The sequence below is a fragment of the Lithobates pipiens genome, unplaced genomic scaffold, assembly GCF_037356315.1.
Source record: "Lithobates pipiens isolate NorthernLeopardFrog02 unplaced genomic scaffold, aLitPip1_a1.2 Scaffold_119, whole genome shotgun sequence".
NCBI lineage: Eukaryota > Metazoa > Chordata > Amphibia > Anura > Ranidae > Lithobates > Lithobates pipiens.
The window spans coordinates 919,764-991,852 of NW_027507706.1; positions in this window are offsets into that span (position 1 = coordinate 919,764).

Genomic DNA, 72,089 nt, shown 5'->3' on the forward strand with positions numbered 1-72,089 from the left:
TTTTCCAGCACCACAAACGAAGCAGGAAAAAGTACCAGGTACGGTTGGAAAAAGGTTCCTGTTCATCTCCAGTTGATTGTTCAAGTTTTGAGTCAACGTGCTGACTGCCATGATCTTTGGCTAGAGGTCTATTCAGCCTTGAAGTACCCAGCTGCGAGTGGCTACTCTCTGGGTGGAAGTAGAGACTTGTTAAACCAGCAGTTCAAAGTACCTGAGTTCTTCACCCATGACGCAGAGGAGCAGGCCAGGAGAAGGTAACCGGTAAGCCCATTCAGTCAAGGCCGCCCTGCAAAGGGTTATGGCCACTACACGTGGGTGCTCGTCGTTCGGGATTTACCGTTACCTCGCAAGGCCTTGGAACAGAGGGTGAAGAATGTGTTTTTCGAACTACGCCACAGAGATCAGCGCCATTTTGGAAAGACTTTCACTGAGGTGCGTAAGCATGGGAGGAGCCCAGTGGGAGGAGTCTGAGCTTTTCCCTGCACGAGGCACCGGGTGAGTGTGTGTTGCGGAAGGAAGGACTGAGTTTACTTTTTAGGAGTTGGAGAATAGAAAAATTCATGGGAATGAACCATGTACCGGGAGTGTAACCTGTTCCAGGACCCAGGATGCCCTTGGGGAGGGGTCTCGGAGGAACATCGCCACTCGGGTCGGTGTTTACGGACACAAGCATTTGCTTGCTACAGTAAGGGCGGTTCCTGCTCTACACTACTGGAGACGTCGATGGCCTGGGTATGCTGTGCGGAAAATGCAACGGCCTGGTCGCCAACCCTCGGCCATTCTCTAGATGTGGCAAGTGTGGAGTATACGTCTTCAAGGTGGACCAGCTGATTGGGCCGCCAAGGGCCTACCGCATGGACTGGGCCACGGGTAGGGAAGAGCTTGGTGTTTGAGTCGAACGCGTGTTTGATTTAAACACCGGCTGTTCGCTCGTTCGGCGAAGCCAGAACTCTGTGGGCCGTTCACGCCAAATTCGTGTGGTGCTGACGGCCCACAATGCACTGTGCCATCGCAGTGCATTGCTGGCACATGATTGGCCAAGCATGCACTGTGACCCCGCATGCTTGGCCAATCACAGCGCCAGCAGCGAGGAGAGCCATAATTGGCCATAGGCAGGATGCCTGTGGCCAATTATAGCTCAGGGTGTTTAGTACACGCCCCACACTATATAAGGCCACCAGCGTGGCGGCCTTGTGTAGTGTTCTGGCGTCTGAGGGAGTTAGTAGGTGTTGTGTGCCTCCAGCGCAGTATACATCTGTATTTACCCTTTATTGCTGTTCTCTAATAGAGCCATCTGCAGGAGTTAGTGGGTGTTGTGTGCCTCCAGCACAGCACAATATACACCTGTATCTACCCTTTATTGCTGGAGTTCTCTTATACAGCCATTTGCAGGAGTTAGTGGGTGTTGTGTGCTTCCAGCGCAGTATACACCTGTATCTACCCTTTATTGCTGGAGTTCTCTAATACAGCCATCTGCAGGAATTAGTGGGTGTTGTGTGCCTCCAGCACAGCACAATATACACCTGTATCTACCCTTTATTTCTGGAGTTGTCTAATACAGCCATCTTCAGGAGTTAGTGGGTGTTGTGTGCCTCCAGCACAATATACACCTGTATCTACCCTTTATTGCTGTTGTTCTCTAATACAGCCATCTGCAGGAGTTAGTGGGTGTTGTGTGCCTCCAGCACAGCACAATATACACCCGTATCTACCCATTATTGCTGGGGTTCTCTAATACAGCCATCTGCAGGAGTTAGTGGGTGTTGTGTGCCTCCAGCACAGTATACACCTGTATCAACCCATGCCCAGCGGTTGAATGCTAGCTTGGCTAAATTTCTAGCACTTCAACTGCTGCCTTTTCAGTTGGTAGATTCGGCCCCCTTCCGTGAGTTTGTGCAATGTGCGATTCCTCAGAGGCAGGTCCCCAAACGCCACTTTTTCTCACGGAAGGCAATTCCGACTCTCTACCGGCATGTGGAAGGCAATGTCCTTGCCTCGCTGGACAGGGCAGTCAGCGGTAAGATGCATATTACCGCTGACTCATGGTCCAGCAGACATGGACATGGACGTTACCTATCTTTCACGGCCCATTGGGTCACTCTTCTGGCAGCTGGGAAGGATGCAGGACAAGGTGCAGTAGTGTTGGAGGTTGTTCCGCCACCACGCCTCCAAAATGCTACTACTGGTTGTGACACACCTCTCTCCTGCACCCCCTCCCCTTCTTCTTCCTCCATGGCCTCTTCCAGTGCTCTGTTCTCGGAACTAGGGGTGGTCCGTAGGCGCTCAAGGGGCTACGTAAGTACGCAGGCAAAAAGATGCCATGCCGTGCTGTTTTTTTGGGGGGACAAGAGCCACACTGGGGCAGAGATTTTGTTAGCTCTGCAGGGGCAGGCTGAGAGGTGGTTGACACCACGCCAGCTTAAGCCAGGAATGGTGGTTTGCGACAATGGCACCAACCTCCTCACCGCCCTCCGACAGGGACAACTGACCCATGTGCCCTGTGTGGCTCACGTCCTTAACCTGGTGGTGCAGAAGTTCTTGGGCAGGAACCCGGGCTTACAGGATGTCCTGAAGCAGGCCAGGAAAGTCTGTGTGCATTTCCGCCGATCATTTAATGCTAGTGCTCGGCTGGCTGAGCTCCAAAAGGAGTTGAACCTGCCCAAGAACCGCCTTATATGTGACATGCCCACCACGTGGTACTCAATGTTGGCCATGCTGCAGCTGCTGCACACACAGCAGGGGGTCATCAATGAGTACCTGTGTGACTACTGCACCAGGACAGGGTCAGGGGAGCTCGGTTTTTTCTCACCACGCCAGTCGGGCATGATCGGGGATGCATGCACTGTCCTTTCCCCTTTTGAGGAGGTCACAAGGATGGTGAGCAGTGACAGTGCATGCATCAGTGATCACTGGCCAGAGCTTGCACAGTATGCAATTGAGCTACTGGCCTGTCCAGCATCCAGCGTTCTTTCGGAACGCACCTTCAGTGCTGCTGGTGGCTTTGTAACCGATCACAGGGTGCACCTGTCCATCGACTCGGTTGATCGACTGACCTTCATAAAGATGAATCAATCTTGGATTACCACCAGCTACCAAGCACCTGAAGCTGATGTAACCGAATATTTTTTTTTGAAATATCACATCCCTTCAAGACTGCCTATGCTGATGCTGAGTGACTGTCCTGTTATGTTGACTGTCTATCCTCTTCCTCCTCTGCTGATATCTTGGAAGAACATTTTTGGTTCTGGGTGATGCCACCAGCCCAATTTTTCAGCCCCTGTTTAACAGGGGTGTGTACTTACAATTTTCGATGCAATTCTTTGCAGCAGGGCTCATTCCTGCACTCCAAATAGAGTATATGGGAGAGGTTGCAGTGTCGTGGCACCAGTACCAGTGCCTAAGGCCCAATTTTTCAGCCCCTGTTTAACAGGGGCTTGTAATTACAATTTTTGATGCAATGCTTTGCAGCAGGGCTCATTCCTGCACGACAACTAGAGTATATGGTAGAGGTTGCAGTGTATGGGCCCAATTTTTCAGCCCCTGTTTAACAGGGGCATGTAATACACTTTTTGATGCAATGCTTTGCAGCAGGGCTCATTCCTGCACTACAACTAGAGTATATGGGAGATGTTGCAGTGTCGTGGCACCAGCACCAGTGCCTAAGGCCCAATTTTTCAGCCCCATTTTATCAGGGGCTTGTAATTACAATTTTTGATGCAATGCTTTGCAGCAGGGCTCATTCCTACACTCCAACTAGAGTATCTGGGAGAGGTTGCAGTGTTGTGGCACCATCAAGCAGTGCCTAAAGGGGTTGTAAAGGTTCATTTTTTATTTTCTAAATAGGTTCCTATAAGCTAGTGCATTGTTGGTTCACTTACCTTTTCCTTCGATTTCCCTTATAAATGTTTTTTTTCTTTGTTTTCTTTGTCTGAATTTCTCACTTCCTGTTCCTCCTCAGTAAGCTGTTCAGTAAGCTGTTCTGGCTGACTAACCACCAGCTCGGATGATGGTGAGAAGTTTACTGAGGAGAAACAGGAAGTGAGATATTCAGACAAAGAAAAAAAACATTTAGAAGGGAAATCAAAGGAAAAGGTAAGTGAACCAACAATGCACTAGCTTAGAGGAACCTATGTAGAAAATAAAAAACAAACCTTTACAACCCCTTAAGGCCCAATTGTTCAGCCCCTGTTTAACAGGGGCATGTAATTACAATTCTTGATATAATATTTCACAGCAGAGCCCGTTCCTGTACCCACTGAGAGTAACTGTGAGGACTTATAGTGTTGTGGTACCAGCACCACCACTACAATCACCAAAGGCCCAATTTTTCTACCACTGTTCAACAATGGCATGTAATTACAATTCTTGATATAATCATTCACAGCAGGGCGCTGCAGTGCCCACCAAGAGTCACTTTGAGGGCTTACAGTGTTGTGGCAACACCAACACCTTAGGCCCCCATTTCTGCGGAGCATATAGGGCAGGCCCCTATTTTCAAACATCCAACTTACAAACGTCTCCTACATGCAAACGGAAGAAGACAACAGGAAGTGAGATGAAAAAAGAGGGACGACAAAAAAAATGATACAGGGGTGATAACCCTTCCCTATGTGTTCCTAAAAGCTTAAAAATAGATTTTTTGACTGGAGCTACACTTTAAAAATCTACCAGTTCAAAATTACAAACAGATTCTACTTAACACAACAAACCTACACAGTCCCTGTCTTGTTTGCACCGCCTATATACTGCTGTTCTGAGTATATAGTGCCTGGGGGCCCCACGCCTTTCCTTTTTTTAATATGGGTACGGTGTTTCCTTTAATATCCGTACGAGACCGAAAGGGGCTGCTAAGGGGCAGGGGGGGGGCTACCTATGCAATTTTTCTCAATGATTTTCATCCATATTACCGGGACCAGATATTACATTAAAACCGCAAGCAGTTTTAAATTACTTTTTTTCCGTTAAATGTAATTTTGTGCAGGGACTGTTCTAAACACGGGAAACACGTGGCACTTCACAGGCATACTATAGACACCCCCCAGGCACGATATTTAAAGGAATATTTCACTTTTATCATCATTAAAATCAGTGCTCCCGAAAAAACGGCTGTTTTAAAAAACATTTTAGGCATTGACCCATGTCCCCTGTGCCCAAACCCTTTTTAGGACAATATCTTGCATATTTGCCATTAAAATTAGCACTTTTTATTTCAAACATTCGAGTCCCATAGACTTCAATGGGGTTCTAAAGCTCACACAAATTTTCGGTCCGTTCGAAAGGTCTGGTGCGAACTGAACCGGGGGGTGTTCGGCTCATCCCTAGCCACGGGTATGATAACAGACAAACTGGTTGTTCCCGCCCTGATGGTGAGGCCTTCCACAAAGGTCACACCGGTTGTTGTTGATGTTCCAGAGAGAGACACTGCTACTTCCACCGCGGGGACTGCGGAGGAAACTACCCTGGAACAAATGGACACTGCTTATACCATCTTTTCAGAAATTGCCATGCCTCCACTGGAAAGAGTAATGCCGCATACACACGATCAAACTATCCGGCGGAAAAGTTTTTTTACCCAACAGTCCGCGTACACACGGGCGGACTGTATGGCGTACTTAGTCCGTCGAAACACATTTCAGCGGACAGTTCGCTCGTGTGTGGGCTTCAGCGGACTTTTTCAGCGTGCAGTCTGGCGTACTAAGTATTTCGGATTTTTCGAAATTCTGTCCGTCGTACTTTGGTTTCAGCGGACAATCCACTCGTCAGTAGGCTAGTTCGACGGACTAAGAATGGCGCATGCCCAGAAAGGATTTACACGGCGGAAGGGTGCTTTGCTGTGTATTGGACTTCCTATTTCTAGTCCCGTCGTACGTGCTGTACACGTCATCGCGCAAGCTTTCGACGGACTGTTTGGGTATCCATGTGTGGTCAAGTCCGTTCAGTCGAAAGTATGACGGATTGTCCGTCGGATTGTATGACGGACTAAGTACGCCATACAGTCCGCTCGTGTGTACGTGGCATTAGAAAGTAGTTTTGACTCAAAAACTGTCCTCCGAACTCGCAGTCCGGCAGACAATACGGCCGTGTGTGTGCTAGTCTTCCATACTTTTGAAATGAACGGACTTTCCCACATCTGGAAATACAAGATTCCTCTTATCTTCACATTGGTGGATTTTTGATTTGGATATATTGGACTGTTATTCATATTTTTCTTTTCACATTTACTGTATTATGACACAATATTTGTTTGCATGTCTTTTGGTTATTATACTAAGCGCGGCAATGTGAATTTATATATTATGTATATTTATTTACTTGATTTTAAATATTGTATACAGTGTCTTGAAAATGTATTCACACCCCTTGAAAATTTCCACATTTTGTCATGTTACAACCAAAAACGTGAATGTATTTTATTGGGATTTTATGTGATAAACCAACACAAAGTGGCAAATAATCGTGAAGTGGAATGTTTTTTAAAATCTTTTACAAATAAATATGTGAAAAGCGTGGAGTGTATTTGTATTCAGCCCCCTTTACTCTGATACCCCTAAAATCTAGTGGAACCAATTGCCTTCAGAAGTCACCTAATTAGTAAATAGAGTCCACCTGTATGTAATTTAATCTCAGTATAAATACAGCTGTTATGTGAAGCCCTCAGAGGTTTGTTGAGAACAGCATCATGAAGGCCAAGGAACACACCAGACAGGTCAGGGATAAAGTTGTGGGGAAGTTTAAAGCAGTGTGAGGTTATAAAAAAAAATATCCCAAGCTTTGAACATCCTACGGAGCTCTGTTCAATCCATCATCCTAAAATGGAAAGAGTGTGGCACAACTGCAAACCTACCAAGACATGGCCGTCCACCTAAACTGACAGGCCGAGCAAGGAGAGCATTCATCAGAGAAGCAGCCAAGAGGTCCATGGTAACTCTGAAGGAGCTGCAGAGATCCACAGCTCAGGGGGGAGAATCTGTCCACAGGACAACTATTAGTGGTGCTCTCCACAAATCTGCCCTTTATGGAAGAGTGAGAAGAAGAAAGACATTGGTGAAAGAAAGACATAAGAAGTCCAATTTGCAGTTTGTGAGAAGCCATGTGGGGGACACAGCAAACCTGTGGAAGAAGGTGCTCTGGTCAGATGAGACCAATATTGAACTTTTTGGCCTGAAAGCAAAACGTTATGTGTGGGGGAAACTAACACTGCACATCACCCTGAACACAACATCCCCACCGTGAAACATGATGGTGGCAGCATCATGTGGTGGGGATGCTTTTCTTCAGCAGGGACAGGGAAGCTGGTCAGAGTTGATGGGAAGATGGATGGAGCCAAATACAGGGCAATCTTAGAAAATAACCTGTTAGCTCTTGTACGCACGGTCAGACATTCCGATGGAAAATGTCTGATCGGGCCATGTTGTCGGATAATCCGACAGTGTGTGGGCTCCATCGGACTGTGTCCGATCATGTGTAGAGAATTCCGATCGGACAAAGTGCCATGCATGCTCAGATCAAATTCCTAGACCAAAGCTATTGGCTACTAGCCTGAACGTAGTCCCATTGTAACAAAATAACGTCATCACGTTCTGAACAATCGGATTTTCAGAGAACTTTGTGCGACCGTGTGTATGCAACAGTTTCGGACAAAATCCAACGGATTTGGTTGTCAGAATGTCCGCCCGTGTGTACAAGGGCTTAGAATGTCCCAGTCACAGTCCAGACCTAAATCCAATTAAGAATCTGTGACAAGAAAACAACATTCAAAATTGCTGTTCACAGACGCTCTCCATCAAATCAGACAGAGCTTGTGATATTTTGCAAAGAAGAATGGGCAGAAATGTCCCTCTCTAGATGTGCAAAGCTGGTAGAGACATCCCCAAAAAGACTTGCAGCTGTAATTGCAGTGAAAGGAGGTTCTACAAAGTATTGTCTCCGGGGGGCGCTATACAAATGTACCCCCCACACTTTTCACAAATTTATTTGTAAAAAAAATTGAAAAACATTTACCGTATATACTCAAGTATAAGCCGAGATTTTCAGCCCCTTTTTTTAGGCTGAAAGTGCCCCCCTCGGCTTATACTCGAGTCACGAAGATCAGGTAGACAGACGGCGGCCATTCCACTATTCAAAAGCCGCGCCTCCCTGTCTGTGATAGGCGGAACACTCAATTTCCCAGCAGTCAGTGGTCCGCCTATCACGGACATCCGCTCATCCTCGTACTACGGACGAGGATGAGAGGATGTCTGTGATAGGCGGAACACTGACTGCTGGGAAATTGAGTGTTCCGCCTATCACAGACAGAGAGGCGCGGCTTTTGAACAGTGGAATGGCCGCCGTCTGTCAGACGAGGAGGAGAGGTGCGGCATGGCACACAGAGGCTGCAGATTGGCACAGGTAGGCAGGGATGGACACAGGGATGGACGGGACACAGGGATGGACGGGACACAGGGATGGACACAGGTATGGACGGGACACAGGGATGGACACAGGGATGGACACAGGTATGGACGGGACACAGGGATGGACACAGGGATGGACACAGGGATGGACGGGACACAGGGATGGACACAGGGATGGACGGGACACAGGGATGGACACAGGGATGGATGGGACACAGGGATGGACACAGGGAGGGACGGGACACAGGGATGGACACAGGGATGGACGGGACACAGGGATGGACACAGGGAGGGACGGGACACAGGGATGGACACAGGGATGGACGGGACACAGGGATGGACACAGGGATGGACGGGACACAGGGATGGACACAGGGATGGACACAGGGATGGACGGGACACAGGGATGGACACAGGGATAGACGGGACACAGGGATGGACACAGGGATGGACGGGACACAGGGATAGACGGGACACAGGGATGGACACAGGGATGGACGGGACACAGGGATGGACACAGGGATGGACGGGATACAGGGATGGACACAGGGATGGACGGGACACAGGGATGGACACAGGGATGGACGGGACACAGGGATGGACACAGGGATGGACACAGGGATGGACGGGACACAGGGATGGACACAGGGATGGACGGGACACAGGGATGGACACAGGGATGGACGGGACACAGGGATGGACGGGACACAGGGATGGACACAGGGATGGACGGGACACAGGGATGGACACAGGGATGGACGGGACACAGGGATGGACACAGGGATGGACGGGACACAGGGATGGACACAGGGATAGACGGGACACAGGGATGGACACAGGGATAGACGGGACACAGGGATGGACACAGGGATGTCTCACCCTCAGCTTATACACGAGTCAATAAGTTTTCCCAGTTTTTTTGTGGTAAATTAGGGGCCTCGGCTTATATTCGGATCGACCTATACTCGAGTATATACGGTATAATTTTCCTTCCACTTCACCGTTATGTGTCACTTTGTGTTGGTCTATCACATAAAATCCCAATAAAATACATTTACGTTTTTGGTTGTAACATGACAAAATTTGGAAAATTTCAAGGGGTGTGAATACTTTTTCAAGGCACTTTATATACATTTAATAAACACATAAAACAATTATATATATATATATATATATATTTATACACCACACACACAGAGCCCATTCACACAGGGGCAACACGACTTGTAGGCGACTTGAGTCAGGCAACTTGGACACGACTTGAGTTAAGATCACAGCGCGACTTGGGACGACTTCAAAACGACTTGTGATGACTTCAAGCCCGACTTGGGACGACTTACATGTCGCCCCAGGCCAGGCGACTTTTGCCGAGGCCAAGCAGAGAATGAGCTCAAGGGGGAACTCCACGGCAAATTTCTGAAAAAAATTTGGCGTGGGTTCCCCCTCCGAGAGCATACCAGGCCCTTAGGTCTGGTATGGATTCCAAGGGGAACCCCCTACGCCGAAAAAACGGCGTGGGGGTCCCCCCCAGATCCACACCAGACCCTTATCCGAGCACGCTACCCGGCCGGCCAGGAAAGGGGGTGGGGACGAGCGGGCGGCCCCCCCCCTCCTGAGCCGTACCAGGCCGCGTGCCCTCAACATGGGGGGGGTGCCTTGGGGGAGGGGGGGCGTGCGGCCCCCCCACCCCAAAGCACCTTGTCCCCATGTCGATGAGGACAAGGGCCTCTTCCCGACAACCCTGGCCGTTGGTTGTCGGGGTCTGCGGGCGGGGGGCTTATCGGAATCCGGGAGCCCCCTTTAATAAGGGGGCCCCCGGATACCGGCCCCCCACCCTATGTGAATGAGTATGGGGTACAATGTACCCCTACCCATTCACCTGTGGAAAAAAAGTACAAAAAAAAAACACAACACAGGGAAAAAATATTTTATTGCACAGCTCCGGGGGTCTTCCGTCTTCGGGGGTCTTCTCGCCGGACTCCTCCGCTATCTTCTTGTAGCTCTTTTACTAGCGGAGGAGTCCGGCTTTCTTCCTCCCCGCCGCCGGCCTCTTCTCCCGACTTCGGGGGTCTTGTCCCCCTCTTCGGTTCTTCTGCCGGGCCACCGCGCCTTCTTATAGCTCTTTTACAGGCGGTGGCCCGGTCTTCTGTCGTCGCCGCCGCCGCCTTCCGTTCTTCTTCTTCTTCTTCTCCAGGAGATGTTGACACGACGCTCTCTCCGGCCGGAATGCCAGAGCCGCCCTGCGCTGCCACTTATATAGGGACAATGGGGCGGTGTCACATGGGTTGATGTCACATGGGTTGGTCACATGGGTTGATGTCACATGGTAAGGGGGCGGGGTCACCATGTGACATCAACCCATGTAACCAACCCATGTGACATCAACCCATGTGACACCGCCCCATTGTCCCTATATAAGTGGCAGCGCAGGGCGGCTCTGGCATTCCGGCCGGAGAGAGCGTCGTGTCAACATCTCCTGGAGAAGAAGAAGAAGAAGAAGAACGGAAGGAGGCGGCGGCGGCGGCGGCGGCGGCGGCGGCGGCGGCGGCGGCGACGACGACAGAAGACCGGGCCACCGCCTGTAAAAGAGCTATAAGAAGGCGCGGTGGCCCGGCAGAAGAACCGAAGAGGGGGACAAGACCCCCGAAGTCGGGAGAAGAGGCCGGCGGCGGGGAGGAAGAAAGCCGGACTCCTCCGCTAGTAAAAGAGCTACAAGAAGATAGCGGAGGAGTCCGGCGAGAAGACCCCCGAAGACGGAAGACCCCCGGAGCTGTGCAATAAAATATTTTTTCCCTGTGTTGTGTTTTTTTTTTGTACTTTTTTTCCACAGGTGAATGGGTAGGGGTACATTGTACCCCATACTCATTCACATAGGGTGGGGGGCCGGTATCCGGGGGCCCCCTTATTAAAGGGGGCTCCCGGATTCCGATAAGCCCCCCGCCCGCAGACCCCGACAACCAACGGCCAGGGTTGTCGGGAAGAGGCCCTTGTCCTCATCGACATGGGGACAAGGTGCTTTGGGGTGGGGGGGCCGCACGCCCCCCCTCCCCCAAGGCACCCCCCCCCATGTTGAGGGCACGCGGCCTGGTACGGCTCAGGAGGGGGGGGGGCGCCCGCTCGTCCCCACCCCCTTTCCTGGCCGGCCGGGTAGCGTGCTCGGATAAGGGTCTGGTGTGGATCTGGGGGGGACCCCCACACCGTTTTTTCGGCGTAGGGGGTTCCCCTTGGAATCCATACCAGACCTAAGGGCCTGGTATGCTCTCGGAGGGGGAACCCACGCCAAATTTTTTTCAGAAATTTGCCGTGGAGTTCCCTCTTGGGAGCTGATAATTCTGTCAGAGTCGCCTCCGTATAAACGGAGATCCGACTTGGAGGCGATCTCCATTGAAATCAATGGGTACCAGTCGCCTACAAGTCGGATAGAAGTAGTACAGGAACCTTTTCTGAAGTCGGAGCGACTTCAGTAGTGTGCATTAAGACGGCTCTCATTCACTTACATTGCTTTTTAAATGTTGTCCGACCTGAGGCGACTAGGGGCGACCTGAAGTCGGATCAGGAGTTGCCCCTGTGTGAATGGGCTCTGCAGTATGTATATACATACAAAAAATAATCATGTACACATTTTCCCTTTCAGGATGTTTTTTTAGACTTGGAGAGGGCAATACTTCTGTCTTGGTCTGAGGTTACCCTCGGTCATGCTCATGTGATTAATACACAAGGATTCCTCTGCCATAACAGTAAACCTCATAAGTATGTAACTGTCACCCCACCTGCCCAGCCAATGATGGCAAGTGATTAGATCACCTCATACCTCACACCACCGCCTCTGCTTTTAAATTAGAAGCAGCTTTCCCAAAGCACAGACAATGTCAACAATATGTTCAGCACAATTCTTACATACCAGTAAAGTGACATCATCATTACCATGCAATAGAGGTAAACATTGCCTTGCTTTCTCTGGCCCTTCCAGAATCTCCCCCCATTGTTTGCGTTCAGAAGAAGAGAGAATCACTTTAACCACTTGCTTACTGGGCACTTAAACACCCTTCCTGCCTAGACCAATTTTCAGCTTTCGGTGCTCTCACACTTTGAATGACAATTACTCAGTCATGCAGCACTGTACCCAAATTAATTCTTTGTCCTTTTTTTTTACCACAAATAGAGCTTTCTTTTGGTGGTATTTGATCACCTCTGGGGTTTTTTATTTTTTTGCGCTATAAATGAAAAAAAGACCGAAAATTTTGAAAAAAAAACGCATATTTCTTTGTTTCTGTGATAAAATTATGCAAATTATTATTTTTTCTTCATAAATTTTGGCCATAATTTATACTGCTACATATCTTTGGTACAAATAACCCAAATTAGTGGATATTATTTGGTCTTTGTGAAAGTTAGACAGTCTACAAGCTGTGGTGCGAATCATACAACATTGATCACATCTGATGTACTGGTGGCCGATCTCATTTCTTGCGACCCGAACAAGTCAGGAAAGTACAAATACCCCCCAAATTACTCCTTTTTGGAAAGTAGACATTCCAAGGTATTTAGTAAGAGGCATAGTGAGGTTTTTGGTGTTGTCATTTCTTTCCTACAATTCTTTGCAAAATTAAGATTTTTTTGTTTTTTATTTTTTTCCCACAAAATTGTCATTGTAATAGGTTATTTCTCTCACATGGCATGTGTCTACAACAAATGACACCCCAAATTAAATTCTGCTACTCCTCCTGAGTATTACGATACCACATGTGTGGGACTTTTTCACAGCCTGGCCACATAGAGAGGCCCAACATGCAGGGAGCGCCGTCACGTGTTTTAGGAGCACAAATTACACATCTAAGTTGTTGACTAACTATTACACTTTTGAAGGCCCTGGAGCACCAGGACGATGACACGTGACACTGACGTGGCACGGATGGCAGATGGCACTGATACATGGCACTGAAGGCACATGACACTGATGTGACACTGACGACAGATGGCACTAATACATGGTACTGATGACACTTGACACCGATGACAGATGGAACTAATCTGTGTCCCTGATGACACGTGACACTGATGTGGCACTGATGACAGATGGCACTAATACGTGGCACTGATGACAGATGACACTAATACGTGGCACTGATGACACCTGACACTGATGACAGATGGCACTAATACGTGGCACTGATGACACGTGACACTGACAGGTGGCGCTGGGGATACATGGCACTAGGGACAGGTGGCACTGGGGACACGTGTCACTAGGGACAGGTGGCATGTTTCACTAGGGACAGGTGGCACGGATAGGTGGCACTGGGGACAGGTGGTACTGGGAACAGATGACACTGTTAGGTAGCACTGGGGACAGGTGGCATTGATAGGTGGCACTGGGGACACATGGCACTGACAGGTGGCACTGGGGACAGATGGCACTGATAGGTGGCACAGGGGACAGATGGTACTGATAGGTGGCACTGGGGACAGGTGGGCATGTGTGTGTGTGTTTCACTGTGTGTGTGTTTTACTGTGTGTGTGTGTGTGTGTTTTACTGTGTGTGTGTATACACTCACTGTCAGTCACAGACGCTGCAGCTGCAGCACGGATGCTCTCCCTCCTCACACGCTGTCTCTGTGTGAGGTTGGGAGCCGGCGATGAGAGATGATCTCATATGTTTACATATGAGATCACCTATCAGTGGATAGCCCGATCGAGTGCTAAATGGTCACTGTGATTGGCCATTTAGCACGATCTGTGATTGGCTGTGTCCGAGGGACACGGCCAACACAGAACTTCCCTGATGTGCGCTCGCGGCGGCGCGCATTAGGGAAATAAACACGAGGACGTCCAGGGACGCCCTCCCGGCAGTTAGCGTCCGCTCTGTAGCCGTCTTTTGGCTAAAGGGTGGGCGCGAAGTGGTTAATCAGTTCAGCTCCAGAGCAATTGTTTTTATTTTCCGCATACATGTAAAAAAAAAAAATTGGCAATAAAATGTATTAAACCCCCATAGCATTAAAAAATTTCTGAAAGCAGAGGCCCTGTAGAATAAAAAAAAAAAGTGAAAAGGTTGCAAACTTTTGTTTCACTTGATACTTGTGCAACTGTTTATTAAACACAAATTTTCAGGAAAAAATATAATACAATAAATTTTATTGCAAAACCACACAATATTATACCAATTTGTGCTTAAAATATAAAACTATGGTGTCCAAAGATCCCAATATGTAATGCTTTAAAAGTCCTTACAGCTCCTCAGTTTAGCGTTAACTAGTAGCTCTTATGCTAGAAGTATTGTTCTCACTCTGACGTTTGCGGTTATATGTCACACGTATGTTGTGACTGCGGTTTACATGCGTATGCACACCCTCGACCCTCTTCTGTGTTTGCACAGGTGTGTGGGGCTACAAGAGCTTTCGGCAATTTTTTTTCTTTTAATATATATATATATATATATATATATATATATATATATATATATATATATATATATATATATTTTTTTTTACTTTTTTCTTTTATTTTAATATATATTTTTTAGTTTTTTCTTTTATTTTAATATATATTTTTTACTTGATTGCTATCACAAGGGGTTAATAAACCCCATGTGATAGCATTGGGCAGGTGAAAGGTACTCTTTATGGAGGCATTAGGGGTCTAATTGACCCCAATGCTTCCCCTGCCCTTCACTCCATCTAACCAAGCACAGATCAGCTTGGTTAGATGATTCTCCTGGCTGTACTGACCAGGATAGTGTGAATCAGAAACCAGAAGTGACATCACTTCAGGTCACATTGTTTGCATGTGAGATTGATGGCAGGGATTTGCCTCGGTCTCATTGCAATCTCTCTCCCCCCACCGGTGGGACAGCTCGGGAAACCATGGGAGGAGGGCGGGCCACCTACTGGAAGAGGGGTAGGTACCATGTTGCCGGTTCTGTGAAACTGGTTGGTAGCTAGGGAGCTACCGCATCACTTTCACTTTGAAGCTGATCGCCGACTCTACAAAACCCGCACAGGCTGATGGCTGCTGCTGAAACCATCAGCTTGTGATTAAAGGTTCACTCTTTGGACATACGTAGTACGCCCAAAGAGCTGAATTAGTTAAAAGCACGGTCCAATTTATTGCCGAACCCTGAAGACAACTGGTATTCAAGTCACTTTTATTTATTATAAGCATAAGCCCTTGTACACACGGTCGGAGATTCCGACGGAATGTGTCCGATCGGACCGTTTTGTCGGATAATCCGACTGTGTGTGGTCTTCATCGGACTGCTTCCTTTGGAGTATCCGACGGACCAAGTTTTCCAACTTGTCGGTAAAATTTTCCGACAACATGATCCGATCGGACTTTGTCCGATCATGTGTAGAGAATTCCGATCAGACAAAGTGCCACGCATGCTCAGATCAAATTCCTACACCAAAGCTATTGGCTACTAGCCTGAACGTAGTCCCGTCGTAACGAAATAACGTCATCACGTTTTGAACGATCGGATTTTCCGACAACTTGGTCCGACCGTGTGTATGCAACAGTTTCGGACAAAATCCGTCTGACAAAATCCGACGGATTTGGTTGTCAGAATGTCCGACCGTGTGTACAAGGGCTTTGATAGTACACACAAAGCGTTTGTAACAGATCAACCAAAGAACCAATTGTCGATTAAGATAGAATTTACTGTAAAATAGAAATATAGTCAAACCTTTTTTTTCTATTTGGATAGACTAATGTAGGTTTATAACCCAATCTAATTTTTTTTTTCGCCCATCTGTGTCCAATTGCAGAGATTTCCCTTCACTTCCTGTCCCATAGCCAAACAGGAAGTGAGAGGAAATCCCTGTAAATTAAAAAGTAATTCCTTGAAGACACCCAAGGTCACCAGAACTAGTGTCCCCATTGGAAGATTTCCTCTCCATTACTTTTCTAGGGACAGTTAACAATCGTGGACTGGATGGATAGGATGACGGAGCGAATTATTGTGAATCGATCATAATGCCCATATTACTCATGGAATATGTGAGTTTAATTTTAACAGCTTTATAATAAATTTACATTTTTAAAGAAAATCTGCACCCAGAGGCGCCCCTCTTCTTTGTATTTGTATTATAGTGTTTGCAAACCTGGTTTCAGTTTCTCCTTGGTGGCAGCCCTGTATGTGGAAACCCCTGAATTAATCCGTACCGGATTGGACGCCATTTATATAGGACGTTTTTATCTGTATATGTATTATTTTTTGAATGAGGACTTTTTCCCCTTTTTGATTGATATTATTTTTGGTGTTTTGTGCCTTTACTTGTCTTATTACTTTTCTAGGGACAACCCATAGGGATTTTGATTTTCTATCAATGAATAAAAAGCTTCCTCTGATTGACTGATGATTGTCAGAAACCATGAAATCAGACCGAGACAGTACAGTTAAATCACACTTGTTTAATAATAAAACTAAATAGAACAAATTTAGCAAAACATAGCTAGAGTTCAGGAACTTGTATGGATAGTCAGACAAGCCAAATGTTAGGGAGCCGGAGAGGAGTGTAGTAAAACAGCAAGCAGGATCTGGAGCCAGAAGGGATATCAGCCAAGCAAGTCTTTCAAGAGGAATGCAGGAGAATAGTCTCTGTGATGTTGACTAAGGTGAAGGCAGAGCTCCTCTGGACTGGACGACTTAGGCCCCTTTCACACGGGGCGGATCAGTAATGATCCGCCCCGTGATGATCCGCTCGGTCAGCGGGGATCGCTCCGTTGTCCCCGCTGAGCCGGCGGCGGAAAGGGCGGTCTCCGCACACTGTGCGGGGACCGCCCTGTCAGCTCTCCGCTCTCCTCTATGGGGATCGGATGAGCACGGACCGTCTGTCCGTGTTCATCCGATCCGCTCTGCAGACGGATAGAAAAATAGGATTTTCCTCCGTCTGCAGAATCGGACTGTTGCGGAGGCGGAGGAAATCGGGTGTCTGCGGATGTTCATCCGCAGACACCCGCTATCCCATAGGGATGAATGTATGCTCGTATTTCATCCGCAAACGGATGGAGGAAATACGGACATATCATCCGCATGTGTGAAAGGGGCCTTAAGTAAGCAGGACTGATGAGCAGGATCATCAACAGCTGAGTCACTGTGGAGAGATAGGAGCTGGCAGCTGAGCGGCCAGCTCAGAGAAGGAAGGGCTGAGCCCAGCCCTGACAATGATGCCACAACCTCCAACTCATTGATAGAATACATCGCTTTCTCTAAATGGCTGAGAACTGCTATGATAGTCTCTACTGTGTTCCGGGTATGAGACAAAAAGCCTTGGCTCCGACCCAGAAAACCAGTGCGGTATGCTGTATGTATCAATACAAAATAAATGGGCGCAAATCATACTGCAAAGATGATAGAAAATGGCCGGTGAGTGTATATTTGGTCAAATCCAACTTTGCTTAGTGTCCCCGTCTTGGTGACAATAGAAAACCATAGGTGCTGGAGGTGCTCACAGGGCTGGAGGAGATGTATAGGCGCATCTGCCCCCACGCTGACATCACCTCCGCCCTATACCCACATGGGTCCCGGAACATCTCCTCCAGCCCTGTGAGCACCTCCACCGCCCATGGAATCTCCCATTCCACCACATCCCAAAGGTGCTCTATTGGATGAGATGTGGTGACTTTGGAGGTCATTAGAGGACAGGGACCTCATTGTCCAGTGGTGAGATGACTGGAGATTTGTGACATGGTGCATTATCCTACTGGAAGGAGAGATCAGAAGATGGGGACACTGTAGTCATAAAGGGATGGGCATGGTCAGCAACAATACTCAGGTAGGCCGTAGTATTTAAACGATGCTCAATTGGTACTAAGGGGCCCAAAGTGTGCCAAAAAAATATCCCCCCCACACCATTACACCATCAACAGTCTGAACTGGTGATACAAGGAAGGATGGATCTATGCTTTCATGTTATTTACACCAAATTCTGACCCGACCATCAGAATGTCGCAGCTGTCTAAATCAAGACTCATCAGACCAGGCAACATTTTTACAATCTTCTATTGTCCAATTTTGGTGATCCTCTGCGAATTGTAGCCTCAGTTGCATAGCTAGTCAGGTTAAAAAAAAGACACAAGTCCATCTAGTTCAACCAAAAAAAAATAAAAAAATACAAACCCATATATACAATCCTTCACCCACAGTTGATCTAGAGAAAGGCAAAACACAAGCAAAGCATGATCCAATTCACTACAACAGGGGAAAAAAATTCCTTCCTGATACCCCATTCTTCAAATCGAATTTTGTTTGGATCAACTTTACCTATAAATATTAGCTCCCAGTTATATTGAGTACATTTAGGAAATAATACAGTCCGTTCTTAAAGCAATCTACCGAGCTGCCCAGAACCACCCGGTCGCACAAAGTTGCCGGTAAAATCCGATAGTTCGGAACGAGGTGATGTACAAAACGTACGACGGGACTATGTAGAGCCCAGTAGCCAATAGCTTTCGTCTCCAAATTTTTTCTGAACATGTGTGCCACTTTGTGCGTTGGAATTCTCTACACACGATCGGAAAAAGTCAGATCGGATTTTGTTGTCGGAACTGTGTCAAACACTTTTGCAAAATCCAAGTATATCATGTCCACCGCCACCCCTCTGTCCAAGGTTTTACTTACCACATCATAAAAAGAAATCAGATTTGTCTGACAACGTCTGTCTTTCATGAATCCATGCTGTCTGTTGCTTAAAGCGGGAGTCCACCGGGACTCCGCGTTTTTTTTTTTTTTAAAAGCCAGCAGCTACACATACTGCAGCTGCTGACTTTTAAAATAGTGACACTTACCTGTCCAGCGCGCCCGCGATGTCGGCACCCGAAGCCGATCGCTAGGTCGTCTGTCGGGTCCTGCCGCCGCCATCTTGGGTATGGGAATCAGGAAATGGAGCCTTTCGGCTTCATTTCCCGGTTCCCTACTGCGCATGCGCGAATTGCGCTGCGCAATAAGGACGCTCCCCGCTGCCTCTGGGAGCTGTGTGTTTCCCAGCAGGCAGCGGGGCACTTGCGGAAAGGGGCGTAAGTTACGCCCCTTTCCGCAGAGAGCTGTCCCGGAAGTGGGTGCAGTTACCTGGATTATCCAGGTAACTGCACCCCCCTCCCCCCTGAAAGGTGCCGATTGTGGCACCGGAGGGGGGGAGGGTTCTGAGGAGCGGAAGGTCCACTTTAGGGTGGACCTCCGCTTTAACCACTTTCAGACCGGACCATTTTGCTGGTAAATGACCAGAGGTCTTTTTACACTTTGGCACTGCGCTGCTTTAACTGGTAATTGCGCGGTCATGCAATGTTGTACCCAAACGAAATTTGCGTCCTTTTCTTCCCACAAATAGAGCTTTCTTTTAAAGGTATTTGACTGACTCTGCGATTTTTATTTTTTGCGATATAAACGTAAAAAGACCGCAAATTTTGAAAAAAAATGATATTTTCTAATTTTTGTTATTAGAAAAATCCAATAAACTCAATTTTAGTCATACATTTAGGCCAAAATGTATTCAGCCACATGTCTTTGGTAAAAAAAAAAGTCAATAACTGTATATTTATTGGTTTGCGCAAAAGTTGTCACATCTACAAACTAAGGTACGTTTTCTGGAATTTACGCAGCTTTTAGTTTACGACTGCCTATCTCATTTCTTGAGGTGCTAAAATGGCAGGGCAGTACAAAACCCCCCCAAATGACCCCATTTTGGAAAGTAGACCCCCTAAGGAAATTGATAAGTGGCATGTTGAGCCCATTGAATATTTTATTTTTTTGCCTCAAGCGATTGAATAATGACAAAAAAAATATTTTTTTTTTTTTACACAAAGTTGTCATTAAATGATATATTGCTCATGCATGCTATGGGCATATGTGAAATGACACCCCAAAATAAATTCTGCTGCTTCTCCTGAGTACGGGGATACCACATATGTGGTACTTTTTGGGAGCCTAGCCGCGTACGGGGCCCCGAAAACCAAGCACCGCCTTCAGGCTTTCTAAGGGCGTAAATTTTTGATTTCACTTCTCACTACCTATTACAGTTTTGAAGGCCATAAAATGCCAAGATGGCACAAAACCCCCACAAATGACCCCATTTTAGAAAGTAGACACCCCAAGCTATTTGCTGAGAGGCATGTTGAGTCCATGGAATATTTTATATTTTGCCACAAGTTGCGGGAAAATTACAAACTTATTTTTTTTTTTTTTTTTTACACAAAGTTGTCACTAAATGATATATTGCTCACACATGCTATGGGCATATGTGAAATGACACCCCAAAATAAATTCTGCAGCTTCTCCTGAGTACGGGGATACCACATATGTGGGACTTTTTGGGAGCCTAGCCGCGTACGGGGCCCCGAAAACCAAGCACCGCCTTCAGGCTTTCTAAGGGCGTAAATTTTTGATTTCACTTCTCACTACCTATTACAGTTTTGAAGGCCATAAAATGCCAAGATGGCACAAAACCCCCACAAATGACCCCATTTTAGAAAGTAGACACCCCAAGTTATTTGCTGAGAGGCATGTTGAGTCCATGGAATATTTTATATTTTGCCACAAGTTGCGGGAAAATTACAAACTTTTTTATTTTATTTTATTTTTTCACAAAGTTGTCACTAAATGATATATTGCTCACGCATGCCATGGGCATATGTGAAATGACACCCCAAAATAAATTCTGCTGCTTCTCCTGAGTATGGGGATACCACATATGTGGGACTTTTTGGGAGCCTAGCAGCGTACGGGCCCCGAAATCCAAGCACCGCCTTCAGGCTTTCTAAGGGCGTTACAGTTTTGAAGGCCATAAAATGCCAAGATGGCACAAACCCCCCCCAAATGACCCCATTTTGGAAAGTAGACACCCCTTAATTTACGGGTACACTAGTGAGACTAGGTAATAAATGGCGGGTGCCCTGAAACTATAAAAAAATAACTAACCAACCAGCGTCACCTGTAACAGTTATATGGTGATCACTGGTGAAAGGGTTAACTAGGGGGCAATCAGGGGGCTTTATGCAGTAGTATATGGGGGTCCCTGGCGCTATAAAAAGCTGCGGCGAACCTAAATACCTACCTGCCTAACTAGCGTCACCTGTGACACTAATACAGCGATCAGAAAAACGATCGCTTATTAGGCTGGGTTCACATTGGAGCGATGCGGGAACTCCACGAATCCGCGGCGGGTTCCCGCATCGCATGCCTCCCGGCGGCAGTTCACACTGCCCTATGCGAACTGCTGGGAGTGTCAGTGAAATGTTAATGACACCCCCAGATCAGTTCGCATATCACAGTGCGATCTGCAAACTCGGATCGCATGGTGTGAACACCCATGCGATCCGATTCTGCTGCGGACCAAAAAAAGGGTCCCGTGCGAGTTTGCGGCGGGTGCGGCGGGTGCAACGCGAATTCAGCCATACTATCTGTATGGCTGAACTCGAATCGCACAGAGATCAGATGTGATTTGCACTGCAGTGCGGTGCGAATCACATCCGTTCTCATAAACCGCTGCAATGTGAACCCAGCCTTAGTGACACTGTCGACGGGGGGTGATCACGGGGTTAAACCTTTATTGGGGGGGTTAGGGGGGTACCTTAGAACTAAAGGGGGCTAACCCTAACTGCCCTAACAGTTATTACAGTCACAAATGACACCCGCCGGGTGATCAGGGGGTTAAACCTTTATTAGGTAATAAATGGCGGGTGCCCTGAAACTATAAAAAAATAACTAACCAACCAGCGTCACCTGTAAAAGTTATATGGTGATCACTGGTGAAAGGGTTAACTAGGGGGCAATCAGGGGGCTTTATGCGGTAGTATATGGGGGTCCCTGGCGCTATAAAAAGCTGCGGCGAACCTAAATACCTACCTGCCTAACTAGAGTCACCTGTGACACTAATACAGCGATCAGAAAAACGATCGCTTATTAGGCTGGGTTCACACTGGAGCGATGCGGGAACGCCACAAATCCGCGGCGGGTTCCCGCATCGCATGCCTCCCGGCGGCAGTTCACACTGCCCTATGCGAACTGCTGGGAGTGTCAGTGAAATGTTAATGACACCCCCAGATCAGTTCGCATATCGCAGTGCGATCCGCAAACTCGGATCGCATGGTGTGAACACCCATGCGATCCGATTCTGCTGCGGACCAAAAAAAGGCCGTGCGAATTTGCGGCGGGTGCGGCGAATGGCTGAACTCGAATCGCAGAGATCGGATGTGATTTGCACTGCAGTGCGGTGCGAATCACATCCGTTCTCATAAGCCGCTGCAATGTGAACCCAGCCTTAGTGACACTGGCGACGGGGGGTGATCACGGGGTTAAACATTTATTGGGGGGTTAGGGGGGTACATTAGAACTAAAGGGGGCTAACCCTAACTGCCCTAACAGTTATTACAGTCACAAATGACACCAATGCAAAAAAAAAATAATAAAAAAATAAAAAAAAAATGCATTGGTGTCACTGTGACTGGGGGGGCAGGGGTAATTGGGGGGGTGATCGGGGGGTAAAGGGGGGGTGTGAGTGTGCCTGGCATGTTCTACTGTGAAGTGTCATGTTGGTGCAACTCACCGATCCTCTCTCCTCGGTGCCGGAACGAAAAATACCGACACGAGGAGAGATTACATCACTTCCTCTGCCTGTGTTTACATTACAGGAGAGGAAGTGATGTCACAAAGGATTTCCATTCGTCGGGAGCGATCGCGAGGGGGTGGCCATGAATGAATGGACCCCCCCTTATCCCGGATCGCTCCCAAACGAATACCGACCGCCGCAGGCACCGGGGGGGGGGGGCCGGATCGGGCCCCCCACCCGCGGGAAGGCAGGGACTTAAATATACACCCATATGCCTGCCCGTGCCATTCTGTCGACGTATATCGTCGTGCGGCGGTCGGCAAGTGGTTAAAATATTTGTTTTCCTGCAAGAACTAGTCTATGTGGTCTTTTATTAATCTCTCCAGTATCTTCCCCAACTATAGAAGTTAAACTAACAGGTCTATAGTTACTTGGTAAAGACTTTGTTCCCTTTTTAAATATAAGCACCACATTGGCCCTGCGCCAATCCAGTGGTACCATTCCAATCATTAACGAGTCCTTAAATATTATGAACAATGGCCTTGAAATGACAGAGCTCAATTCTTTTAGGATCTGTGGGTGGATGCCATCAGGTCCAGGTGCTTTATCCACCTTTATTCTGTCAAAATATGTCTGGACCATATCACTTTTGAGCCATTGTGGATCATTCGGCGCTGTGTCACTACCACCCCCATTATGGACATGAGCTCCCCCATGCTCCTTTGTATACACAGAGCTGAAGAAAGTATTTAATAAATTTGCCTTCTCTTTGTCCCCAGTCACCCACTCTAGATTATTTTGTAAAGGGCCTACATAGTGATACCTGACCTTTTTACTATTAATATATTTCTAATTTTGGTAAACCTGTGTGGGTTTACTTCCTCTTTGTTTCCCTGCAAAGGGAAAGTATAATGGGCTACTATGCATTGCATAGTAGCCCGTTATGTGTCACTTACCTGACACAGGAGCCAGCGATGTCACCGATGTCCCCTCTTCCACGGAGCGTCCATCTTCTTTCTGGGTATCGTGGCTCCGGCGCTGTGATTGGCCGGAGCCGCGATGACATCACTCCCGCGCATGCGCATGGGAGCCACCACTAACGGCATATCACCGTTAGCAGCGGCATGCTCAGTCCTGTCTTTTTTGCAAATATCTCCTAAACCTACACGGTTTTCTTGGTTTTACAGATAAGCCTTAATCTAGGCTTACCTGTAGGTCAAAGTGGTCTGTAAGGGTTTACAACCACTTTAAAGAAAAGATAAGCAAGGCAAGTGCATATTGCGGGATATAGATTGTAATGGAAATTTGTAAGTTCTGTATATAATTGTATTCTATTTTATATGTATTGCACGATGCCCTCACTGTGCACACGGCACTAATAATGTTTTCAGTACATGTTTTGCATTCTTTCGAGTCCTGATTAGAATTAGCCTGCCTATGTAACGCCCTTTGTTACCATAAACGTACAATTGTAATATTAATGTGATACCTACGTAATCATGTGTATAAAAACCTTCATAATAAAGGAGAACAGTTATTTGGAAAGATGTTGAGCGTATCTTTTGAGTCTGTTCCCTACTGCAGTAGTTATTAATTTGGAACCACTAATCAATATGAGGATAGGAGTTGCCTATCTACAAAATATCCATTTCACAATCAATATAGGCTTATTGCGATTTTTTTTTTTTTTTTTACCAAAAATATGTAGAAGAATACATATCGGCCTAAACTGAGAAAAATTTAGCTTTTTTAAAAAAATTTGGATATTTATTATAGCAAAAAGTACAAAATATTGTGTTTTTTTTCAAAATTGACGCATTTTTTTTGTTTATAGCGCAAAAAATAAGAACTGCTGGGATGATAAAATACCAAAAGAAAGCTCTATTTGTGGGGGAAAAAAAGGACGTCAATTTTGTTTGGGTGCCACGTCACACGACCGCGCAATTGTCAGTTAAATCGACGCAGTCGTAAAAAATGGTCGGTCATTCAGCAGCCAAATCTTCCAGGACTGAAGTGGTTAAACTGTACTGTAATTGTACTGTCCCCCCTCTACATTGTAAAGCGCTGAGTAAACTGTTGGTGCTATATAAATCGTGTATAATTATAATATAATGACTTGATGAATCGGGCCATTTGTCTTCTAGTATTTCCCGTACTGTAGCCTGGCTGGTTGCCATTGCGTCCGACTGAGTAGATAATGAGCTATTGTTCCAAACTGTAAGAGACGATTATGGGAAATATCTGCTGTCCCCGGGTGTGTCCCTTGCTGGGTTCATACACTAGAAGCAGTAAGGCCGCGTACACACGCGCGGACTGTTCGCCCAACCTTGTCCGCTGAACAGTGTTTGGGCGGACAGTCCGCTCGTGTGTGGGGCTTCAGCGGACAGTTTCAGCGGACAGTTGGACGAACAAGGTCTTACGGAAATTCCGAAAAACTGTCCGCTGAAACAAGGTTTCAGCGGACTGTTCGCTCGTGTGTAGGCTTGTTCGGCCAACTAAGTCTCGCGCATGCTCAGAAAGGATTTTCACGCCGAAAGCTATAATGCAGTGTATAGGACGTCGTATTTTTCGTCCCGTCGTACGTGCCGTTCACGTCATCGCGCACGGTTTCAGCAAACTGTTCGTCCGTCGTGTGTGGCCATGTCCGTCCATGCTAAGTTTGAGCGGACTGTTTGCCGAAACTGTTGGACGGACAAAGTTGGGCGAACAGTCCGCGCGTGTGTACGCGGCCTAAGTCTTCACATTCCTCAGACATAAAGTGACACTAAGCACACACTGTTTACATGGTCTCTTCTATTTCTGTATGGGGATGACGGCTCTGTAATTATTTTAACCACTTCTATACCGGGCCTATTCTGGCACTCCTCTCCTACATGTAAAAATCATCATTTTTTTGCTCGAAAATTACTCAGAACCCCCCAAACATTACAGACACACCCCATTTTTAAGTACACAATGGGGTTTATATACTAAAGCTGAAAAGTGTAAAATCAGGCTCACTTCTGCATAGAAACCAATGAGCGTCCAGGTTTTATTACCAAAGCTTAATTGAACAATCTGGGGTTAGAAGCTCTTTGGATTCTATGCAGAAGTGAGCCTGATTTTTCACCTTTCAGCTTTAGTAAATAAGCCCCATTGTGTACTTAAAAGTGTGGTATGACTGTATATATGTTTTTTTTTTTTTTTTAGCAGACACCCTAGGGAATAAAATGGCGGTCGTGGCAACTTTTTATGTTGCAAGGTATTTGCGCAACAATTTTTCAAACGCGTTTTTTGGGAAAAACAGTTTCATGAATTAAAAAGTAACAAAAAACAGTAAAGTTAGCCCATTTTTTTTTTCCGTAAAATGTGAAAGATGAAGTTACACTGAGTAAATAGATACCAGACATGTCAGGTTTTAAAATTGTGCGCACTCATGGAATGGCGCCAAACTTCAGTACATAAAAATCTTTTTATAGGTTACCAGTTCAGAGTTACAGAGGAGGTCTGGTGATTTATTGAATTATTGCTCTCGCTCTAATGCACACGGTGATACCCCACATGTGTGGTTTGAATAGCGTTTACATATGTGGGCGGGACTTACAGGTGCGTCCGCTTCTGGACGCAAGATACTGTGGACAGGGGCGCTTTAAAAAAAAATATTTTTTTATTGTTTATTTTACTTCATTATTTATTTATTTTTTTACAATTTCTCTTTTTTTGATTACTTTTATTCCTATTACAAGGAATGTAAACATCCCTTGTAATAGGCATGGAGTGCTTTAAAGTTTTTTTTTCTTCTTTTTATTGCTTATTTTACTTTATTTATCTTTTTTACACTTTCTCTTTTACATTTTTTTTATCACTTTTTTTTCCTATTACAAGGAATGTAAACTTCCCTTGTAATAGGAATGGTGTGTGACAGGTCCTCTTTATGGAGAGATGCTGGGTCAATAAGACCCTGCATCTATCCTTCAGGCTGGAAACCATGAGATAAAAAAAATAATAATTCATGATCCCATGCTTTCCAGCCATGATCGCGGCTTTGTTTACAAGCGCAGTCCGGATGTGACGTCATAACATTGCACACAAGCCTTCGACAACCATCTGGTCACCGGAAATCTCTATAGTCATCATCCGGCGGCGGCCGATTGTTTCTCTGGGTCCCCCGATGGAACCGGGGGGCGACGGGAGGAGGGGATGTCCCCTCCTGTCACCTGTAAGGACGATCTAGTGGCTGAACTGCCACTATGATTGTTCTTACGATGCACAGAATCGCCAGCTGAAAAAAAAAGGATGTCTGAATGAGGCCTGTAGCTGCAGGCATCATTCAGATATTGACACTGAAAGTCAAGGACGTCATATGACGGTCTTGGGCTGGAAGTGGTTAATAGAAAAAAAATCTAAGTACCTTTTTCCTAATGAATATCCAGCTGTCACATGACCCAGCTCTCTCCCACCCGGTCTGCAGGGAAACATAAGCAGGAGGAGCTTCTAGTCCTCTGCTGCTCGTCACATGTACAAAAATAAAATAAAAAACAGCCTTTGGAATAAAAATAAATAATTAATAACAATAAACTGTTCGAAATTGTTATCCAAATATATACTTGAAATCAAATCTTTATTATTTTTTGTCAATAACACAGTGTGGGTGGATTTCTGCCACTCACAGGCTGTGTCACGCCCCTCCAGCCTGTGTCTTAGAGGGAGGTGAATCCTCCAGAAATCTACATAGCAATATCCCACCCCCATTGTGTTTAGTGGACATGGAGGAGGCGGGAGGGAGCGGGCTGCCACTGTGTAGACGCCCAAATGTGTGACTCTAGAGTCACATGGGCTGCTCAGATGTGATAGGGAGCAAATGCTCAGTTGAAAACTGACCATGTGCAGAGCTGCAAACACTGTTCTGCAAAATTCCTAGCTCAATTGGGGACAGTGACAGAAGGGGGAGATAGAGAGCAGCCCACTGCTTTAACCACTTGCCGACCGGCTCCCGCCAATATACATTGGCAGAATGGCACAGGTGTGCAAAATGATGTACCCATGTGTCACTCCGTCATCGGCGGCTAGCGGGAGCAGTGCCCGCGGGTCCCACGGACTTGATGACCGCCGGGGGCCCGCGATCGGGGCACGGAGAGGCAGAACGGGGAGCTGCCTATGTAGTTGGAGTTGGTAATGGCTAAAGTTTAATTTGCTGATTCGGTTTCTGAATCCGATAAGCTGACTCGTTTTTTTTTATGCGGTGCCGACGTGACCGATTGTACACCGTTTTTTTTCCATGAGTCCATGCGGTATTACTTTCATAATCCACTCTATCTCTGTGCATCTTTTCCTTTTTCCCCGCCATAACATCTCTTTCTAATTTATCGAGCTTGCGATTCAATCTTTCATCAAATTCCACAAATCTGTGATGATTCCGTGCATCCATCAGATCTTTTTGGATATTGGCTTTGTCACTCTGTAGACGTTCCAAATCTTTTAGGAGGTCCTTTATCACCAAGTCTATATACCAGCAAACATTCTTGCAAACACTGGTTACAGTTTAAAGGTACATTTTGATGTGGACAAAATGGTTGCCCCCCCCCCCCCCTCCCCATGTTCTCAAAGGAGAAATAGTCCAAGCTACTGCCCTTAACAAACAGTCTAAAATCACTATGTTTGTTAATTGCAACACCAAGTATCTGGTCTACATCCTCACATGCAAATGAGGTCATATACAGTACGTCGGGCGTACTACACGCAGATTGCGTGATCGCATGTATGACCATTTGTACGACAAGCAGCTACATAAAAATGTGACAAAACAAGGTGATAAATGATGTAGCGCTAATCAATAAACACATATATGTAAATGCGAATAGAAAAATATATGAGTGATAACCAATCAAATAACAGAAATATAACTATCAAGTGCATAAGTGAGAGAACTATGAAAAGTCCAATCTGTAAAAAAATTATTCAGGTTAAAACAAACCAAAATCTACAATCACTAAAAGATAGTAAATCAAAAAGTGAAAAGATGTAAAGTAAATGTCCAACATGAAAAATAGTGCAAAAAGGAGCATTAGCGTCCAACACTGCATGATGAAAAATCAAGGGGAATACACCGAGTAAGGGATCTCACCGCTCCAGTAGCGCACATACAGCAAACTGTTCTCTCGGGTCGGAAGCCACAGGTGCTGGCTATTACCACTAGCAACAGACGAAAAACAAGCTCTGGACTGCCGCACTCTTCAGAAAACCACTTTTCTTTATTGAAGAATCACATCACAGCTCAACAGACACAGCGAACAAGGAAAATTGCTGAAGTTTCGCACTAGCTGTAGTGCTTAACCATTTCAGCCCCGGACCATTTTGCTGGTCAAAGACCAGACCACTTTTTTGCGATTCGGCACTGCGTCGCTTTAACTGACAATTGTGCGGTCGTGCGACGTGGCTCCCAAACAAAACTGACATCCTATTTCCAAATAGAGCTTTCTTTTGGTGGTATTTGATCACCCCTGCGGTTTTTATTTTTTGCGCTATAAACAAAAATAGAGCGACAATTTTGAAAAAAAAACGCATTATTTTTTACTTTTTGTTATAATAAATATCCCCCAAAAAGATATATATATAAAAAAAAAAAATTTCCCTCAGTTTAGGCCGATACGTATTCTTCTACATATTTTTGGTAAAAAAGCTGCTGACTTTTAATAAGGACCCTTACCTTTCCAGGGCGCCCGTGATGTCTGCCACTCGAGGCCGACCCATCCCTCAACCCTCGGGTTCCAGCGCCGCCATCCTCACTAAGGGAAACAGGTAGTGGCTTCACTGGCCGTTTCTTACTGCGCATGCGCGAGTCGTGCAGCACTTTGTAAATGGGACGCGCTGTGTTAGGAAACACACAGTTCCCAGAACACAGCGCGCTCCATTACCCAGAAGACGACGCGAGGAGGAGAGAAAACCGAAGATCACCGCGGAGTAGGAAGAGTCCGATTAGGAAGACTGCCTAGCAACAGGGATTTCTGGTAAGGTAAAAAAAAAAAAAAAAAATTCACATTTTTTTTTCAAATTTTCAAAGAATATTTATGCTCTTTTTTTGTTTTTGTTTTTTTAGGGTGGCCCTCCACTTTAAGTTGAAATAACTCCATATTTAGTACTGGCAGAGTAGCTGCAATTGCAGTCTCAAGTTTAAAATGAGGTCAGTTATTTGATAGTTCCGCAGATAGATATGTAGCTAAGCAGAAGTGAGAGCAAAGCAAATGTATATATAAGAAAAAACTATGACACAATTAAAAAAATAAAAAATAAAATAGTATTCCAGGCGGACTGATCTATGCGTACAAAGGTTCAATTTCAATTTCAATTTCAGTGACAGTTTTATAAGTTGCCATAACTCCGCATTCCAACACTAGATGAATAGGAAAAATGACAATCCCAGGCCTGGAAATAGTTTGATTATTAAAGGTAATTGATGAACAGCGAGAAAAGAGAAAGCAAAAAAATTAAAAATTGCAGGGGCGTGCTTTATATAGTTCAATATTGTAGAAGTGTAGCTGAGCGGGGAGGGAAATCGAATGCTGTGTACACACTACTGGACTTTTCGACGGACTTTTGGTGGAGTTCCGACTGACTTTCCAAATGAACGTCTGAACACTGGTGTTATCACAACCTTCAGACCATCACCATAGTTAATAAAATGAATAAAAAAAATATTAAGTGAATACTTACCCAAATAATTCATCAACATATATAAAGAATAATAAATAAATAAATATTGCACAAATTCATAAATAGTGCTACTAAATAATAATAAACAATAAAAATTTGAAAATAAATAAATATTCTAATAAGATTATGAGCAATTAAGCATAAAGAGATGTGGAAAAGTGACCCAAAACCCAAAGTGAAACAGTCCAAATCAAAGTTCTTTCAGTGAAAATAATATCACCAACCAAATGTGCTGAACGCCATTAGAAATGCACGCTTACCAGAAGGAAGCGTGTAAACGCTCACTCAATATACACAATGTGGTCTGCCTGAATGATCGCAAATCCCCACCAATTCAGACTGAAACCTCACACATATAGGCAGATGGTAGCTCAAAAAACATAAATAGAGAGGCTTCCCATAGTGTAAAACAGGCAAACAGCTTTATTCCAAATAAAAACAGATTATACTCACAAACAAAAAATTAAATCACAGCGTATATGCCGGCCGGCAAGCAAGCGCCCGTTCGCTCAGAGATCCCGCGACTGCGTCAGCACGTCCTAGTCACCCGACGTGCGTTTTCGTCATACGATGATGTTGTCTGGGGTATGGAGCATACCCCAGACGACGTCATCATATAACGAAACGTGCGTCAGGTGACTAGGACGTGCTGACGTGGATGTGCAGTCACCATTTCTATTTGTTTCCAAACTAACGGACTTGGCCACACACAAGCACACCAAAGTCCGATGGATTCGAACGTGATGACGTAGGACCGGACTAGAATAAGGAAGTTCATAGCCAGCAGCCAATAGCTGCCCTAGCGATGGTTTTCGTCCATCGGACTAACATACAGATGAACAGATTTTTCGACCCAGACTCGAGTCCGTCGGAAAGATTTGAAACATATTTTATTTCTAGGTCAGTCAGACTTTTGGTGAAAAAAAAAGTCTGCTGGAGCCCACACACGATCGTAATATCCAATGGATTCATTCCGTCGGACCTAGTCCGTCGAAAAGTCCGGTCGTGTGTACGCGGCATAACAGGTTTATACCTGATACAGACTCTTTAATGCAATCCGGCTACTAGATAAATCGCCTCCAACTCCATACTCGATTCTGGGAAGATGTCACAAAGTTGCCAGTCCCTGATCTATAGTTAGTTCAGTTGCTCAAATTGCTCAGGGCTACAGCTGGATTTGGCACAGTTAAGCAGAAGCGCAGGCTAACACGTGTTTGCAAACAAAGTCTCAACCTCAGTTCATGTGTAAGTTAGGATTCAACAGTACCTCTTATGCCCTGTACACACGGATGGAAATTCCGACGGAAAAGGTCCGATTGGATTATATTGTCGGAAAATCCAAATCGTGTGTGGGCTCAATCTGACTTTTTCCGTCGGAAATTCAGACGGAAAAAATTTGAGAGCAGGATCTCGAATTTTCCTACAAAAAAAAAAAAAATCAGATCAGACTTTTTCCGATCGTTTGTAGAGAATTCCGATCAGACAAAGTGCCACGCATGCTCAGATCAAATTACGAGACCAAAGCTATTGGCTACTAGCCTGAACGTAGTCCCGTCGTAACGAACGAACGTCATCCAACAACTTTGTCCGACCGTGTGTATGCAACACCAGATTAGGAAAAAAATCGGTCGGAAAAAAATCGGAAGGATTTTGTGGTCGGAATGTCCGACCGTGTATAAAGGGCATTACACCTGCCGCCTCTTCCTCGTCCTGCCGTTCCCTGCTGTTCACCTCCTTGGAGAGCTCAGCCACCCGTCCAGACACACCTCCACCTGGGTATTCGCCGCACAGAGGAGAGAAGACAGAAGATCTCAGCGGAGGAGGAAGAGGCAGATTAGGATGATGTGCCTAGCAACAGGCATTTCTGGTAAGTAAAAAAAAAAATGTTTTCATATTTTTTTTCATATTTTTTTTCTAATTTTTAATGTATTTTTTTTTTTTTCAGGGTGGCCCTCCACTTTAATTGCATTGGGCAAAAAATTGACTCTTGGATTAGTGCGCCTATATTTGTTATTATGATTGTACCCAAGTCATTTGATAAATTGACTTGGATACAATCAGCCTGCCCATAGATGGATCGAATCTCGATCTGTCCCAGGTAAAATGGCAACATTTTGATCCATGTATGTTCAGCTTTAAGGCCAAGTATGCAAAATAGTACAAAATGATTCAGCACTCAACTTTCCCCGACAGAAAACAACAAGAAGGCGTATGTAGACAAGATCCGGGGATTCCCCCCCCCCCTCCCACGGGAAACCATTATGCAATAAGTCATATTCAGAATATTCTCTTTGTAATAATGGTAACAAGGATACAATCTGCTGACTCCAGTGAACAGAACAAAAACAAAGATCTTCCAGCTGGTTAACCCCTTCCTGAACACAATTTTGCAACTGAGACGTGTTCGTAAAATTGTGTTCGTAAAATTGTACATATCATCTCAACTACTTGGTGTGACAGACCCAACCAGAACCGGGGCTTTTAGAGGGGACTGCAGGGTAGCCTCTTACCTCCTGACTATGGGCCTTGGCTTTTGAGCTAGCTACAAGCATTTCGGGGAGATGTCCTTTTATATAATGCAAGATGACCTGTTATTACCACATTTAGGCCTCATGCACACAGATGTTTTAAAAAACGAGCTGTAAAGCTAGTAACAACACCTGGGAAAAAAGCAGCGTTAAGCCGCGTACACATGGGGCGGACTGTCTGGCCAACTAAGTCCGTCAGACAATCCGACAGACAGTCCGTCCTACTTTTGAATGAACGGACTTGACCACACACGATGAGCAGACAGTCCGTTGAAAGCTTGCGCGATGACGTGTACAGCACGTACGACGGGACTAGAAATAGGACGTCCAATACACTGCAGTGCACCCTTCCGTCGTGTAAATCCTTTCTGAGCATGTGCCATACTTAGTCCGTCCAACTTGCCTACTCACGAGCGGACTGTCCGCTGAAACCAAGTTTGGACGGACAATATTACGGAAATTCCGAAAGACTTAGTCCGCCAGACTGTCCGCTGAAAAAGTCCGCTGAAGCCCACACACGAGCGGACTGTCCGCTGAAATGTGTTTCAGCGGACTAAGTTGGACAGACAGTCCGTCCGTGTGTACGCGGCTTTAGAAACTCGATTTTATTAGCGTTTTGATTTGGCGTCAATTCGCGTTTAACAACGTTTTTAAGCCTTGAAGCTAAGGCACGTTTTTAAAAAAAAAACATCCCTCTGCTATTTTCCACTCTCAAATTACCCACATAAACATTTTTACAGCTTACGCTAAAAAACGGTATAGCGTTGATACGTGTTTTTTGAGCTTTTTTCGGCATCAGCGTCAAAACAGCTCTAGCGCTGGAGCCTCTGAGGGCGCTGGTCCTTGGTTTTATTTTGGAGCTTAAAAACGACCATGCCTGTTACAGCTCAAAAACGCCATGGTGTGCCTCTGCCAACTTGAAACTTAGTGAGAAGATGGAAGTGAAGAGAAAGCTGGTTAATGAGATTTGGACAGCCCTGGGCAGGGCCGGGACAAGGGGTGGGCAGGAGGGACGGCCGCCCTGGGTGCAATGGTTTATTATAAACAACTAAACACTGCGCAAAAAAACTATACAAAAGAGGAAGCTGCCAACACGCTAAAAGTGAGATTTTTTAGCTATAAAAACTTAAAAAAATATAAAGTGTAGGCGCTAGACATATATTACTGTGATGATCAGGGGTATTTAACCCCAAAAAAACAAACAGCAAAACAAAACACATAAAATAATGAACAATATATGTGTTTTTTAGAGAGACAACTCCGACATCAGCTCGGACATAGGGGACGGAAGTATAGAGTCTCTCTAAAAAACGGTGACCATATATAGTCTACCACATTAGGATTTGTTGCCTTCACTATAATCAGTTTGGATCCATATCTGCACATCCAAACTGATTATAGTGAAGGCAACAAATCCTAATGTGGTATAATCATAGGCAATTTCACCGTCATGCAAATCCCACCACCTTACGAAGCAAAGGCTTACCAGAAAAAAATGACCCAGACTTATGTCTAGGGGGTCAGAAATAGCTTGAAACTCCAACTACTGAGGCATTGGATACAATATTCAATATTTCCATGGATCTGGGGATGGATGGTCTTTACGATGTGGTAGACTATATATGGTCACCGTTTTTTAGAGAGACTCTATCCTTCCACCCCCTATGTCCGAGCTGATGTCAGAGTTGTCTCTCTAAAAAACACATATATTGTTCATTATTTTATGTGTTTTGTTTTGCTGTTTGTTTTTTTGGGGTTAAATACCCCTGATCGTCACAGTAATATATGTCTAGCGCCTACACTTTATATTTTTTGCAATGGTTTATTGCAGGGATGTGGGTGCCCTAACCCTAAGGAAAGGGGGCATATAACACATTCTGCTACTCCTCCTAGGTATGGCGATACCACATGTGTGGGACGTTTCTACAGCCTGGCCACATAGAGAGGCCCAACATGCAGGGAGCACCATCATGTGTTCTAGGGGCATAAATTAATTATATCTAATTTCTTGACTACCATTACACTTTTGAAGGCCCTAGAGCACAAGGAAAATGGAAACACCCACAAAATGACCCCATTTTGGAAAGCAAACACCCCAACGTATAATATATGAGGCATGATGAGTCTTTTGAACGTGTCATTTTTTTCCACAAGTTTTCGGTAAATGTGGAAAGAAAATTAAAACACTTGTTTTACGCATTTTTTTTTTATATATCAAACGGCACTGATGGGTGCTGATGAGGATCCACTGATAGGGTGGCACCGATGAGCACTCACTGACTGGCACTGATGTGCACTTATAGGGCACTGTAGTGGCATTTATGAGCACTGCAGTGACACTGATGAGCACTCACTGATGGCACTGTAAGTCACTAATGAGCACGAATAAGCACTCACTGATGTGCACTGATGGCACTGGTAAGCACTCACTGATGGGCACTGATGACAGTGTAGTGGCATGGTAGGGCACTGAAGAGCACTGTATTGGAACTGTAGGGCACTGATGAACACTGTAGTGGCACTATAGGGCACTGATGGGCACAGATCTGCACACAGGATCAAGCCAACTCACACTGCTGCTGTGCTTCTCTCTCATCTCCTCAAACTGATACAGCGTGGTGTGAGGAGAGGAGAGAGAAACACAGCAGCAGTGTGAGCTGAACTGGACATCATCCAGGTTTGTTGACAAAGTGAATAAGCCATCATTGGACAGAGCGATCACTTGATAAAAGGCCGCTGTGATTGGCCCTTTACCCTAAACCATGATCCGCTGGGTCCCGCAGACCCAACAATCACAGACACTTTCACCCGACCCAGGGGGGGCTCCCAGAACTAGCAGGCCACGCTGTAGCCATCATTCGCCTATAGCGTGGTCGACAAGTGGTTAATGGGTGTTTTTGAACAATCATGAACACTTGTCAAATTGTGTTGCAGAGGCCTGTGTTGTTCACACGGTCACCTTTGTGTAGCTTTGCGCTGCATCAAAAAAAAAATTTTAATCCGCTTACTCTCGTTCTCCTTTTCAACTATTATTTTCCTGCATTTTTTGTTCTTTTCTATTTTATTAACCATGACTATTTTAACTTTTTTTTTTTTTGTTTTGATCATTAAATTTTTTTATTTTTTTTGTGTGTCACAATTAAAAAATGCGTAAAAAAAAACCCTTTTCTTTCATTTGTATATAACGTTGCAAACCTACTAGAATCATTATTTTAGTGTAATTTAAAAAAATGTACACCTTTTATCTACAGTAACACTATTTATTTTGTGGTCAAGAAAAGAAAAATGCTTAGTTACATCTAATTATCTAAGGATAATTTTTTGTTTCTGGCCCCCCCGCGGGTCCAGCCTTCTGATGTATAGTTTTAATATCTGTTATCCATGTCATCCTCGGCATGTGCACAGGGTGTGCTGGGTGTGCCTAGGTACACCCTAATCACCTCATGTGCATTAACTTTAGTGACTGACCCCCCCCTCGCAGCACTGTTGGCTTCCCTCCTCTCCTCTCCCGTCACCTGCTGCAGATACACAGGGGATCTTCAGGATGGAGAGTGGGGAAGGTGGTGGTAAATATGTCATTTACTCGCCTATTCCTTTTCTGAATGAACGCAGAGAGTGATTGATACAAGCCACTCACTGTGTTCATTCATAGCTGTGTTTACTATGCTTCTGTTAACTGGTTCCTTAATGGCTCACATACATTATACAGAGGCAGAATGGCTCCCCTGTGCGAAACGCCATACGGGGTTCCTTCAACAGCCGCCAGAGAGTGCGCACGTGCCACTGGAGGGATGCACGCACCCGCTGCGTGGCGGGGGACCAATGCGCGTGGCCGGTGGATGCAATCGCAACCAGCCATGCCCGATCGCATGCACGAGCGCCAGCAGGGGGATTTGTGTGTGGAAACACACAAATCCCTGTGATGTCAGAGGAGTGGAGACATGTCATTTGTTCCTAGTAAGTAGGAACAGCAAAATGTCTCCTCTCCTACTCAGTCCTATCCCCATACAGTTAGGACACACTTAGCCCTTGTACACACGGTCGGAGATTCCGACAACCAAATTTTGTCCGAAACTGTTGTATACACACGGTCGGACGAAGTTGTCGAAAAATCCGATCGTTCAGAACGTGATGACGTTATTTCGTTACGACAGGGACTTACGTTCAGGCTAATAGCCAATAGCTTTGATGTAGGAATTTGATCTGAGCATGCGTGGCACTTTGTCCGATCGGAATTCTCTACACATGATCGGAGAATGTCTGATCGGAGCATTTTGTTGGAAAATATTTCCGGCAAGTTGGAAAATTTGGTCCGACGGATACTCCGACTGAAACAGCCCGGTGCAGAACACACACAGTCGGAATATCCGACAAAACGCTCTGATTGGACACATTCCGTCGGAATCCCCGACCGTGTGTAGAAGGGCTGAGGGAACACACATTCAACCCCTTGATTGCCCCCTAATGTTAACCAGTTTCCTGCCAGTGTCATTTACACAGTAATCAGTGCATTTTTATAGCACTGATCGCTGTATAAATGTCAATGGTCCCAAAAATGTGTCAAAAGTGTCCGATGTGTCTGCCACAATGTCACAATACCGCTAAAAATTACAGATCACCGCTATTACTAGTAAAAAAAAAATAATAATAATAATAAAAATGTCATAAAAATGCCCATAAATCTCTCCCATAGTTTGTAGATGCTATAACTTTTGCGCAAACCAATCAATATACGCTTATTGCGATTTTTATTTAATAAAAAAATAATACAAAAAATTACAAATTTAGAAAATAATACAGAAAATGAAGGGCTCATTCCCACAGGTTCTCTGCGTGTGTATGCCTACATATATGTATCTATACACATACATACATACACACATGTGCATTTGAGCTTTGGGGTGCATACCCTAATGCAATAGGCTGCACACACCTCTGTGTGTCACACTCACTGGCCTACAATGATCACCTCAGATTATCGAGAAGATGATTTCCTCAGACCAACCGACTCTGACACTGTAATATGAAGTCAGGGCACCTCTCAGTCTTTCTAGTTTAAAGCAAACATTTATTATATAAACCCAAAAGCAAACATTTATTTTATTGCAGCTTACCGATTCTAAGGCCGCGTACACACGCGGGGACTGTTCGCCCAACTTTGTCCGCTGAACAGTGTTTCGGCGGACAGTCCGCTCGTGTGTGGGCTTTCAGCGGACAGTTTCAGCGAACAGTCCGCTGAACAAGGTTTTTCGGAAATTCCGAAAAACTGTCCGCTGAAACCTTGTTTCAGCGAACAGTTCCCTCGTGTGTAGGCTTGTTCGACAAACTAAGTTCCGCGCATGCTCAGAAAGGCTTTACACGCCGAAAGTTATAATGCAGTGTATAGGACGTCGTATTTTTCGTCCCGTCGTACGTGCCGTTCATGTCATCGCGCACGGTTTCAGCAAACTGTTCGTACGTCGTGTGTGGCCATGTCCGTCCATGCTAATTTTGAGCGGACTGTTTGCCGAAACTGTTTGACGGACAAAGTTGGGCGAACAGTCCCCGCGTGTGTACGCGGCCTTAGATGTGAAGGCTGCATTCGTTTAGTCATTTTTAGGCTTTTTGTCTTCTATTTTTATCTGGTGATCCAGCCAGTAAATCTGTTGCTTTTCAAAAGCACAAGCTCTCCAGCAGAATATATCAGTTTACAGGGATGAGGCGAACCAGTCACACACCATATAGTGCAGGGATATGCAATTAGCGGACCTCCAGCTGTTGCAGAACTACAAGTCCCATGAGGCATAGCAAGACTCTGACAGCCACAAGCATGACACCCAGAGGCAGAGGCATGATGGGACTTGTAGTTTTGAAACAGCTGGAGGTTCGCTAATTGCATAGGGTGGCACAGTGGTGTAGTGGTTAGCACTCTCACCTAGCAGTAAGAATTGGTCGCTGGTTCAAATCCCAACCACGACACTACCTGCCTGGAGTTTGCATGTTCTCCCTGTGCCTGCGTGGGTTTCCTCTGGGTACTCCGGTTTCCTCCCACAAACCAAAGACATGCAGGTAGGTTAATTGGCTTCTGTCCAAAATTGGCCCTAGTATATGAATGGGGACTTTGGATTGTGGGCTCCTTGAGGGTAGGGACCAATGTGAGTGTGTAATATACAGGGATGGGGACAATTGTAGACACTCAGGTTGAACTGGATGGACTGGTGTCTTTATTCAACCTTACTAACTATGAAACTATGAAACTATGAAACTATATCCCTGACATAGTGGAATGTGGTTGGAGTGTCCTCAATAGATATGGCACCTCATCCCAAATATTTAATAAAAAAAAGGGGAAAGGGAATTGGGATTATAGCGGTGCCCGAACAATAGAAATTACAAATGGTACTTAAAAATTTATATTTTTTTATTACAAAAATGTTCATTACATACAATACAATCATGGTTGCATAAAATCAGTAGAGCAATAATATATTATTTAATACTGGCCAAGGTATTAACGGCCTAATAAGGTTACAGTAGTCAGTAGTCCCTACATGTTTCGTCAAATGTTGGCTTCTTCAGGGAAAATAGTGGTAACCAATATTATATAATTAGCTCTAGCAAAACAGAAATAGAACACATTAAATCATAAACATAAAAAAATCAAGATACACTATTAATGGCCTCCCCTTTAGTATATCATCACAGCGCTCAAACACCCCTCCCCCCAGCTGCCACTTAAATGTTTAAATATATATCACAGAAGGTGAAAAAAAGAGAAACTGACAGTAACACTACAATAATCACCTTGTGGTGCTTAACCACTTTCAGACCGGACCATTTTGCTGGTAAATGACCAGAGGTCTTTTTACACTTTGGCACTGCGCTGCTTTAACTGGTAATTGCGCGGTCATGCAATGTTGTACCCAAACAAAATTTGCGTCCTTTTCTTCCCACAAATAGAGCTTTCTTTTGATGGTATTTGATTGCCTCTGCGATTTTTATTTTTTGCGATATAAACGTAAAAAGACCGCAAATTTTGAAAAAAAATGATATTTTCTACTTTTTGTTATTAGAAAAATCCAATAAACTCAATTTTAGTCATACATTTAGGCCAAAATGTATTCAGCCACATGTCTTTGGTAAAAAAAAAGTCAATAATTGTATATTTATTGGTTTGCGCAAAAGTTGTCACATCTACAAACTAAGGTACGTTTTCTGGAATTTACGCAGCTTTTAGTTTACGACTGCCTATCTCATTTCTTGAGGTGCTAAAATGGCAGGGCAGTACAAAACCCCCCCAAATGACCCCATTTTGGAAAGTAGACCCCCTAAGGAAACTGATAAGAGGCATGTTGAGCCCATTGAATATTTTATTTTTTTGCCTCAAGCGATTGAATAATGACAAAAAAAAAAATTTTTTTTTTTTTTTACACAAAGTTGTCACTAAATGATATATTGCTCACACATGCTATGGGCGTATGTGAAATGACACCCCAAAATAAATTCTGCTGCTTCTCCTGAGTACGGGGATACCACATATGTGGGACTTTTTGGGAGCCTAGCCGCGTACGGGGCCCCAAAATCCAAGCACCGCCTTCAGGCTTTCTAAGGGCGTAAATTTTTGAGTTCACTTCTCACTACCTATTACAGTTTTGAAGGCCATAAAATGCCAAGATGGCACAAAACCCCCACAAATGACCCCATTTTAGAAAGTAGACACCCCAAGCTATTTGCTGAGAGGCATGTTGAGTCCATGGAATATTTTATATTTTGCCACAAGTTGCGGGAAAATGACAAACTTTTTTTTTTTTTTTTTCACAAAGTTGTCACTAAATGATATATTGCTCACGCATGCCATGGGCATATGTGAAATGACACCCCAAAATAAATTCTGCTGCTTCTCCTGAGTACGGGGATACCACATATGTGGGACTTTTTGGGAGCCTAGCCGCGTACGGGGCCCCGAATCCAAGCACCGCCTTCAGGCTTTCTAAGGGCGTTACAGTTTTGAAGGCCATAAAATGCCAAGATGGCACAAACCCCCCCCAAATGACCCCATTTTGGAAAGTAGACACCCCTAAATTTAGGGGTACACTAGTGAGACTAGGTAATAAATGGCGGGTGCCCTGAAACTATAAAAAAATAACTAACCAACCAGCGTCACCTGTAACAGTTATATGGTGATCACTGGTGAAAGGGTTAACTAGGGGGCAATTAGGGGGCTTTATGCGGTAGTATATGGGGGTCCCTGGCGCTATAAAAAGCTGCAGCGAACCTAAATACCTACCTGCCTAACTAGCGTCACCTGTGACACTAATACAGCGATCAGAAAAACGATCGCTTATTAGGCTGGGTTCACACTGGAGCGATGCGGGAACGCCACGAATGCGCGGTGGGTTCCCGCATCGCATGCCTCCCGGCGGCAGTTCACACTGCCCTATGCGAACTGCTGGGAGTGTCAGTGAAATGTTACTGACACCCCCAGATCAGTTCGCATATCGCAGTGCGATCTGCAAACTCGGATCGCATGGTGTGAACACCCATGCGATCCGATTCTGCTGCGGGCCAAAAAAAGGGTCCCGTGCGAATTTGCGGCGGGTGCGGCGAATGGCTGAACTCGAATCGCACAGAGATCGGATGTGATTTGCACTGCAGTGCGGTGCGAATCACATCCGTTCTCATAAACCGCTGCAATGTGAACCCAGCCTTAGTGACACTGGCGACGGGGGGTGATCACGGGGTTAAACCTTTATTGGGGGGGTTAGGGGGGTACCTTAGAACTAAAGGGGGCTAACCCTAACTGCCCTAACAGTTATTAGTCACAAATGACACCCGCCGGGTGATCAGGGGGTTAAACCTTTATTAGGTAATAAATGGCGGGTGCCCTGAAACTATAAAAAAATAACTAACCAACCAGCGTCACCTGTAACAGTTATATGGTGATCACTGGTGAAAGGGTTAACTAGGGGGCAATCAGGGGGCTTTATGCGGTAGTATATGGGGGTCCCTGGCGCTATAAAAAGCTGCGGCGAACCTAAATACCTACCTGCCTAACTAGCGTCACCTGTGACACTAATACGGCGATCAGAAAAATGATCGCTTATTAGGCTGGGTTCACACTGGAGCGATGCGGAAACGCCGCGAATCCGCGGCGGGTTCCCGCATCGCATGCCTCCCGGCGGCAGTTCACACTGCCCTATGCGAACTGCTGGGAGTGTCAGTGAAATGTTACTGACACCCCCAGATCAGTTCGCATATCGCAGTGCGATCTGCAAACTCGGATCGCATGGTGTGAACACCCATGCGATCCGATTCTGCTGCGGGCCAAAAAAAGGGTCCCGTGCGAATTTGCGGCGGGTGCGGCGGGTGTGGCGGGTGCGGCGAATGGCTGAACTCGAATCGCACAGAGATCGGATGTGATTTGCACTGCAGTGCGGTGCGAATCACATTCGTTCTCATAAACCGCTGCAATGTGAACCCAGCCTTAGTGACACTGGCGACGGGGGGTGATCACGGGGTTAAACCTTTATTGGGGGGGTTAGGGGGGTACATTAGAACTAAAGGGGGCTAACTCTAACTGCCCTAACAGTTATTACAGTCACAAATGACACCAATGCAAAAAAAAAAAAAAAAAAAAAAAAAATGACATTGGTGTCACTGTGACTGGGGGGCAGGGGTAATTGGGGGGGTGATCGGGGGGTAAAGGGGGGGTGTGAGTGTGCCTGGCATGTTCTACTGTGTGTGTAGAGTGTTGGTGCAACTCACTGATCCGCTCTCCTCCGTGTCGGAACGAAAAATACCGACACGGAGGAGAGAATACATCACTTCCTCTCCTGTGTTTACATTACAGGAGAGGAAGTGATGTCACCGGGGATTTCTATTCGTCGGGAGCGATCGCGAGGGGGTGGCCATGAATGAATGGCCGCCCCCTCGTCCCGGATCGCTCCCGGACGAAAACCGACCGCCGCAGGCACCGGGCGGGGGCCCGATCGGGCCCCCGACCCGCGGGAGGCAAGGGACGTACATGTATGTCCTTATGCCTGCCCGTGCCATTCTACCGACGTACATCGGCGTGCGGCGGTCGGCAACTGGTTAAAAAAGAAAAGAAAAACTACTGAATATCAATGTACTACTGTGTTCAAAATAAATCACATGAAAATTATAAACGCATGTGCATACATACAATAAACGTTGAAGTAAATTGTGATTACATACCTAAAAAAATATAAAAATAATAATAGTACTAAACAATCACATATGGATAATACAAAAAAGTAAAAAAGAAAAATAAATATGTGAAAAAAATCATGTGACAAAAAATAAGTGAATAGAACAAATAAATATAAATACCGTATATACTCGAGTATAAGCCGAGATTTTCAGCCTCTTTTTTGAGGCTGAAAGTGCCCCCCTCGGCTTATACTCGAGTCATCGCTGTCTGCCCGCTCGATCAGCGTGTCGAGCAGACAGACAGCGGCCATTCTGATTCAAAAGCCGCGCCTCCGGCTCCGCCTTCGCCTGTGATAGGCGGAACACTGAATTTCCCAGCAGCCTGTGTTCCGCCTATCACGGGCATCTTCTCATCCTCGTACTACGGACGAGGATGATACGACGTCCGTGATAGGCGGAACACAGGCTGCTGGGAAATTCAGTGTTCCGCCTATCACAGGCGAAGGAGGAGGCGCGGCTTTTGAATTTTACAATGGCCGCCGAGAAGAGCGGCGATCCTGGAAGGACGGAGGAGGCTCGGGACGACGGCTCGGGACGGAGGAGGCACGGGACGGCGGCTCGGGACGGCGGCTCGGGACGGAGGCTCGGGAATTGACTTTGTGGGTATTAGTCTAGCAGAGCTCTGTGCAAGGAGCAGTATAAAGGTAAGAAAAGGGATCCTCCCGTCAAGTTCTCCTTAATTATTTTGCTGATAGCGATTAAGAAAAGTAAGGGCTGTTTTAGAAGTTAATTGATCAACCTCTGTGTGCATTGTATTGTGTGACTGGTATAAGTGTAAAATGATTTCATAAACACTGGTAAGCTTTAAAGTGCAGCAAGTCCATACAGGATTTCTACACATACTAATTGGCATTGTAGATTCAAAAACAAACAAACTATAAACTATGTCCTTATTCTCCAATAATAATCCATACAAATCCCCTACATAATGGCCGGTGATCTATTTTTTCATGAAATAGTTTCTCACTGTGGGTTTTGCTTCCTTGTAATGCCAAATCTTTCCTTTCCCCCATATCTTTTTGATTGGAGCAAGCAGTGCACATTAGTCGTAGTCACACAAGGCTGCACGGACACACACACACAAGGCTGCACGGACACACACACACAGGGATGGATGGATGGACACACACACACAGGGATGGATGGATGGATGGACACACACACAGGGATGGATGGATGGATGGACACACACACAGGGATGGATGGATGGATGGATGGACACACACACAGGGATGGATGGATGGATGGACACACACACAGGGATGGATGGATGGATGGATGGATGGACACACACACAGGGATGGATGGATGGACGGACACACAGGGATGGATGGATGGATGGACGGACACACACACAGGGATGGACGGACACACAGGGATGGACAGCCATGTCTCACCCTCGGCTTATACACGAGTCAATAAGTTTTCCAGTTTTTTTGGGGGTAAATTGGGGGCCTCGGCTTATATTCGGGTCGGCCTATACTCGAGTATATACGGTAGTCTTCTACTAGTGATCTAATATGAGCAATAGTGATCAAAGTCCCAAAAGAATTTTTTTCAAAATTCAATAATCAAACTGAAACAGTGATTTTCTAGTATAAAACTTGTAGTGGTAATAACATTAGTTCAAAAGCTCCTTTTCCAATGAAAGTTCTAGCAAAGTGTCCATGAAACGAAAAAACCTCCACCGCACCCTTGGTGTTCGTGCCCCCCTTGTTTAGAACACTCACCAACAGTATTGCCCAGCACTCTCGTGTCGGGCAAAAATCGCTTAGGTAAATACAGATGATTAATAGTTCTCCAGCCAACTCTTGTAACAGACTTCGCAGCAGAGGGTAATGATTTAATATCTCAGAATTACCTCGGGGAGACAAAAGACACTTCCCATAGTGCAAAATTGCAAAACTGTTTTTAATCTCAATAAAAAATCAATTAAAATTACACTCACATGGATCAAATTAAAAGCAGGCACTTCAAATAGACACTTATCAACCAGGAGATCCTTCCCTCATAGGCATTGGTAAGCACTCTGGAAGCAGGCTATATTAACATCAAAAGCACCATCTCTATATATGATAGCTCATGAGGAAGTCTATTGGACGAAACATGTCGGGGGCATGGCTATACGGCGACCAGTATACACAGTAAAGGGTAGAGAGAAGGCGGAGGAAAGAGAACACACAAGTGGAAGGACTGGATATTATTATTTGGCGCTGTTTTCAAGTTTGGTTGTCTGCTGTCAGGTACCGCACAGCTACCTTATATAGAGACGGTGCTTTTGATGTTAATATAGCCTGCTTCCAGAGTGCTTACCAATGCCTATGAGGGAAGGATCTCCTGGTTGATAAGTGTCTATTTGAAGTGCCTGCTTTTAATTTGATCCATGTGAGTGTAATTTTAATTGATTTTTTATTGAGATTAAAAACAGTTTTGCAATTTTGCACTATGGGAAGTGTCTTTTGTCTCCCCGAGGTAATTCTGAGATATTAAATCATTACCCTCTGCTGCGAAGTCTGTTACAAGAGTTGGCTGGAGAACTATTAATCATCTGTATTTACCTAAGCGATTTTTGCCCGACACGAGAGTGCTGGGCAATACTGTTGGTGAGTGTTCTAAACAAGGGGGGCACGAACACCAAGGGTGCGGTGGAGGTTTTTTCGTTTCATGGACACTTTGCTAGAACTTTCATTGGAAAAGGAGCTTTTGAACTAATGTTATTACCACTACAAGTTTTATACTAGAAAATCACTGTTTCAGTTTGATTATTGAATCTTGAAAAAAATTCTTTTGGGACTTTGATCACTATTGCTCATATTAGATCACTAGTAGAAGACTATTTATATTTATTTGTTCTATTCACTTATTTTTTGTCACATGATTTTTTTCACATATTTATTTTTCTTTTTTACTTTTTTGTATTATCCATATGTGATTGTTTAGTACTATTATTATTTTTATATTTTTTTAGGTATGTAATCACAATTTACTTAATTTTCATGTGATTTATTTTGAACACAGTAGTACACTGATATTCAGTAGTTTTTCTTTTCTTTTTTAAGCGCCACAAGGTGATTATTGTAGTGTTACTGTCAGTTTCTCTTTTTTTCACCTTCTGTGATATACATAAACATACATTGTAATTTTAATCATTTACATATTTCAATGCATTAAACTGACAGTGCAACATGTCTCACAGTGTATCCCAACCAGGAGCACCCCAATCCCCCAACAAACACCCCACCACCTACCTAGGGAGCTCCAAGTGACTGAATCAGCACAGAGACCACCCCAAGGCCACAGTCCTGCACCTCAGCAATGGCGAGCATACAGTACCTGGTGCATTGGAAGGGGTACGGTCCGAAGAAACGCTCCTAGGTTTCATCCTCCGGTGTACATGCCCCTGTCCTCCTCCGCGATTTCCATAGACGTTTTCCCCTCAAGCCTGGTGGCCCTCTGAGGGAGAGGGGTCGTTGAGGAGGGGGTACTTTTAGGGCTGGCTTAGCCCTTCCTTCTCTGGGCTGGCTGCTCAGCTGTCGGCTAATTGCCAGCTCCTATCTCTCTCCACAGTTACCAGATGTTCCTGATCATGTTCGTCTGACCTGCCTACTTAAGGCTGTCCAGCTCACTTCATCTCTGCCTTCGCCTTGGTCACATCACAAGAAACCATCTCCTGCGTACCTGTTTAAAGACTGGCTTGCTGACATCCCTTCTGGCTCCTTATCCTGCTTGCTGTTCCACCACTTGGATCCCTGACTTCTGGCCTGGCTTATTACCCGATCTGGTTATTGAACTCTGGCCAGGCTGACTACTTGATCCGGTTACTGGACTCTGGCTATGCTTTCTCTATTTACCTTTTTATTTTTTATTAATAAACAAGTGTGATTTAATTGTACTTCTGTCTCGGTCTGATTCATGGTTTCTGACAGTAGGCGAAGGCCATGAAGTGGGCAGATGGGGACCTAGCTTAATCAAAAAATAGAAGACAACTTTAGAGGAAAGGGCATTATCTAAGCCAGCAGGAATTTTGTCTCTCAAAGACACAAATAGTTCAGCACGTATACAATGTCAGCTCCAGGGACTAACTGTTTTCTCTTCAAAATCATTCTGAACCAGCAACATATTTTGTCTGAACACTCCTTTATTATTTTTTTTAATGATTGACCATCGCTGGGGGGGGGGGGAGGGTGCAGTAGCAATCAGTGTTTTAATCTGCCACCCATCTGCCTAAAGCTGGCCAATGACACTACAGTCTGATGGAACAATTTATTATTATTATTATTATTATACAGGATTTATATAGTGCCAACAGTTTACGCAGCACTTACAATATAAAAGAGAGACAATTCAGTTATAATACAAGAGGATTAAGAGGGCCCTGCTCAGAAGAGCTTACAATCTAATAGGGTGGGGCAAAAGGTTGTAGCTGTGGGGAATGAGCTGATGGAAGTTGTAGGAGATTAGTTGGAGACATGACAGGCTTCCCTGAAGAGATGAGTTTTCAGGGATCGCTTGAAGGTAGCAAGATTAGGGGATAGCCGGACAGGTTGAGGTAGTGAGTTCCAATGGATGGGGGAGGCTCTGGAGGAATCCTGGAGACGAGCATGGGAGGAGGAGACGAGAGAGCTTGAGAGTAGGAGGTCTTGAGAAGAGTGGAGAAGACGATTTGGGTGATATCTGGAGACAAGGTTGGTGATGTAGCTCGGGGCAGAGTTGGGAATGGCTTTGTATGTTGTGGTTATTATTTTGAATTTAATTCGCTGGGTGTTTCGGAGCCAGTGTAGGGATTGGAGGAGAGGGTTGGCAGACACTGAGCGGTTGGTAAGGTGGATAAGTCTGGCAGCAGTATTCATGATAGACTGAAGAGGGGATAGCCTATGGAGAGGCAGGCCAATGAGAAGGGACTTACAATAGTCAAGGTGAGAGATAACGAGGGAGTGAATGAGGAGCTTGGTGGTTTCCTTTGATAAAAAGGTGCGAATTTTAGAAATGTTACGGAGGTGAAGTCTACAAACATTTGACAACGAAACTTTAGAATTTCCATATGGCCAGGTGAAAAACCAAAGGAAACCCTTTACGACATGGAGGAATTAGTAGCACCAGCTACTAAGAAATTTGATAAGATATGGTCACCATGGGTTATTTTCAGAAATTCACTAGACTTCGCTCAGGTTACAACTTGCGGATACAGTCAATTAGATATGTACTTCTGATTTAGTGGAACAGATATGGGACAGGACATAGGATAGTTAACGTTGGCCCTATACTGTGTAGTGGGAATAGATACAGGTACATAGAAGAGATATATAACCTTGTTCTTACAAAGCGGGAAAATATACAGGTGCATAGATGCAAAAGATAACACATATACCATATTTATCGGAGTATAACACACACTTTTTTCCCCTGAAAATGGGGGGCAAATCGTGAGTGTGTGTTATACCCTGATAGTGTAGCTTGGAAGGGAAGGAGGGGGACGAACTCAGCCAGAATTCACGAGCCGTCATCTCTTGTTCGGCTCTCACTCGGCTCTCACATCACACACACAGTCCCGCCTCCGCCACTGACATTGGACCAGTGTTCTGTCTATCACATGCCGATGGCGAAGGCGGGACTGTCTAGGTGATTTCCTGTACTGTTCATGCTGCATTGATGGTGAGGTTGTAGTCAGATGAACATTAAGGCTAAAAAGGGTCATTGATCAGGCTGCATTGATGAGATGGGCATTGATCAGGCTGCATTGATGAGATGGGCATTGATCAGGCTGCATTGATGAGATGGGCATTGATCTGGCTGCATTGATGAGATGGGCATTGATCAGGCTGCATTGATAAAATGGGCATTGATCAGGCTTCATTGATGAGATGGACATTGATAAGGCTGCATTGATAAGGCTGCATTGATGAGACGGCATTGATCAGGCTGCATTGATGAGATGGGCATTGATCAGGCTGCATTGATGAGATGGGCATTGATAAGGCTGCATTGATGAGATGGGCATTGATCAGGCTGCATTGATGAGATGGGCATTGATCATGCTGCATTGATACGGCTGCATTGATGAGGTTGGCATTGATCAGGCTGCATTGATAAGGCTGCATTGATGAGATGGGCATTGATCAGGCTGCATTGATGAGATGGGCATTGATCAGGCTGCATTGATGAGATGGGCATTGATCAGGCTTCATTGATGAGATGGGCATTGATCAGGCTGCATTGATAAGGCTGCATTGATGAGACGGGCATTGATCAGGCTGCATTGATGAGATGGGCATTGATCAGGCTGCATTGATGAGATGGGCATTGATCAGGCTGCATTGATAAGGCTGCATTGATGAGACGGGCATTGATGAGACGGGCATTGATCGGGCTGCATTGATGAGATGGGCATTGATGAGACGGGCATTGATCAGGCTGCATTGATGAGATTGGCATTGATCAGGCTGCATTGATGAGATGGGCATTGATCAGGCTGCATTGATGAGATGGGCATTGATCAGGCTTCATTGATGAGATGGGCATTGATCAGGCTGCATTTATCAGGCTGCATTGATAAGGCTGCATTGATGAGACGGGCATTGATCAGGCTGCATTGATGAGATGGGGATTGATCAGGCTGCATTGATGAGATGGGCATTGATCATGCTGCATTGATAAGGCTGCATTGATGAGACGGGCATTGATCGGGCTGCATTGATGAGATGGGCATTGATGAGACGGGCATTGATCAGGCTGCATTGATGAGATTGGCATTGATCAGGCTGCATTGATGAGATGGGCATTGATCAGGCTGCATTGATAAGGCTGCATTGATGATACGGGCATAGATCAGGCTGCATTGATGAGATGGGCATTGATCAGGCTGCATTGATGAGATGGGCATTGATCAGGCTGCACTGATGAGATGGGCATTGATGAGACGGGCATTGATCAGGCTGCATTGATGAGATGGGCATTGATCAGGCTGCATTGATGAGATGGGCATTGATCAGGCTACGTTGATAAGGCTGCATTAATGAGACGGGCATTGATCAGGCTGCATTGGTGAGATGTGCTGCAGATGGGCACTAAATAGGCTGCATTGATGGGCGCTGAGCCTTATTTAATTCAAAGTTGTTTATTTAAAAAATATGTTTTTTTCCTGAAAGTTGCCTCTTAAAACGTAGGTGCGTGTTATACGCCGATAAATACGGTAGTTGGAACAGATCCGGGTGCATAGAAGACATGACTGCTGAGGCACAATGGGCCTAGGCATGTAGACATAAGAAATGGTCTGACGTACTTCTGGTTCACACTAAACCATTGACGCAATTTCTTTAGTATTTCCTTTGCGCGTTTCATTTTTTCCAAGCAGCATTTCACTATGAGTTCCCTCTCTCTTTCCTCATCTATGGAGTGTGGCAAATCTTATCTGTTATAAGAGTTTCTTCTGGAGGAACCTCTGAGCAACCATTCCACATACCCCAGATCATTAGATCACAGCTTTATCAACCCCTAGACTGCAAAGCTGAGGGCCCATTCATTTTGGTGAGTGGGGTCACCCAAACGGAGATTGCGGCACCTAATACCTTCCAAGTTTGGAGCACCGTTTTAAAATGATATATTTCTAAATTATACATTTAATGTATTTTATGAGCACCAAGCACTTTATAAAGTGTGTGTATTATATGTTTACAATTTGGATTCACATACCATGCAGCAGACACAGGATGGGTGGCACATTCAAATCTCCCGTCCTGCTGGGCGCAGGGAGATAAGGAGCAGCCAGCAGTGACAGGTCCGCAGGGGCGAGGTGTGCAGAGGAATCTTCCGCCCAACCAGGTGCTGGGAGATGAGAACAGATGGCTGGTGGGGACATTGCAGCAGAGGCTCCTGACCGCTGTGCTGGGGGACATGCAGAGTGGGAAGCGGCTGCACAGGAGGATCGCTGTGCAACACCGCCAGCTCCCACCCCACCGGGTGCAGGGAGAGTGGGGACAGTCCCAGGACCAGCAGCATCGGTCACCCACAGGCATGTGTCAGAAGTGGGTAGTACCGCGGCTCCTGAATGGCAGGGCACAGGGAGCCACGCAGAGGAGACAGCAGCAGGCAGAGCCCAGGCAGACCTCTGGAGGGCTCTAGGACTCTGAGAGCAAGCTGGGTGGGAGGAGGTCCAGGCCAACCGCGGCATCCGCAGGCGGGGGGCCCACCAGGTGGATCCATGGCGGCGACGGGTGGATGTTCTGGACACCATGGGAAGAGGAGAGCCAGCACCTGACGTGCCAGTTGCACACTGCATAGAGCACCCCTAAATCCTGCACTGTGTACACAGCAAAGCCCTAAACGATGTGCATAGCGCACTCCTGAACTCTGCAATCTACACAGCACACTCCTGAACTCTGCACTCTGTACACAGCACACTCCTGAACTCTGCACTCTACACAGCACACTCCTGAACTCTGCACTCTGTACACAGCACTCTCCTGAACTCTGCACTCTGTACACAGCACACTCCTGAACTCTGCACTCTGTACACAGCACACTCCTGAACTCTGCACTCTACACAGCACACTCCTGAACTCTGCACTCTGTACACAGCACACTCCTGAACTCTGCACTCTGTACACAGCACACTCCTGAACTCTGCACTCTGTACACAGCACACTCCTGAACTCTGCACTCTGTACACAGCACTCTCCTGAACTCTGCACTCTGTACACAGCACACTCCTGAACTCTGCACTCTGTACACAGCACACTCCTGAACTCTGCACTCTGTACACAGCGCACTCCTGAACTCTGCAATCTACACAGCACACTCATGAACTCTGCACTCTGTACACAGCGCACTCCTGAACTCTGCACTCTACACAGCACACTCCTGAACTCCTGAACTCTGCACTCTGTACATAACGCACTCCTGAACCTTGCACTCTGTACGTAGCGCACCCCAGATACAACTGGCCCTTGGAGGGCACCCATAATGCTAATGTGGCCTGCGATAGTTTAGCAGGGACTGACTGAATTTCCATCTGTGTGTGGCCGTCCCTGCTCAACAGAAGTTGATAAAAGGGACATTTTGGAAAACAGCGGGAGCCGCTGTCATAATACAATGTCCCGGTGAAGGGGATTCTACCATCCACCTCATTTGTGTAGATGGAGGCGTCTATTCATTTGTTTTCGTTTAGCATTGAAATGTCCATCTATGCCCAGCTTAACCAGAGCAAAAAAAAATAAAGAATTTGACTATAATTTAGCTCTTAATCTCATTGCTACTGAGACCTTTAAGTACTTGGCATCAATCATTGTGATACTAATGGGATAATAAAATGACTGTCAAAGGCAATTTGCTCAATCTCTCAGTAAGATGGTTATTAAATCCGTGTAGTGTTTAAACACATACTCATTACACAAGGGTTTCACAGACACTTTAATGTAATAAGTGCTTGTTAAGTCCGCAGCAGAGCGTGAGTTACCAGCCAATGTTAACAGAACCCCATCCTTAGGAAATACATAGGCTGCGATTACTGAACTCTCAATTTAAGAATACTGGATTCCTGGCTGCGATGTTGATCCAGTGGCCTCAATACTTTTTGAGTCACAAACAAGGAAAAAGTAAATGAGAGATGACTGATCTATCTTTGCATCTTCTCATTGCATACCAAAACCGTTTACAGCCCTTTTTGTCTAATGTAGCATATGCATGCTTGTAAGGGGTAGGGTGATGGGGTGGTTGTCACGTCCTCCATGATTCCCTCCTCGATGAGTGCCAACTAAGGGTCACATAAGAGCCCTCTTCTGGGCTATGCTGGGCACGTTGTTTCATACTTACTATAAACAACAGATTGCTCTCCTCACCCCTGACAGCACGAAGATCTGTCACTGTGTGGAGCGATCGCCGGTGTCCGGCGGTCATTGCAACTGCCGAGCACGCGCATCGGCTCTGGTGCGCACCCCCCCAGTGGTCAAAAGGCGAGCCAACGTATAGCTACGACGGTTCGCCCAGGGGAGCCAACCTGCCACAGTATAACTGTGGCGGCTGGTCGGGAAGGGGTTAAAGAGTGTTAGCTGGAGTTTGGCTTTCATTTGTTAGCCAAGTCCACCTAGATCGGCAAGTCAAACACCCCCCCCCCCAAGCTGCCAATGCTGCAGTATAAAAGTACCCCCTGTGCTCCTTCATGCAGAGTGGGGGCGCTCTAATACAGGAGGTGTGTTACTGGTCAGGTCAGATCACCACGCTGTCAACGTGAGGAGAAACAAACAAAAAAAAAGATCACCAAACTTTTGTTTACATCATGTGATCAGCTGTCGTTGGCTGACAGCTGATCACATGGTAGGGGGCCGGGACTGGCCCTTTACTAGGATCGGTGATCACCCGAGTCTCTGTGACTCAGTGATCACAGTGCGCTCCCCGCACGCCCTGCAGGGCGCGCACGGGGAACGTGCACACGGCAGGACATCGTATGATGGCCTCCTGTAAATTGAGGTCCGCGCTGTAGCTGTCATTCGACTATGGCCCGGACCTCAACTGGTTAATCATTAACCATGTGAGTTGCTAAATGCTGTACCTTCATTAAATGTAACCATATTGCTAAGAGGCGCCTCTCTTCTCTTTAATACTCTGTAGCTCCTGCTGGATTTTGCTTCTAACCCTTCTGTGGAGGCTTCCATTTGTTGACGGACATTTTATGGTTACACAACCTGGTCACATTGCTATAATTTTTTTATATGGACTATAAACTGAAGGACTTATAAATAAATGGTTGTGGAACCAATCATTTGAGTTTCCATTATTTCTTATGGGGAAATTTGCTTTGTTTTAATTCTTTTTATTAATAAAAAATATATATATATATGAATAGGGATGAGCCAAACACCCCCCGGTTCGGTTCGCACCAGAACTTTCGATTTTCAATTCGTACGAATGTTAGAACCCAAAACAAAAAGGGTATATTTTAAAACCGGCCTATCATATACCTCTCTGCGCCAAACAAAGACCTTCACACACTCCCTCAATATATATATATATGTATATGCACCAATCTATATGGTGCACCCACATATATAAAAACAAAGATTTTACTATATGCAATAGATTTTACTATATGCCTGCAATAATAATAATTATAAAACCACAGTAAACTAAATAATGACTGCTAGGTATATTAAAACATAACAGTCCGGACAGAAATAGCAGCCGTTAAAAAGTTAACATGCAAATACATAAAAAAGTAATACAAACAATTCATCAAGATAAATCTGAGAATATCCGCATTAAAACAGCGCTCTGTAGAAAGTCCTTTACAGAAATAGCAATGTACGAGCAATCACTAAAAAGTTCTTAATGTGCAGATAAGGTGTCTATAGTGATCTAATCAGCATTGCACGGTGATCAAAGTGCTGTCAACCTTTCTTCCACCATAAACCGGGAGTGCGTCACCACATGCGATGCGTACCCCCTAGGGGGTTAAACTCACCAGACACTGCTGAAAACACAAGCCTTAAGGAGTAGTCACTTCCTTGAGTATGGTAATATATCACCTTAGCGTTGCAGTTCCAAACAGTCCTCCAAGTTTGTCATAAAAATAAAACAAAGTGTGCACATAGCATAATACTGTTTTATTTTTTAAAAGGTTCGCACAAAATAATAAAATCACCCATTTAAATATCTGCGTACATTGTTTAAAACATCATCAGCATTTCAAAATTGTGTACTTCACCGATTATTCAGATCCCCGAGCCATCCACAAGTGTTCCTCTGTGTACACTGTGCATCACTTCCTGGTCTGTGGTCAGCGGTGGAGCGCACACCTCACTTCCGGTAACGTCGTGTAGGCCACGCCCTGACGCGTTTCGTCACTTCCGACTTCAACAGAGGGCGTGGCTACACGACGCCGACGGCCAATATATATTCAACAGTCTCACACCCTGTCAACCAATCACGTAGCCCTGCACTATCCAGCCCACATGACGCTGCACATCGTCATGGTAACCGGACGCGGCCAGCTCGGTTCTCAATACAGGGGAGAGATAATTGAATGAACACAAACGATCGCCGAACTACTGGCGACCTCCTTAGCAGAACAGGCAAAATGAACATTACAACAAAAACAATACATGAAAGAAAGAAACATAGACCTCCTAATTAAAATTACCCTTAATATACACATAAATAAAAATATAAATACAAAATTACATAGTACATGAAGATAGTGAACTACCCATTAAATCCTCACATGATCCATGTATGTTTGTGTAATATGTGAGCAAGGACCTATATACACATACAAGGTCCATAAGCTGTCTCCCTAAGAGATCCATCCTATTTAGAAAAAGCTAGTGTGTATGTCATGTGCATCATCCAAAATATACATATACTTATACATGTATATATCGCTAATGCATACACTAAATGCACCCCATATAGCGCTGAAGTTATAGTGGCAATGAGCAAAGAGTTGTGAATATATGTCATATATCCACCACCTCCGAGATTTTTATCTCTATGAGGTGTCATTTCGGTTAAAGGGAGCTTCTTACTAAAATAAAATCACAGGCGAGAACCGACGCAAAAACCTAAAATTATTTAAAATATATAAAAAATATTAAAAATATTCAAAATAACGTAAATATTGTGAGTCAGCACATATTTAAACATGATCATTCTATAATAGCCTTTATAATAGTATTAGTCAACTCATGTCAACAATTTAATCATTAGTAGTGTATCAGCCATAGAGTGATTATAATCACCAAACCTCTATATGTCTATAGTATTTATATATAAAATTGGTACAGATATGCAATGATGCTAACATCAAAGACCGTACCGTGAATGTCTTCATTACTCCATACACTATATCACCTACATAAGCATCTACCTAGATACTACTTAAAGGATTACTACTTAAAACATTAAAATGTTTAAATATTAAGAGGAAGGGATCGTGAACCAGACAATTTAATAATCACTAATGAAACAATTAATATCTAGGTCCACATTTAACCCCTTTGGTGTTAAAGTGTCAATCAAATATATCCATTCCGTTTCACGTTTGGATAACTCTCGTACCATATTTACCCCTCTCCAGGGGGGTTTCATATGTTCTACACCCCAAAATCTGAGTCCAGAAGGATCCTGATTATGGTAAAGCTTAAAGTGTAGGGATACATTATGATCCTTAAAACCCAGTTTAATATTAGCCACATGTTCCGCTATTCTTATCCTTAGAAGTCTTTTAGTCCGGCCTATATAGATCAACCCACATGGGCATTGTAAAGCATACACAACATACGATGTATTGCAGGTAATAAACCCTTTGATTGTAAATTCTTTATTATTCTCTGTTGCTAAAAAGCGTTCCATTGCTCTTATTGGTGTGTTTACTTCTTTACACGCCCTGCAACGTCTACAAGCAAAAAACCCTTCTTTTTCCCACAAAGTGGGAGGATGAGTAGGTGGGTCAATCACTTTTTTAACTATCTTATCAGCATAGTTAGGGGCTCTTCTATATATAAACCCGGGTTTTGCAGGTAGCACTGGTTGTAATGTTTTGTCCATCAAAAGGATGTGCCAGTGTGATAAAAAGATATTCTCCACCTCCCTATATTGTGAGTGGTACCCTGATATAAAATTCCATTCGTGATTGTTGGAAGTATGATTGCCCTTATTATTATTACTCAAGAGATTATCTCTTGATGTGGATGCTACTCCTTCAATCACTTTGTCCAGTTGTTTATCACTATAGCCCTTTTCTAGGAATTTTTCTTTAATCCTATTCGCCTGGGAGAAGAAATCATTATCATTGGAGCAGTTCCTTCTGATTCTGGTCACTTGACCTTTAGGAATATTCTTTAACCAGACCGGGTGATGCCCACTCTGTATCGGTAAATAACTATTTGCGTCTGTAGGTTTGAAATAAGCCTTGGTACCAAGTCTTTCTCCATGTCTGTAGATGTTAACATCCAAAAAATTGATACTTTCAGTGCTTATTTCACTAGTCAATTTAATGTGACTAGTATTATTATTCAATTCGGCAAGGAAATCAGTAAGGGAAGATCTTGTTCCAGACCAGATAAAGATCAGGTCATCTATATAACGTCTGTATATCAATAACTCTTGTCTCTTAACAGAAAAAATTTTCTTGTCTTCCCACTCTCCCATAAAAAGGTTCGCTATACTAGGTGCGAACTTAGCGCCCATTGCGACGCCGCGTTTTTGGGAGTAGAACTTTCCGCCATACCAGAAATAGTTATGACCTAAACAGAAATCAAGAGCATTTCTCAAAAAGATTTTTTGATTATGTTTTAGATCATCTCTCCGACTAAGCGCCCAATTAAGGGCCAAAATAGCATCATCATGTTGGATGATAGTATATAAGGACGCGACATCCGCTGTGACCAAGTATACCTCTTCTTTGCCAGCTAAGTCCACTTCTTCTAATATTTGTAGAAGATTTTTAGTATCCTGCAAGTATGCTTTTGTCTGTATCACACTTTTTTGTAGATATAGATCAAGATACTGGCCCATTCTAGAAGTAATGGATCCTATCCCATTAACAATTGGTCTGCCAGGTGGACATTTTATATCCTTATGGATTTTCGGCAAAGTGTAGATAGTAGGAATCCTACTACTACTAGGGGTTAAATACCTCATTTCTTTGTTAGTTAGGACCCCAGTTGAAACGCCGAGATTCACTAGAACCTTCAGCTCATACTCATATTGTTTAGTAGGGTTTCTATCCAATTTCTTATATGTATCTTCGTCCATCAACATTTCTATTAGTTGGTTGTGATAAAATTCTTTTGTCAATAAAACAACCCCGCCCCCTTTATCAGCAGGTCTTATGATCAGCTCCTTTCTTTTTTCCAAACTCTTAATGCCTTCATGAATATATCGTGGATTAGCATTTTTTTGGGGGATGAGAGTTTCCAAATCACGTAACACCAGATTTTTAAAAACGTCTATTTGTTGGTTAGCACTATTAGCGGGGTTAAATAGTGACTTATTCCGTAACCCGCTATCAGTCTGCACTGATGAGGTCGCAGTGACAGGTTGGGAGTTTTTATTCAAAAAATACTTTTTCATATTAATTTTCCTCATATATTTGTGTACATCTATAAAGACATTGAATTTGTTTAGTGGTCTCTTCAGGCCACATTTTAAACCCAAATTCAATATATTGATTTCTTTATGTGTCAAGGAGGCTTCTGCTAAGTTAAAAATACCCCCTAGTCCTTTTCGCGTCTTCTTTTCCTGGACCCTTCGTCCTGCTCTGCAGCCTCTCGTTCGTTTCTCCTGAGGTCTGGGGAATAGATTTGATTCCTCTCCCATTGCACCTGTTCCCTCCAATGGGGGTCTTGTGATGGATAGGTCTGCATCGGAGGTCTCCCCCTTCTGGGGTACCCCCGACCTCGTCCTCGCTTCTGCCATCCCCTTCCTCTCCCTAAAAAAGGACGTGGTGACTGTTGATATTCACCATTTTCATGTTGTAATGGATTATACCTGTTATAAACAGGGACCTGGTACAGGTTACCCTGTGGATTCAAGGGTCTTTGTGGATTCAGGGATTTTCCTCTTACGTTCTGACCTCTCACATTACTATTCACCTTCCTAACTGGCGTAGATTGATATACCGGTTGATACGCCGGTCCACCGTTAGTCGGGCGAGTTCTAGTAGTGTGGTCGATATTATCCACGTGTTGTAATTCAATCTGTGGATCATCGTCCTGTCTAATAATTTCTTTATTATCTTCAAATGGACTTCCACTCGCCTGTTGCCATACATAGATGGAATTTGTCTGAAAATCACCCAAATCCCTATGGAATTTCTTAGTTTTCTTTCTTTGTGTGTCTTTGTCTACTTTCTCCAATTTCTTTTTAATCCGTGTATTGAAATCTATCAATTGTTGTGAGTCTTTGATAGGTTCTAATTGTGTTTTTAACTCATTAATTCTCGCCTCTAGTTTCGCCATCTTCCTATGTTTCCTTTTTAAAACTAAATCCTGCAATCTAAAACCCACCTCATTAAAAAATTCAAGCCATTCTTTCATAGAGTCAGGGTCGTCTAACCCATCTTGTGGAGTTACCTCCCACCGTAAACTTCTAACTATAATTTTTTCTTTCATATACTGTTCCAAAGTGCAAATATCCCACCATGTTCTAACTTGTTTCTCTAAGGTATTACCTAGAGCCAACATTATCCCATTATAATTAGCCTGAGTGGAAGTATGTTCGTTAATTGAAAAAATGCTGTTAATGTCTATGGTTCTATTCTTAAGGAAGTGTAGTACATCCATGGCTGCAAAGAAAAAACAATGTAAATGCACCAAAACAAAAAGGGTATATTTTAAAACCGGCCTATCATATACCTCTCTGCGCCAAACAAAGACCTTCACACACTCCCTCAATATATATATATATGTATATGCACCAATCTATATGGTGCACCCACATATATAAAAACAAAGATTTTACTATATGCAATAGATTTTACTATATGCCTGCAATAATAATAATTATAAAACCACAGTAAACTAAATAATGACTGCTAGGTATATTAAAACATAACAGTCCGGACAGAAATAGCAGCCGTTAAAAAGTTAACATGCAAATACATAAAAAAGTAATACAAACAATTCATCAAGATAAATCTGAGAATATCCGCATTAAAACAGCGCTCTGTAGAAAGTCCTTTACAGAAATAGCAATGTACGAGCAATCACTAAAAAGTTCTTAATGTGCAGATAAGGTGTCTATAGTGATCTAATCAGCATTGCACGGTGATCAAAGTGCTGTCAACCTTTCTTCCACCATAAACCGGGAGTGCGTCACCACATGCGATGCGTACCCCCTAGGGGGTTAAACTCACCAGACACTGCTGAAAACACAAGCCTTAAGGAGTAGTCACTTCCTTGAGTATGGTAATATATCACCTTAGCGTTGCAGTTCCAAACAGTCCTCCAAGTTTGTCATAAAAATAAAACAAAGTGTGCACATAGCATAATACTGTTTTATTTTTTAAAAGGTTCGCACAAAATAATAAAATCACCCATTTAAATATCTGCGTACATTGTTTAAAACATCATCAGCATTTCAAAATTGTGTACTTCACCGATTATTCAGATCCCCGAGCCATCCACAAGTGTTCCTCTGTGTACACTGTGCATCACTTCCTGGTCTGTGGTCAGCGGTGGAGCGCACACCTCACTTCCGGTAACGTCGTGTAGGCCACGCCCTGACGCGTTTCGTCACTTCCGACTTCAACAGAGGGCGTGGCTACACGACGCCGACGGCCAATATATATTCAACAGTCTCACACCCTGTCAACCAATCACGTAGCCCTGCACTATCCAGCCCACATGACGCTGCACATCGTCATGGTAACCGGACGCGGCCAGCTCGGTTCTCAATACAGGGGAGAGATAATTGAATGAACACAAACGATCGCCGAACTACTGGCGACCTCCTTAGCAGAACAGGCAAAATGAACATTACAACAAAAACAATACATGAAAGAAAGAAACATAGACCTCCTAATTAAAATTACCCTTAATATACACATAAATAAAAATATAAATACAAAATTACATAGTACATGAAGATAGTGAACTACCCATTAAATCCTCACATGATCCATGTATGTTTGTGTAATATGTGAGCAAGGACCTATATACACATACAAGGTCCATAAGCTGTCTCCCTAAGAGATCCATCCTATTTAGAAAAAGCTAGTGTGTATGTCATGTGCATCATCCAAAATATACATATACTTATACATGTATATATCGCTAATGCATACACTAAATGCACCCCATATAGCGCTGAAGTTATAGTGGCAATGAGCAAAGAGTTGTGAATATATGTCATATATCCACCACCTCCGAGATTTTTATCTCTATGAGGTGTCATTTCGGTTAAAGGGAGCTTCTTACTAAAATAAAATCACAGGCGAGAACCGACGCAAAAACCTAAAATTATTTAAAATATATAAAAAATATTAAAAATATTCAAAATAACGTAAATATTGTGAGTCAGCACATATTTAAACATGATCATTCTATAATAGCCTTTATAATAGTATTAGTCAACTCATGTCAACAATTTAATCATTAGTAGTGTATCAGCCATAGAGTGATTATAATCACCAAACCTCTATATGTCTATAGTATTTATATATAAAATTGGTACAGATATGCAATGATGCTAACATCAAAGACCGTACCGTGAATGTCTTCATTACTCCATACACTATATCACCTACATAAGCATCTACCTAGATACTACTTAAAGGATTACTACTTAAAACATTAAAATGTTTAAATATTAAGAGGAAGGGATCGTGAACCAGACAATTTAATAATCACTAATGAAACAATTAATATCTAGGTCCACATTTAACCCCTTTGGTGTTAAAGTGTCAATCAAATATATCCATTCCGTTTCACGTTTGGATAACTCTCGTACCATATTTACCCCTCTCCAGGGGGGTTTCATATGTTCTACACCCCAAAATCTGAGTCCAGAAGGATCCTGATTATGGTAAAGCTTAAAGTGTAGGGATACATTATGATCCTTAAAACCCAGTTTAATATTAGCCACATGTTCCGCTATTCTTATCCTTAGAAGTCTTTTAGTCCGGCCTATATAGATCAACCCACATGGGCATTGTAAAGCATACACAACATACGATGTATTGCAGGTAATAAACCCTTTGATTGTAAATTCTTTATTATTCTCTGTTGCTAAAAAGCGTTCCATTGCTCTTATTGGTGTGTTTACTTCTTTACACGCCCTGCAACGTCTACAAGCAAAAAACCCTTCTTTTTCCCACAAAGTGGGAGGATGAGTAGGTGGGTCAATCACTTTTTTAACTATCTTATCAGCATAGTTAGGGGCTCTTCTATATATAAACCCGGGTTTTGCAGGTAGCACTGGTTGTAATGTTTTGTCCATCAAAAGGATGTGCCAGTGTGATAAAAAGATATTCTCCACCTCCCTATATTGTGAGTGGTACCCTGATATAAAATTCCATTCGTGATTGTTGGAAGTATGATTGCCCTTATTATTATTACTCAAGAGATTATCTCTTGATGTGGATGCTACTCCTTCAATCACTTTGTCCAGTTGTTTATCACTATAGCCCTTTTCTAGGAATTTTTCTTTAATCCTATTCGCCTGGGAGAAGAAATCATTATCATTGGAGCAGTTCCTTCTGATTCTGGTCACTTGACCTTTAGGAATATTCTTTAACCAGACCGGGTGATGCCCACTCTGTATCGGTAAATAACTATTTGCGTCTGTAGGTTTGAAATAAGCCTTGGTACCAAGTCTTTCTCCATGTCTGTAGATGTTAACATCCAAAAAATTGATACTTTCAGTGCTTATTTCACTAGTCAATTTAATGTGACTAGTATTATTATTCAATTCGGCAAGGAAATCAGTAAGGGAAGATCTTGTTCCAGACCAGATAAAGATCAGGTCATCTATATAACGTCTGTATATCAATAACTCTTGTCTCTTAACAGAAAAAATTTTCTTGTCTTCCCACTCTCCCATAAAAAGGTTCGCTATACTAGGTGCGAACTTAGCGCCCATTGCGACGCCGCGTTTTTGGGAGTAGAACTTTCCGCCATACCAGAAATAGTTATGACCTAAACAGAAATCAAGAGCATTTCTCAAAAAGATTTTTTGATTATGTTTTAGATCATCTCTCCGACTAAGCGCCCAATTAAGGGCCAAAATAGCATCATCATGTTGGATGATAGTATATAAGGACGCGACATCCGCTGTGACCAAGTATACCTCTTCTTTGCCAGCTAAGTCCACTTCTTCTAATATTTGTAGAAGATTTTTAGTATCCTGCAAGTATGCTTTTGTCTGTATCACACTTTTTTGTAGATATAGATCAAGATACTGGCCCATTCTAGAAGTAATGGATCCTATCCCATTAACAATTGGTCTGCCAGGTGGACATTTTATATCCTTATGGATTTTCGGCAAAGTGTAGATAGTAGGAATCCTACTACTACTAGGGGTTAAATACCTCATTTCTTTGTTAGTTAGGACCCCAGTTGAAACGCCGAGATTCACTAGAACCTTCAGCTCATACTCATATTGTTTAGTAGGGTTTCTATCCAATTTCTTATATGTATCTTCGTCCATCAACATTTCTATTAGTTGGTTGTGATAAAATTCTTTTGTCAATAAAACAACCCCGCCCCCTTTATCAGCAGGTCTTATGATCAGCTCCTTTCTTTTTTCCAAACTCTTAATGCCTTCATGAATATATCGTGGATTAGCATTTTTTTGGGGGATGAGAGTTTCCAAATCACGTAACACCAGATTTTTAAAAACGTCTATTTGTTGGTTAGCACTATTAGCGGGGTTAAATAGTGACTTATTCCGTAACCCGCTATCAGTCTGCACTGATGAGGTCGCAGTGACAGGTTGGGAGTTTTTATTCAAAAAATACTTTTTCATATTAATTTTCCTCATATATTTGTGTACATCTATAAAGACATTGAATTTGTTTAGTGGTCTCTTCAGGCCACATTTTAAACCCAAATTCAATATATTGATTTCTTTATGTGTCAAGGAGGCTTCTGCTAAGTTAAAAATACCCCCTAGTCCTTTTCGCGTCTTCTTTTCCTGGACCCTTCGTCCTGCTCTGCAGCCTCTCGTTCGTTTCTCCTGAGGTCTGGGGAATAGATTTGATTCCTCTCCCATTGCACCTGTTCCCTCCAATGGGGGTCTTGTGATGGATAGGTCTGCATCGGAGGTCTCCCCCTTCTGGGGTACCCCCGACCTCGTCCTCGCTTCTGCCATCCCCTTCCTCTCCCTAAAAAAGGACGTGGTGACTGTTGATATTCACCATTTTCATGTTGTAATGGATTATACCTGTTATAAACAGGGACCTGGTACAGGTTACCCTGTGGATTCAAGGGTCTTTGTGGATTCAGGGATTTTCCTCTTACGTTCTGACCTCTCACATTACTATTCACCTTCCTAACTGGCGTAGATTGATATACCGGTTGATACGCCGGTCCACCGTTAGTCGGGCGAGTTCTAGTAGTGTGGTCGATATTATCCACGTGTTGTAATTCAATCTGTGGATCATCGTCCTGTCTAATAATTTCTTTATTATCTTCAAATGGACTTCCACTCGCCTGTTGCCATACATAGATGGAATTTGTCTGAAAATCACCCAAATCCCTATGGAATTTCTTAGTTTTCTTTCTTTGTGTGTCTTTGTCTACTTTCTCCAATTTCTTTTTAATCCGTGTATTGAAATCTATCAATTGTTGTGAGTCTTTGATAGGTTCTAATTGTGTTTTTAACTCATTAATTCTCGCCTCTAGTTTCGCCATCTTCCTATGTTTCCTTTTTAAAACTAAATCCTGCAATCTAAAACCCACCTCATTAAAAAATTCAAGCCATTCTTTCATAGAGTCAGGGTCGTCTAACCCATCTTGTGGAGTTACCTCCCACCGTAAACTTCTAACTATAATTTTTTCTTTCATATACTGTTCCAAAGTGCAAATATCCCACCATGTTCTAACTTGTTTCTCTAAGGTATTACCTAGAGCCAACATTATCCCATTATAATTAGCCTGAGTGGAAGTATGTTCGTTAATTGAAAAAATGCTGTTAATGTCTATGGTTCTATTCTTAAGGAAGTGTAGTACATCCATGGCTGCAAAGAAAAAACAATGTAAATGCACCAAAACAAAAAGGGTATATTTTAAAACCGGCCTATCATATACCTCTCTGCGCCAAACAAAGACCTTCACACACTCCCTCAATATATATATATATGTATATGCACCAATCTATATGGTGCACCCACATATATAAAAACAAAGATTTTACTATATGCAATAGATTTTACTATATGCCTGCAATAATAATAATTATAAAACCACAGTAAACTAAATAATGACTGCTAGGTATATTAAAACATAACAGTCCGGACAGAAATAGCAGCCGTTAAAAAGTTAACATGCAAATACATAAAAAAGTAATACAAACAATTCATCAAGATAAATCTGAGAATATCCGCATTAAAACAGCGCTCTGTAGAAAGTCCTTTACAGAAATAGCAATGTACGAGCAATCACTAAAAAGTTCTTAATGTGCAGATAAGGTGTCTATAGTGATCTAATCAGCATTGCACGGTGATCAAAGTGCTGTCAACCTTTCTTCCACCATAAACCGGGAGTGCGTCACCACATGCGATGCGTACCCCCTAGGGGGTTAAACTCACCAGACACTGCTGAAAACACAAGCCTTAAGGAGTAGTCACTTCCTTGAGTATGGTAATATATCACCTTAGCGTTGCAGTTCCAAACAGTCCTCCAAGTTTGTCATAAAAATAAAACAAAGTGTGCACATAGCATAATACTGTTTTATTTTTTAAAAGGTTCGCACAAAATAATAAAATCACCCATTTAAATATCTGCGTACATTGTTTAAAACATCATCAGCATTTCAAAATTGTGTACTTCACCGATTATTCAGATCCCCGAGCCATCCACAAGTGTTCCTCTGTGTACACTGTGCATCACTTCCTGGTCTGTGGTCAGCGGTGGAGCGCACACCTCACTTCCGGTAACGTCGTGTAGGCCACGCCCTGACGCGTTTCGTCACTTCTGCAACGCTAAGGTGATATATTACCATACTCAAGGAAGTGACTACTCCTTAAGGCTTGTGTTTTCAGCAGTGTCTGGTGAGTTTAACCCCCTAGGGGGTACGCATCGCATGTGGTGACGCACTCCCGGTTTATGGTGGAAGAAAGGTTGACAGCACTTTGATCACCGTGCAATGCTGATTAGATCACTATAGACACCTTATCTGCACATTAAGAACTTTTTAGTGATTGCTCGTACATTGCTATTTCTGTAAAGGACTTTCTACAGAGCGCTGTTTTAATGCGGATATTCTCAGATTTATCTTGATGAATTGTTTGTATTACTTTTTTATGTATTTGAATGTTAGAACCCATTGAAGTCTATGGGACTCGAACGTTCGAAATTAAAAGTGCTCATTTTAACGGCTAATATGCAAGATACTGTCCTAAAAAGGGTTTGGGGACCTGGCTCCTGCCTCAGGGGACATGGGTCAATGCAAAAAAAAGTTTTAAAAATGTCTGTTTTGGCGGGAGCACTGATTTTAATGACGATTAAAGTGAAAAAAAAAGTGAAATATTCCTTTAAATATGGTGCCTGGGGGGTGTCTGTAGTATGCCTGTGAAGTGCCACGTGTTTCCCGTGTTTAGAACAGTCCCTGCACAAAATGACATTAAACGGAACTAACACCATTTAAAACTGCTTGCGGTTTTAATGTTATATCTGGTTCCTGCAATATGGTTGAAAATCATTCAGAAAAATGGCATGGGTAGCCCTCCCTGCCCATTACCAGCCCCTTTGGGTCTTGTACGCATATTAAGGGGAACCCCGTACCCATATTAAAAAAAGGAAATGCGTGTGGCCCCCAGGCCCTATATACTCAGAACAGCAGTATACAGGCGGTGCAAACAAGACAGGGACTGTGTAGATTTGTTGTGTTAAGTTGAATCTGTTTGTAATTTTCAACTGGTACATTTTTAAAGTGTAGCTCAATCTCCTACAACTGACTGAAAGCTCTATTTAAAACGAGCAAGATATTTAGCTATATAGGTGGATATAGCCGTGTATACTGCGTTCAGAGCACGCACTATCTCCTACCACTGACTGAAAGCTCTATTATAAAAGATAGATATATCGCTAGCTATATAGGTGAGGTGAATATAGCGGTGTATACTGCGGTCAGGGCACACAGACAACAACCACTACAGAAGAGCAAGAATGAAAAATCGGCCGATAACGATCGGTGTGTACTGTGTTGAAGGTACACAGAACACCCACTAACTGCTTCAGACGACTACACACTACACAAGGCCGCCGCGATGGCGGTCTTATATAGTGTGGGGCGTGTACTACACAGCCTGAGCTATGATTGGCCACATGGCTCTCCTCGCTGCTGGCGCTGTGATTGGCCAAGCATGTGGGGTCACAGTGCATGCTTGGCCAATCATGAGCCAGCAATGCACTGCGCCATCGCAGTGCATTGTGGGCCGTGAGCGCCACACGAATTTGGCGCGAACGGCCTATAACGTTCGGAATTCGCCGAACGGGCGAACAGCCGATGTTTGAGTCGAACACGAAGCTCACCCCTATATATGAATAAATAAACAAAAAAAAAAAAAAAGTACCACAATCAGCACAACACATTAATCAATCTCAATATGCTTTCCAAAGAAGCATTTGCTTTGATATACAAGTGCTTTGGATTACAAGCATGTTTCTGGAACGAATTATGCTCGCAATCCAAGGTTTTACTGTATACTGCATATATCATATATAACAAAACCTATTCATACTGATGGTAAATATACATACAACAAATAAACACACATGTATAATAATCATGTATTCATTTTCCCTTTCAGGATGTTTTTTTTTTTAGACTTTGAGATGACAATAATACTTCTATCTTGATCTGAGGTTACTCTCTGCCATGCTTATCTAATCAGTACACAGGGATTCCTCTGCCATGACAGTAGACCATATAAGAAGAATGGAATGGTTGGTCACCCCATCTGTCCAGCCAATGATAAGGAGTGATTTGATCACACCACCACACCTCACACCTCACACCTCACACCTCACACCACCTCTGTTTTTTTCTCCTCTGAATTAGAGAGAATAGACAACATTCTGTTGTGACCAACTATTACAGTAATCCCAGCACAGTAACATAGTTTCCATGCAATACAAATAAACCAAATAAACATTGCTTTGTCTTTTATTTTATTTCCTAATAATGTCTCAGCACAGTCACTTAGGTGGGAGAAGTCGTTGTCTATGAAGTTCAGTGGAAGGCAGAATCTTTACTGAGTATATATCAAAGGTGGTAGCAGGGGCGGACTGACAACTCATGGGGCCCCGGGCAGTAGGGGATCATGGGGCCCCCTTTGTCCCCACCCAAACACAAGCCACACCCTCACAAAGCACCACGTATATATTGCACTGGTGCATCATATGCATTGGTGACAGAATTTCTCTACTGTATGTTCAAAATAAAGGTTTAAAGAGTTAGGAAAATAAAGAAAAATAAACTCACATTAACCACATACATTTACTGCGGGGCTGCGTCTTCTGTGAGCAGAATCACATACAGGTACTTGATTCTGCACTTGCGGGTCTGCGCGCCGTTTGATTGGACACACCGAGAGCTAAGCAGCGGGTCCGGCGGGCCCCGACGATTGTTTCCAACAAAGGCAGAACGTGGGTCTTCCGATGTAAACAAGTCCCCAGAGAGCCTCCCTCACTTACATCAGGGTCCCCAGAGAGCCCCCCATACATCAGGGTCCCCGGAGATCGCCCCCTCCATACATCAGGGTCCCCAGAGATCGCCCCCTCCATACATCAGGGTCCCCGGAGATCGCCCCCCTTACATCAGGGTCCCCGGAGATCGCCCCCTTTACATCAGGGTCCTCAGAGAGATCCCCCTTACATCAGGGTCCACAGAGAGATCCCCCCTTACATCAGGGTCCATAGAGAGATCCCCCCTTACATCAGGGTCCACAGAGAGCCCCCCATAGATGTGGGTCCCTAGAGAGCCCCCCCATACATCAGGGTCCCAGAGAGCCCCCCCGTAGATATGGGTTCCCAGAGAGTCCCCTCATAGATCAGGGTCCCCAGAGGCCCCCCCATACATCAGGGTTCCCAGAGAGCCCCCCCCATACATCAGGGTTCCCAGAGAGCCCCCCCATACATCAGGGTTCCCAGAGAGCCCCCTCCATACATCAGGGTTCCCAGAGAGCCCCCTCCATGCATCAGGGTTCCCAGAGAGCCCCCCATACATCAATGTCCCCAGAGAACCCCCCATACATCAGGGTCCCCAGAGAGCCCCTCCCCCCATACAGCAGGGTCCCCAGAGAGCCCCCTCCATACTGCAGGGTCCCCAGAGAGCCCCCCTCCATCAGGGTCCCCAGAGAGTCCCCCATACATCAGGGTCCTCAGAGAGCCCCCTCCATATTTCAGGGTCCCCAGAGAGCACCCTCCATATGTCAGGGTCCCCAGAGAGCCCCCTCCATATGTCAGGGTCCCCAGAGAGCCCCCATCCATCAGGGTCCTCTGAGAGCTCCCCTCCATATTTCAGGGTCCCCAGAGAGCCTCCTCCATACATCAGGGTCCCCAGAGAGCCCCCTCCATACTTAAGGGTCCCCAGAGAGCCCACCTCCATCAGGGTCCCCAGAGAGCCCCCCATACATCAGGGTCCTCAGAGAGCCCCCTCCATACTTCAGGGTTCCCAGAGAGCCCCCCTCCATCAGGGTCCCCAGAGAGCCCCCATACATCAGGGTCCTCAGAGAGCCCCCTCCATACTTCAGGGTCCCCAGAGAGCCCCCCTCCATCAGGGTCCCCAGAGAGCCCCCCATACATCAGGGTCCCCGGAGATCGCCCCCTCCATACATCAGGGTCCCCAGAGATCGCCCCCTCCATACATCAGGGTCCCCGGAGATCGCCCCCCTTACATCAGGGTCCCCGGAGATCGCCCCCTTTACATCAGGGTCCTCAGAGAGATCCCCCCTTACATCAGGGTCCACAGAGAGATCCCCCCTTACATCAGGGTCCACAGAGAGATCCCCCCTTACATCAGGGTCCACAGAGAGCCCCCCATAGATGTGGGTCCCTAGAGAGCCCCCCCATACATCAGGGTCCCAGAGAGCCCCCCCGTAGATATGGGTTCCCAGAGAGTCCCCTCATAGATCAGGGTCCCCAGAGGCCCCCCCATACATCAGGGTTCCCAGAGAGCCCCCCCCCATACATCAGGGTTCCCAGAGAGCCCCCCCATACATCAGGGTTCCCAGAGAGCCCCCTCCATACATCAGGGTTCCCAGAGAGCCCCCTCCATGCATCAGGGTTCCCAGAGAGCCCCCCATACATCAATGTCCCCAGAGAACCCCCCATACATCAGGGTCCCCAGAGAGCCCCTCCCCCCATACAGCAGGGTCCCCAGAGAGCCCCCTCCATACTGCAGGGTCCCCAGAGAGCCCCCCTCCATCAGGGTCCCCAGAGAGTCCCCCATACATCAGGGTCCTCAGAGAGCCCCCTCCATATTTCAGGGTCCCCAGAGAGCACCCTCCATATGTCAGGGTCCCCAGAGAGCCCCCTCCATATGTCAGGGTCCCCAGAGAGCCCCCATCCATCAGGGTCCTCTGAGAGCTCCCCTCCATATTTCAGGGTCCCCAGAGAGCCTCCTCCATACATCAGGGTCCCCAGAGAGCCCCCTCCATACTTCAGGGTCCCCAGAGAGCCCACCTCCATCAGGGTCCCCAGAGAGCCCCCCATACATCAGGGTCCTCAGAGAGCCCCCTCCATACTTCAGGGTTCCCAGAGAGCCCCCCTCCATCAGGGTCCCCAGAGAGCCCCCATACATCAGGGTCCTCAGAGAGCCCCCTCCATACTTCAGGGTCCCCAGAGAGCCCCCCTCCATCAGGGTCCCCAGAGAGTCCCCCATACATCAGGGTCCTCAGAGAGCCCCCTCCATATTTCAGGGTCCCCAGAGAGCACCCTCCATATGTCAGGGTCCCCAGAGAGCCCCCTCCATATGTCAGGGTCCCCAGAGAGCCCCCATCCATCAGGGTCCTCAGAGAGCCCCCCTCCATATTTCAGGGTCCCCAGAGAGCCTCCTCCATACATCAGGGTCCCCAGAGAGCCCCCTCCATACTTCAGGGTCCCCAGAGAGCCCACCTCCATCAGGGTCCCCAGAGAGCCCCCCATACATCAGGGTCCTCAGAGAGCCCCCTCCATACTTCAGGGTTCCCAGAGAGCCCCCCTCCATCAGGGTCCCCAGAGAGCCCCCATACATTAGGGTCCTCAGAGAGCCCCCTCCATACTTCAGGGTCCCCAGAGAGCCCCCCTCCATCAGGGTCCCCAGAGAGCCCCCCTCCATCAGGGTCCCCAGAGAGCCCCCTCCATACTGCAGGGTCCCCAGAGAGCCCCCCTCCATCAGGGTCCCCAGAGAGCCCCCCATACATCAGGGTCCCCAGAGAGCCCCCCATACATCAGGGTCCTCAGAGAGCCCCCTCCATATGTCAGGATCCCCAGAGAGCACCCTCCATATGTCAGGGTCCCCAGAGAGCCCCCCTCCATCAGGGTCCCCAGAGAGCCCCCTCCATATGTCAGGGTCCCCAGAGAGCCCCCCTCCATCAGGGTCCCCAGAGAGCCCCCTCCATATGTCAGGGTCCCCAGAGAGCCCCCCTCCATCAGGGTCCCCAGAGGGCCCCCTCCATATGTCAGGGTCCCCAGAGAGCCCCCCTCCATATGTCAGGGTCCCCAGAGAGCACCCTCCATATGTCAGGGTCCCCAAAGAGCACCCTCCATATGTCAGGGTCCCCAGAGAGCCCCCCTTCATATGTCAGGGTCCCCAGAGAGCCCCCTCCATATGTCAGGGTCCCCAGAGAGCACCCTCCATATGTCAGGGTCCCCAAAGAGCCCCCTCCATATGTCAGGGTCCCCAGAGAGCCCCCTCCATATGTCAGGGTCCCCAGAGAGCCCCCTCCATCAGGGTCCCCAGAGAGCCCCCTCCATATGTCAGGGTCCCCAGAGAGCCCCCTCCATCAGGGTCCCCAGAGAGCCCCCTCCATATGTCAGGGTCCCCAGAGAGCCCCCCTCCATCAGGGTCCCCAGAGGGCCCCCTCCATATGTCAGGGT